Here is a 54,063-nt window from a genome sequence, read left to right as displayed (position 1 = left end):
AAATCCAGACCTCCATGGGATATTAATTTTGATTTACATTTATAAATTGTTATGTTTTAATGTTCTGAACATATTCCATTATGCATAAATATATATATATATATATTTTTTTAAAGTTATGTTATCTAAAGTGTTTCACACCCCTGCCAGGCGCTGTTAATAATTTACCGGTGAGAAAGGCAATGACATCCTCCCTTTAATATTATGCAAGAGTAAAAAAAAAATAGTTGCAAATTTTGGCATTTAATTAGGAATAAATGCAAAGTGTTAAATATAAAACAGGTTTTAATTATTACAAATGTAAGGGCTGGATTGTAGCCTTTCCACAACAGATACACGTCAATGGCAGCTGGAAACCATACCCATAGCACTGCAAATATACCATAGTGTCAGGCTGGGAGTCTGGCCGGAGTATGGAAAACCGGGCCCGTTGGGTGGGCAAGCTGTAGAGGTGACTGGCTGTGCTCCTCAGCAGAGCTGCCCTTACATTGCGTGCATTAGTCTGGACTGTAAGATGGACCCAAGTACTGCTTGATGTGATGTGTTTTCCATGCAGATCATCGTCAGTTCAGGTGGAAAATCGGCCATGTGCACTGGCTAGAATTGGTCCGTGTGCAGTCCGTAGTGCCTGTGGCCCAGTTCTTCACTAGTCTGAACAAGCCCTTATCAGAATAGTGAAGAATGACTAAATATGACATATTAGAAAACAGTATTTCACATTCATACATCTTATCTGGAACTTCAAGATGCTATTGAGCAGGAGGTAACCGATATCCTAATGTGTCTGCTCCTCCAGCTGTACAAGCCCCCAGGATGGGCTCACACCAGCGCTGGGAATTCCGTTATTCTCTTCTTTTATTGGAACAGAAAAGCAGAAGACAAGTATGAGACAGAGCTGTCACAATGGACACAAATTATAGAGTCTCTTGGGTTTCCGCTATAGTGTTCAGTCTCATGAAAAAGAAAAAAAGAATACTACTATGTGCTGCGCTTTCTCTTCTGGTGGAAATGACGGGGCCTGCGACAGAGCCTCTTAATGTCAGTGTGTACAAAGCCTGAAGGCAGCTAGGATTCTAATAATCTTGGTAAGTCATAGTGAGAAGTTTCCATCTGTGGAGGTGCTCGGTCTATGGAGGGAAGGGGAGCAGCTCAGAGCTTCTGCCCTGTTGTCCCAGACCGCCACTGATCAACACTTTTTTTTTTTTTTTACTAACAGGCACACTACGTTATAGGACAGCCTCAGAGAGGGGAGCACTAAAGCCTGTTAGAAAGAAAGTTAAAAATAATAAAATATATTGCATCTCTTGATTTTCCTTAATCTAAATGACGGCTAAACACAACTGAAAATAAATCGTGGCAGGCACTGACAGATTCCATCATCCTTCCCGTGGTAAGCAAATTATACTAAAACACTAGAAGTCTTCATAGGTTAGGTGAAAAAAATACATATTCACAATATTATAACAAATTCTGGAGCTGTGATCACATAATGGCATAAAACATTTTATAAAAAAACCAAAAACTTTAATCTGTTATATACAAGAGGAAATGTATTTAATTAAGGCCGGGGGCTACTTGCTGACTTTTGCAGCATGAGTTGTGTGACATGACAAGCAAATCACAAAACATCAGATTTGGCTTGACTTTTTGCAACTAGCTTGTCGCGATACCCTTGGGGCACAATGCCATGCAGCACCTGGCAATCGTTGGCTGTGCGACCTATGTCACGGCCAAAGTCGTCATGTAACCCCTGCCCAATAGTGTTAGCATGACTGGGTCTCTGGAGAAAAAAAAAAAAATAGGATCAGTTCATGATAGCATCAACTCCTGTTGGAAGAAGGCACCTTTGTGTCAATAAATTAATCAGCATGAGCAAAGCCCATTTCAAGTCATCTTAAACTGTAGGCCAAACACTTGGAAGGTCGAGGTATTATTCTGGTTTGCGAGCCACAAAAAATATGCAGTCATAGAAGTACTTCATCATTGATAAATGATTCACCGTATACGTTGTCCTTATTGATTCTCTCTCCACCTGCAAATAGGAGAGGGGTTCATTCATTAGTTAAATTGTAACTGCACTTTAAATTTATCATGCTCATAAATCAACAGTACAAGTGACGATAAGAAACTTTGTAATATACGTGGTTAGAGACAGATCTCTCTCGTTACTCCTCTCCTACACTGATCATTCATGCTCAAAAACGGTCTACAGATCTATCTTCATTAAAGTATCAAATTACTCCTACAGCCTGCAGAAGTTTATGGAGATGGGAGCAGAGGGACACAGAAACTGCTGAAGCTTCTAGTGACTAAATCATGCAGCTATTTATTTTGTTTTTTACTAAGATTGAATTAAAAAAAACCTCCTGTTCTTTAAAATAAGAGGACTAAAAAATATGTAAGAGAGCCCCTTTAACATATCGACTTGTCCAAAATACATCAACCAATACAAATGCGTGTTGTTCGATTTAAAGGGTCATTCCCAAGATAGAATCTAATCCTTCCTATCCATTCATGATCCATGGGCCTGTCAGCTGTGCTAAGCTTTCTCCGGCAGTTTCATTCAAGGAGACAGATTGCAGAGCTGGGTTCCCCAGCCTTGTTCCCACCATCACTGTGGATCCCAGGGGTTGGACCCCTAGAAATCACCAAGCAATCTCCTATTCTATTGTTAGGGGATAACTTATCTTGGGAATAACATCTTCATTAAAAAATAAACCACTGATAATATGGCATAAAAGGCAACTGTAAAATGAAAATATAACTGTGGCAATGCGTGAGAAATGTTGGACATATCTTTCTAAATACCTCAAAATGGAATCCAAGCTGTATGATAACATTTTTGAGATCTTCATAACTCACTTCTATAGAAAGTTCATTTGCCAGGTTTTCAAAATGATATAAAAGCGGCCCTGAAATAAATAAGAATAATTCACAAATCGGAAATGAAACCATATGTATTCTGCCATTCTGTTTCACGTCTATACATAGGACTGGATTCTTGCCCCTAGGCCGGCGACTGAGGGTCCTGATGGGAAAAATCTTTCACTCAAGGGGACAGTTTATCCTTATTGTTGATTGCCTCCTGGCTTTAGATTTTTTTGCTTATTTTCAGAAAAATTAGGGAATTTAATACTGTCCACATCCCAAAAAGCCAATGTTTCAGGCACATAATGAAGATTCGGGAACGGTTCTCGTTGCAGAATTGACAGATTCCTGGCGGGTACACAGATCTAATGGAGAGGATCAGAGTTCAATCTTCCTGGCTCTATACTATAAAACAGCGGAGATCGTACTAACCCCACCTGCTAATGGAACACCAACAAGGATCATATAACTCAGTCATCAATATCACCAGATATAGAATTTAAAGTGGGGCTCCTCTATTTGAAAATCCCTGTCCCACGGCCTCAGTTGGTTTAAAACAAAACAAACAAACCGTGCTTTACTCACCCTCCCTGTGTCTGATGCAGAGCCTCTACCGTTGTCCTGGGTTATAGTCTGTAGCACTGATGTCACGTTGGCAGTGCTGCCACCAATAACCGAGCTCAGCATCTACACATACTGGCTGCAGCCAATAACCGAGCTCAGCATCTCCACATACTGGCTGCAGGCAATAACAGAGCTCAGCATCTCCACATACTGGCTGCAGGCAATAACGGAGCTCAGCATCTCTGCATACTGGCTGCAGGCAATAACCGAGCTCAGCATCTCCACATACTGGCTGCAGGCAATAACCGAGCTCAGCATCTCCGCTTACTGGCTGCAGGCAATAACGGAGCTCAGCATCTCCGCATACTGGCTGCAGGCAATAACCAAGCTCAGCATCTCTGCATACTGGCTGTGCAGGCAATAACCAAGCTCAGCATCTCCGCATACTGGCTGTGCAGGCAATAACCGAGCTCAGCATCTCCGCTTACTGGCTGCAGGCAATAACCGAGCTCAGCATCTCTGCATACTGGCTGCAGGCAATAACCGAGCTCAGCATCTCCGCTTACTGGCTGCAGGCAATAACCAAGCTCAGCATCTCTGCATACTGGCTGCAGGCAATAACCGAGCTCAGCATCTCCGCATACTGGCTGCAGGCAATAACCGAGCTCAGCATCTCCGCATACTGGCTGCAGGCAATAACCGAGCTCAGCATCTCCGCATACTGGCTGCAGGCAATAACCGAGCTCAGCATCTCCGCATACTGGCTGCAGGCAATAACCGAGCTCAGCATCTCTGCATACTGGCTGCAGGCAATAACGGAGCTCAGCATTTCCACATACTGGCTGCAGGCAATAACCGAGCTCAGCATCTCTGCATACTGGCTGCAGGCAATAACGGAGCTCAGCATTTCCACATACTGGCTGCAGGCAATAACCGAGCTCAGCATCTCTGCATACTGGCTGCAGGCAATAACCAAGCTCAGCATCTCCGCATACTGGCTGCAGGCAATAACGGAGCTCAGCATCTCCGCATACTGGCTGCAGGCAATAACCGAGCTCAGCATCTCCGCATACTGGCTGCAGGCAATAACCGAGCTCAGCATCTCCGCATACTGGCTGCAGGCAATAACCGAGCTCAGCATCTCCACATACTGGCTACAACCAATAATCGAGTTCAGCATCTCCACATACTGGCTGCAGCCAATAACCGAGCTCAGCATCTCCACATACTGGCTGCAGGCAATAACGGAGCTCAGCATTTCCGCATACAGGCTGCAGGCAATAACCGAGCTCAGCATCTCCGCATACTGGCTGCAGGCAATAACGGAGCTCAGCATCTCCGCATACTGGCTGCAGGCAATAACCGAGCTCAGCATTTTCGCATACTGGCTGCAGGCAATAACGGGGCTTAGCATTTCCACATACTGGCTGCAGGCAATAACAGAGCTCAGCATTTCCGCATACTGGCTGCAGGCAATAACGGAGCTCAGCATCTCCGCATACCGGCTGCAGGCAATAACAGAGCTCAGCATTTCTGCATACTGGCTGCAGGCAATAACGGAGCTCAGCATCTCCCTATACCAGCTGCTGGCAATAACGGAGCTCAGCATTTCCACATACTGGCTGCAGCCAATAACGGAGCTCAGCATCTCCGCATACCGGCTGCAGCCAATAACCGAGCTCAGCATCTCCGCATACTGGCTGCAACCAATAACCGAGCTCAGCATCTCCACATACTGGCTGCAGGCAATAACCGAGCTCAGCATCTCCGCATACTGGCTGCAGGCAATAACCGAGCTCAGCATCTCCACATACTGGCTGCAGGCAATAACCGAGCTCAGCATCTCTGCATACTGGCTGCAGGCAATAACGGAGCTCAGCATCTCCGCATACTGGCTGCAGGCAATAACGAAGTTCAGCATCTCTGCATACTGGCTGCAACCAATAACTGAGCTCAGCATTTCCGCAAACTGGCTGCAGGCAATAACTGAGCTCAGCATTTCCGCATACTGGCTGCAGGCAATAACCGAGCTCAGCATCTCCACATACTGGTTGCAGGCAATAACGAAGTTCAGCATCTCTGCATACTGGCTGCAACCAATAACTGAGCTCAGCATTTCTCCATACTGGCTGCAGGCAAAAACGGAGCTCAGCATTTCCGCATACTGGCTGCAGGCAATAACTGAGCTCAGCATTTCCGCATACTGGCTGCAGGCAATAACCGAGCTCAGCATCTCCACATACTGGTTGCAGGCAATAACGGAGCTCAGCATCTCTGCATACTGGCTGCAACCAATAACTGAGCTCAGCATTTCCGCATACTGGCTGCAGGCAATAACGGAGGTCAGCATTTCCGCATACCGGCTGCAGGCAATATCGGAGCTCAGCATTTCCGCATACTGGCTGCAGGCAATAACGGAGCTCAGCATCTCCGCATCCTGGCTGTAGCCAATAACGAAGTTCAGCATCTCCACATACTGGCTGCAACCAATAACTGAGCTCAGCATCTCCGCATACTGGCTGCAGGCAATAACGGAGCTCAGCATTTCCGCATACCGGCTGCAGGCAATGACGGAGCTCAGCATTTCCGCATACCGGCTGCAGGCAATAACGGAGGTCAGCATTTCCGCATACCAGCTGCAACGCTACCAACATGATGTCAGTGCTGCAGGAAATAACGGGTCATTGGGATCAACGGCAGAGACACTTGACCAGGGGGAAAGTATGAGGGTTATTTTCATGGGTTTCTGCCCCCACATTACCACACACAATCCCGCCCCCCCCACCACATTACCACATACAATCCCACCCCCCACCACATTACCACACAATCCCGCCCCCCACCACATTACCACACACAATCCCACCCCCCCACATTACCACACACAATCCCGCCCCCCACCACCTTACCACACACAATCCCCCACACACAATCCCGCCCCCCACCCCATTACCACACAATTCCGCCCCCTCACCACATTACCACACGTAATCCCGCCCCCCCCACATTACCACACACAATCCCGCCCCCCACCACATTACCACACACAATCCCGTCCCCACCACATTACCACAGATAATCCCGCCCCCCACCACACACAATCTTGCCCCCACACATTACCACATGAGGCTCCATCCCCACACATTACCACACAAGGCTCCGTCCCCCCACATTACCACACGAGGCTCCGTCCCCACACATTACCACACAAGGCTCCGTCCCCACACATTACCACACGAGGCTCCGTCCTCACACATTACCACACGAGGCTCCGTCCCCACACATTACCACACGAGGCTCCGTCCTCACACATTACCACACGAGGCTCTGTCCCCACACTTAAACAAGAAAAAGGATATGCATAACAATGGGATCAACCAGAAAATAACTTTATTAGTACAAAAAAAAACACAGCAAGGTAGAACACACATTTAAAAACCAAAAAACAAGCACATGGTCAATACACTATATGCAATGCCCCCAGCAAGTGGAACACAAATACCAACCAGCACCCAATAAATTGTAATATATCAAATAGATGGCATCTGTATATACACATGTCCTATCAAAGCTGCCCATCTACTACCAGCTATGCCCTACCTATAACCTACAAATTAACCACACAATAGTGCTAGGAACCGGACACAGATTTCATATCCCAAACATATTTACCAAAATGGTGCCACACCAGGACAGGTGCCACGAGGTAGTAATAAGCATTTCCCCAAAGCCTGGGAGCAGAACATATCCTAAGGTCCAAGGTCCTAAAGATAGAGCCCACAAAAATGGGTGCCAGGTAGAGATGCAGTAGCCAAAATAAAGGTGCTTGTGCTGGGGGGGGATGAGAGCCCCACGCGTATCGACGCTACAAGAGCGTCTTCATCAGGGGATGCCTGCTCCCAGGCTTGGGGGTAATGCTTATAACTACCTCGTGGCACCTGTCCTGGTGTGGCACCATTTTGGTAAATATGTTTGGGATATGAAATCTGTGTCCGGTTCCTAGCACTATTGTGTGGTTAATTTTTAGGTTATAAGTAGGGCATAGCTGGTAGTAGATGGGCAGCTTTGATTGGACATGTGTATATACAGATGCCATCTATTTGATATATTACAATTTATTGGGTGCTGGTTGGTATTTGTGTTCCACTTGCTGGGGGCATTGCATCTAGTGTATTGACCATGTGCTTGTTTTTTGGTTTTTAAATGTTTTTAAATGTGTGTTCTACCTTGCTGTGTTTTTTTTGTACTAATAAAGTTATTTTCTGGTTGATCCCATTGTTATGCATATCCTTTTTCTTGTTTAAGTGTTCAATGGTTTCCCATATATGCATATGGTTGATCCCAGATTTTCTCATTCCTTGTGGTGCCCGCTGTACTCTCTCTTGTGTAGCTCTGTCCCCACACATTACCACACGAGGCTCTGTCCCTCCACATTACCACACGAAGCTTTGTCCCCACACATTACCATACGAGGCTCCGTCCTCACACATTACCATACGAGGCTCCGTCCTCACACATTACCATACGAGGCTCCGTCCTCACACATTACCATACGAGGCTCCGTCCTCACACATTACCACACGAGGCTCTGTGCCCACACATTACCACACGAGGCTCCGTCCTCACACATTACCACACGAGGCTCTGTGCCCACACATTACCACACGAGGCTCCATCCCCACACATTACCACACGAATCCAGTTTGCTTTTGATTTTACACTGTGAATAAAATGTATTAGTATTATTCAGATTTTTAATTATTATTATTGTTATTAACTTCATTTTAAGTTAATTTACCACCTGCGTAAGCGCTATTGAATGTTGTCATTATTTACTTTAATCACTAGCAGCGTTAATTAGATAGCAATGAGCATGCCGAGCGTTAGCTGGCTGGAAACAGCTAGTTCATTTATAAAAGGGAACTGGGAAATCTCTTACCTAAATTAATCCAAATGCCTCCTGGTTTAAGAATTTTCCAGATTGTCTCAACATAGTCGAGAATATTATGCGCAGTGTCTATAAAAAAGCATGTGGCTACACAGTCCCAAGAGCCTGTTATAATGGAGAAGGAAGACATAGAAACGTTAATGTTAGAAAGCTGCCATTCTATTGGTAACACTTATTTGCAGGTCTTGTATCACCACCCTGCCAGAGGAAGTCGTTGCCCACTTGAGATACCCCTGTAAGTGGCAGAGCTGAACGCCTCTCTGTAAGAGCTCTGCTATGCTTGGTCTTTGTTGACATTGCTGCAGCACATGTGACTTCTGTAGCCAATCACAGAAGAAGTAGTGATGCCAATGTAGCTGGCAAAAGCCATTAAGTGATTGCCTGCAGGAGTAAGGTGACCTGTAGTTATAGGCCTGCCAACACAGACTGGGGCAGAAGCACAGCAGCACCGGTGCAGGGTATTCAACGGATATGATTGTGGCCTAAGGCAAGCTACAATAACAAGAAAATGAAAACAGAAAACCCCTTTTAAAGAAGACATGTCACAAGGTCAAAAGTGGGCAGATTGTGTTCGTTTTTACCATTCTTGCTGCTCCACTGAGTATTCCATTTTCATGCTATTTACATAGGTTATTATTACTACGTATATTATTATTATTTACAGTATTTCTATAGCACCATTGATTCCATGGTGCAGTACATGAGAAGGGGTTACATACAAATTACAGATATCACTTACAGTAAGCAAACTAACAATGACAGACTGATACAGAGGGGCGAGTATATAATGCCTACCTGGTAAAAGAACACAAACATTAGCACTGAACACAATATACAATACTCTGGGACAATCTTACGGGTTTAAAAGAGACAAAAAAAAGATGACTCAGGAGAAACAAGAAATAAAGGAGAAACAAGAAATAAAGCAGAAACAAAAGATGGCCAGTTTTGACCGGTCTCTAAGCTTTATTTATAACGGATTTAAAGATAATCCGTCAGCAGGTTTTGCCATCAAATCCAAGAGCAGCTTGGTGTAGTCCAAGACCCTGATTCCAGAGATGTGTCACTTACTGGGCTGCTTGTTGTAGTTTTCATAAAATCACTCTTTTCGCCGTAGAGGACTAGTAGACCTGCTGCCAGGTAGGCAAGTACCGTATATACTCGTGTATAAGCTGAGTTTTTCAGCACATTTTTTTGTGTTTTTCATAAACATTTATGTAAAAAAGTACACATATTTGGTATCACCATGTCCGAAACAAACCAACCTATAAAACGGTCACACTAGTTAACCTTTCAGTGAACACCGTTAAAAAAAATAAATAAAATGTGATCAAAAAGTACAATGTAAATAATTATGGAATCGCTGAAAACGCCATCTAGTCCTGCAACAAACAAACCGCCATACAGCTCCATCAGCGGAGAAATAAAAGTTATAGCTCTCAGAATTAAGTAAGGCAGAAACAAATTCTTTTCTTTAATAAAACTAGTTTTTATTCTGTAAAAGCGCAAAACATAAGCATAATTATATAAATGCTAGATGGTGGCCCACTTCTAACGCATCGGGTATTCTAGAATATGCATGAATATGCGTAGTATATTGCCCAGCCACGTAGTATGTTGGCCAGCCACGTAGTATATTGCACAGCCCATGTAGTATATTGCCCAGCCACGTAGTATATTGCACAGCCACGTAGTATATAGCACAGCCACGTAGTATATAGCACAGCCACGTAGTATATTGCACAGCCACGTAGTATACAGCACAGCACACGTAGCATATAGCACAGCCCACGTAGCATATTGCACAGCCCACGTAGTATATTGCACAGCTCACGTAGTATATTGCACAGCCCACGTAGTATATTGCACAGCCCACGTAGTATATTGCACAGCCCACGTAGTATATTGCCCAGTCACGTAGTATACTGCACAGCCCACATAGTATATTGCACAGCCCACGTAGTATATTGCACAGCCCACGTAGTATATTGCACAGCCCACGTAGTATATTGCACAGCCCACGTAGTATATTGCACAGCCCACGTAGTATATTGCACAGCCCACGTAGTATATAGCACAGCCACGTAGTATATAGCACAGCCACGTAGTATATTGCACAGCCCACGTAGTATATTGCACAGCCACGTAGTATATTGCACAGCCCACGCAGTATATAGCAGAGCCCACGTAGTATATAGCACAGCCACAGAGTATATAGCACATCCCAAGTAGTATATACTCACCTTCCGTCCGCAGCTGTCACCGCCGCATGTTCTGCGCTGTTTCCTGCTGTCACAGCCGTCATGAATAACTGTGGCCGTCATCACTCACTGCGGCCGCAAATTTAGTCCCAGGCTTTTGGCGGCAGTAGGCCCAACAGCGTCCATGGTCCCGGCTCCGCCTTCCTCACGGCGACTCCGCCCCCTTTGCAGCACTTCTGGCCGGGCCTGTACTGGCTGGCCGCGACCTGCGGCCGCTAATTTAGTCCCTGGCTTTTTGCCGGGGTAGGCCCAACAATGACCATGGTCCCGGTCGGCTCCGCCCTCCTCATGGCGACTCCACCCCTTCACAGCGCTTCTGGCCGGGCCTGTACGGAGTGGGCGGGGACACGCTCTGCATACTTCCTGGCCTCCCCTTCCCTTTTGTCTACGCCCACTGGCTGGCCACGACCAATGAATATCCGGGACAGACAGAAAGCAAGACGGAAGTACCCCTTAGACAATTATATAGTAGATGGTGTTGCTGTTATTGTACTGATCTGAAGAATATAGCTGCCTTATCACTTTTCCCACATGGTGAACAGCATAAAAAGGACCCCCAAAAAACAATTTCCTGAAAATGGTACCAATAAAAACGTCAACTAATCCCACAAAAACAAGCAGTCACATGACTCTGTCAGCAGAAAAAGAAAAATTATAGCTGCCTAAATATAGTGATGCAAAAACTTTATTTTAAAATAAAGAGTCTTTTAGTATGTGACAGCTGTCAAACATAAAAACCCGCTATAAATCTGGTATCGCTGTAATCGCACCGACCCGAAGAATAAAGTCACCTAATCACTTATACAACACGAGGAACGGTGTAAAAAAATAAATAAATAAAACCAATTTTTCACCTGCTGTTTATTTTGCCTCCCAAAAATCGCAGTAAGGCTCGGGGCACACTTATCCTGTGCTTTGCACTGAACGCTTGCACCGAGATTTCCATGAAAATCTATGAAATATGCAATTTACACGGAACCCCCAGCGAAGATTCCCTATAATGAGGCAGATGGAGGCACTGTGGACGCCATAGGACCTGTGATCCGGTGGTGTCAGTCTTTTCCGGATAAAAGTGCCACTGGCCACAGTTTTGTACACTTTTAAAAATTAGGACACCGCAGAATAGAGGCTAGAAGGAGTCCAGAGTAAATCTGCTGCCTCATTATAGTGAATGGCACCATCTAAATAATGTTATTCAGAGATTTAGATGGAAACCCCAATGTAAGTGCTCAGCGTAGAGTGTCGGATAAATGTGATCCAAACGTCATGTTAAATGTTTCAAATAAAAGCTTCCACTCAATCCACAAAAAAAGCACGTCCCCACTTAGGTCTGTCATCTGTCCATGGAAATATATGGGGCCCTTGCGTTACTGGTAGCACAAAGGCTATGGAAAAGCGCCATGGCTCCTCACCCCCCAAAAGAAATCCAGTGAATTTTGAGCCCTGAAATCCAAATGCCCCCTCCCTTTTAAAGGGAACCTGTCACCAGGTTTGGCCGATAAAAGATACGGCCATCACCTTTCAGGGCGCCCCCGATCCGACCTAAAAGATAAGAAAAATAAGTTCTATTATACTCACCCGGGGGCGGTCCGGTCCGATGTATGTCGCAGGTCTGGGTCCGTCCCCTCCCATCTTCTTGCAATGCCACCCTCATGCTTGCTTCACAGGCTCCCCGGCATCGAGCTCCGGCGCAGGCGTACTGATTTGCCCTGATGAGGGCAGAGTAAAGTACTGCAGTGAGCAGGCGCTGGGCCTCTCTGACCTTTCCTCACCTGCGCGCTGCAGTACTTTACTCTGCCCTCAACAAGGCAGACAAAGTACGCCTGCATCGGAGCACGATGTCGGGGAGCCATGTAGAAAGCAGGAGGGCAGTGATCATAAGAAGATTGGAGGTGCCGGACCCGGACTTGCGACACCCATCGGACCGGACTGCACAGGACCGCCCCCCCAGTTGAGTATAATATAACTTATTTTTCTTATCTTTCAGGTTGGATCAGGGGCTTATTTACAACGGGCGCCTGATTGCTATGAGCGGTGCCCAGTGGTCGGTGCTCATAGCAAGTGAGTAATTCTGCTACATACAAGCGATCTGATTATCGCCTCTATGTAGCAGAGGCGATCGGGTCATGGCAGCTTCTAGTCTCCCCTGGAGACTATTGAAGCAAGCAAAAAGTAAAAAAAAGTTTTTAAAAATATATATATATATATATATATATATATATATATATATAAAAAAAAAATAAAGTTCAAATCTCCCCTCTTTCGCCCCATTCAAATAAAAAAAATAAAAAAAGCAAACATACAAATATTTGGTATCGCCACATTCAGAATTGCCAGATCCAAAAAAAAAAAAAAAAGGATTAACCTGAACGCTAATCGGCGTAGCGAGTAAAAAAAAGTCATAACGTCAGAATTATGGGTTTTTTTGGTCGCGGTGACATTGCATTAAAATGCAATAACGGGCGATCAAAAGGTTGCGTCTGCACCTAAATGGTATCATTAGAAACGTCAGCTCAGCACACATAAAAAAAGCCCTCACCCAACCCCAGATCACGAAAAATGGAGATGCTACGGGTATTGTAAAATGGCGCAATTTTTTATTTTTTTTTAACAAAAGTTTGTAATTTATTTTCACCACTTACCATATTTTCCGGCGTATAAGATGACTTTTTAACCCCTGAAAATCTTCTTAAAAGTCGGGGGTCGTCTTATACGCCAGGTGTCGTCTTGTACGCCGAGTGCAGACACCAATGTGTATATGGTGGGTGGGGGGGGGGAAGGGGGGAGTGGTCCCGATGACAAAGAGGGGGCGTCTCACAGGAAAGTGTGAGTGGAGTATCCCCCATTACCTCATTGTAGCTGCAGCGTGGGGTCTCTGTGCTGGGGAGAGGCGGCAGCTGCTGCTCTTCTTTGTGCCGCGTGGGTGCTGTGGGGCGGCGGCTCCTCTTTGTGCAGCGTCGGGCCTCTGTGCTGTGGGGCGGCGGCGGATCTTCGTGCAGAGTCAGTCGGGGCTCCTCCGGCATTTCCTCAAAGCCCGGAGGCCCCGGCAGCTCCATTGCTGCGCATGCTCAGATTCAGATCTCGTCCCGAGATCTCGGGAGACGAGATCTGAATCTGAGCATGCGCCGCCCCAGCGGCCATTTTCCCGGAGGCCACCGCATCGCAGCAATGGAGCTGCCGGGGCCTCCGGGCTTTGAGGAAATGCCGGAGGAGCCCCGACTGACTCTGCACGAAGATACGCCGCCACCCCCCAGCACAGAGCCCCGACGCTGCACGAAGAGGAGCCGCCGCCCCACAGCACCCACGCAGCACAAAGAGGAGCAGCAGCCGCCGCTCCCCAGCACCCCACGCTGCAGCTACAATGAGGTAATGGGGAATACTCCACTCACACTTTCCTGTGAGACGCCCCCTCTTCGTCATTAGGACCACTCCCCCCCCCCAAAAGGCACATTAGTCACCAGCCCTATAAGACGACATATGGCGTATAAGAAGACCCCCGACTTTTAAGAAGATTTTATATTTTAACTGGAAAAGTTGGGGGGTCGTCTTATACGCCGGAAAATACGGTAGATAACAAAATAACCTAGACATGTTTGGTGTCTATGAACTTGTAATGACCTGGAGAATCATAATGGCCGGTCAGTTTTAGCATTTAGTGAACCTAGTAAAAAAGCAAAAAACAAATGTGAGATTGTATATATTTTGCAATTTTACTGCACTTGAAATTTTTTTCCCCATTTTCAAGTGCACGACATAGTACAACCAATGATATACAACTCATCCCACAAAAAACAAGCCCTCACATGACCTTTTTGACCAAAAAATAAAAAAGTTATGGCTCTCTGAAGAAGGGGGAGCAAAAAATGAAAATGCAAAACCAAAAATTACTCTGGTCGCTAAGCGGTTAAAATGGTGTCGCGTCTGTGTATTTTCTGTCACATAGGCCCCTCAAAGTCACTTCAAAAGGAATGTGGTCCCTAAATAAATAGTTTTATAAATTTTGTTGGAAAAGGAGACATGATAAACATTTAACCCTTTTAACAATAAAAAAAAATGTTTCAACAATAATGCTGATGTTAAGTAGACATGTGGGAAATGTTCTTTATCTATTCCTTGTGGTATAACCTTCTGATTTAAGGGCATAAAAAGTTAAAGTTTGAAAAATGCCAATTTTTCAAAAATAAATGCAAATCATAGGTTCCTACATTTACCTTATGAAGTAGAATGTGTGATGGAAAAAAAACAAACAAAAAAAACACAATGTCAGAATCAGTGGGATCCGTTGAAGCATTCCAGAGTTATTGCTACAAAGTGACACTGGTCAGAATTGAAAAAAATTGGCCTAGTGAAATCAGGCTTAGGGGCTCAGGGGTGAAAGAGTTAAGCTACACAGTTTACGATTTGGTGACATTCTGGGGACTAAATCTGGTATTGGAAAACTTGTATACTCACTGTCATCTGAATAAATTTCCTGGAAGTCTCCTGCAGTCATGGAAAAATTTGGATTGCTTGGAAGTTCGTGAGGATTGACATCGGGAAAGTACACGGGCCTTACTTGATCTACTGATTTCACGTTGTTGCTAAACTGATGGATCCAAGGATAAAGTTTAAAAGCATTAATCTGGGAACATCTGTAACATAGCAAAAGGAAAACAATTCATAGAAAACCATTTACAAGAGTAAACCGAGGAAAAAACGATCATGGGACGTTTCACTGAAGTCACAACTATCATTGTGGAGTAGGGATGGGATGTTAAGAGGGTTGTCCACTACCTTCTTAGACACCCCCTTCTTATATACCTAACAAAACCTATATTACCCATCCACATCGGCGCCATTTCTGCAACGTTGGGGATGGGAATTAGCAGCCTTTACAGAGAGGACAAACAGGGTATGGATGAGCAACAACTGGACACTAATAGGCTGGAAGCATTTTAGAATACTAAAATACTGTCCTTTTCGCCGAGTTGCTCGGAAGTCGCTATTAAAATATACGCCTTTGGAGCCGATGCTGATGTGACTGAGGAGAGTAACGGAGCGGCGCTGGGAACCAGGTGAGGTCAATGATCTGTGAGTAGATCAATACATTAATGCTACAGTTCAGACGATTTTACACAGGTTGAGGGTGTAAAAAAATAACAGGAATGCTTCTCTAATGTGGAGAAAAGGGTCTGACTTTGCTTTTCAGGACCTGGCCTGGAACACTTACTGAGCTCTGCTATATTAGTGTAGCGCCTCATCCAGACGTCTGATGTAGGGACGTCTAAAGTGTCGCACATCACATGAGATGACATGGTCATTGGCGACTATGTTCTGTGCATTGATGTTGAATGCCGAGTCCAGTGACAAAGTTCAGAGCCGTCAGTGTTCAGAGCACAGCAGTGGGATCATAAGTCTGCTGTGCTCTGAACCCTGCAGTAGAGACAGCAGTAGTAACAGCACGTCGGTGGCTGACTGTGTACTACTAATCCCAGGCTTCCGAGCTGTTCTCATTGCTGAAAGAAGTCATCGCCGCAGCACTGCACTCCCTGCTCAGAGTCGGGCTAGAACTTCTTCCAGTGGTGAGTACAATGTCAGGCTGCCCTGGACCTTCTCTCAGTCATTGCTGAACACTATTGTGTGCAAAGACGGGGGAAGTTCTGCAGCTCAGCACATAGCCCAGTTCACAGCTGAGGTGGCCACAGTACAGGAGAGACGGTCAAACACTGACCACAGTCTCCCAGGGGCTGCTGTGTTAAGTTTCGTGATCTGACACTTACACACCAGCAAATAAAAATGGCAGCCCTCAAGGACTGCAGAAAATTATATATATATATATATATATATATATATATATATATATATATATATATATATGTATATGTATATATATATATATATATATATATATATATATATATATATATATATATATATATATATATATATATATATATATATATATATTACATTTTAACAGTACCTTTTTTTTTTAAATATATGATTATATAATTTACACAATTTGACACACTGGGCTCAACTGTTCTCAGTAAGCATTTCTGTTGAGGACCCCTACAAGTTAGCTAAAATGATTAGATTTATATACAGGCAAAAGAGGGCCATATCGCAGAAGCAGGGAGGTGGAGGAACAAAAGAAAAAAATTCTGGAGAACAATTACATTTACATCAAGAAAAAAAACTCTTAGGCTGTGTGCACACGTTGCTGATTTTTCGCGTTTTTTCCAGATAAAAAAAGCTATAAACCGCAAAAAAACAGCATACAATATGCATCCCATCATTTAGAATGAATTCTGCATGTTTTGTGCACATGATGTTTTTTTTTTCCCGCGAAAAAAACGCATCGCGGTAAAAAACGCAGCATGTTCATTAATTTAGCATTTTTTTGCGGATTTCCCACTATAAAATGCATTGGGAAATGTCCGGAAAAAAACGCATCAAAAACGAGCAAAAACCGCATGCAGATTTCTTGCAGAAAATTTCAGTTTTTTCTCAGGAATTTTCTGCAAGTATTCCTGAACGTGTGCACATAGCCTTAAACACTGGCTCGCGACCAGTGGTACGCTCTGATCTGATCTGTGGGAGAAGTGTCCAATAGGTGTCTTCCACCCCACCCCCGCCTCATCAGGCCATTATAAATTGACAGGTCTTTCCATGTGCCCTAAAATCAGGCTGAAAAAGCCTTGTTGAGGCTATGTGCACACGTCAGGATTTTGTCAGGATTTTTCCTCAGGATTTGTAGCCAAAACCAGGAGTGGGTGATAAATGCAGAAGTGGTGCATATGTTTCTATTATACTTTTCCTCTAATTGTTCCACTCCTGGTTTTGGCTACAAATCCTGAGGAAAAATCCTGACAAAATCCTGACGTGTGCACATACCCTCAGGGTTATTCACACTTCAAGCAGGTAAACAATTTGCTAATCAGAGATTTAGGAGGTTGTTTGCAGCTTCAGGATCATGCCTTGCCACCTATTTGCAGAGTTTTCATTAAGAACTGTAGGGCCACAATTTACTAAATCCAAGCAAAGCAACCTAAAAATACTAACAGCCAACATACCTGTTAAGAACAAAATTAGAAGAGAAAAGCATGAAAAAGCTCCATTCATTTCCTTGACAAGAATACCCATGCATCGCGATTTCCCAAGCCAATCTTCCAAGTCCAGCTCCAGGTATTAGTACATTAATTTGGGAAGGATCACTGCAAAACAGGAGAAAAAGGAAAGAAAATATAATTAAAACAAACGAGTGGCAACATTTCATCAATATAGCACTAAGGCTACTTTCACACTAGCGTTAACTGCATTATGTCGCAATGCGTTGTTTTGCCGAAAAAACGCATCCTGCAAAAGTGCTTGCAGGATGCGTTTTTTCTGCATTGACTAACATTAGCGACGCATTTGCGACGCAATGACATACGTCGTGCGACGGTTGCGCCGTGCTGTGGCGGACCGTCGGGAGCAAAAAACGTTACATGTAACATTTTTTGCTCCCGACGGTCCGCTTTTTCCGACCGCGCATGCGCGGCCGGAACTCCGCCCCCACCTCCCCGCACCTCACAATGGGGCAGTGGATGCGCTGGAAAAATGCATCCGCTGCACCCGTTGTGCGGCGGAGACAACGCTAGCGTCGGGAACCTCGGCCCGACGCACCGCGACGGGCCGAGCCCGACGCTAGTGTGAAAGTAGCCCAACATATACAGCCAGGGGCCGCCCGCGCAACTCCCACGGAGGGGCCGCCCGCGCAACTCCCACGGAGGGGCCGCCCGCGCAACTCCCACGGAGGGGCCGCCCGCGCAACTCCCACGGAGGGGCCGCCCGCGCAACTCCCACGGAGGGGCCGCCCGCGCAACTCCCACGGAGGGGCCGCCCGCGCAACTCCCACGGAGGGGCCGCCCGCGCAACTCCCACGGATGACTTGTCTTCAGGTACTATCTGCTCTGGCTGGCTGGGAGCACAGAACGGAGCTGTAAAGAACTGCTCTAGTCATTGTTTAGTGGCTGCTGTGAGAACTGCACATCAGCACCTATTACCTAAGCATAGGTCACCAATATTAAATGCCTGTACATCCACATTAAGGGTATGTTCCCACGGTCAGTAAATGCTGCGGGTTGGACACTGTGTACATCCGCAGCGTCTCTGAAAGATAAATGTCACCCATACAATGTATTGGACATGGTGATTCCGCCCAGTTCAATTAACACATGCGGAATCACCTGTGTTCAAAAGCTGGCAGCGCTTTGGATGCTGCGGACATGTTCTGCGTCCAAAGCGTTGCCTAATACTGAACGTGTGGACATACCCTAAGAGTGGCTGTTAGATAAATGAGCCATCAGATGATTACAGCTCATGTAATAGGGTGCTCCAAGTTTCCCCTGGCATCAGCTGTCAATAGAAGGAAGGATCGGGTAGTTGGAATTCAATATGACCAATCCTTTGGTCTTATGGGAAATAAGATGCTACCAGGGGGTGTCTTGCAGCAACTCCCTTCTCCATCCATAGTGAAAACATGCACATGCTCGACAAAGCGTAGAGGTTGGAGGGGGGGTCAACCTGAACAGATTCAGCTGGGTAACCTATATACGGAATGTATTATAAGGGGCCATCAGGAGCGTTCCAGAGACCTCTGACTTCTGCTGAGAAAGGTGCACGATCAGAAGGCATCTCAGAGTCTCTCCCCCATGAGTGGTCCTGCCCTGGATCTTCCAATCACACCTCCCTGGGCGAGTTTGACAGCCTGTATAATGGGTTCTCCCATAACAGGGAGTGTATGCAGGCTGTCAATCACGGGAGGTGTAATTAGAAGATCCAGGGCAGGATCACTCAACGGGTAGGAGACCCCACGCTAGACTAGTCCGGCCTCATTAGCACATGCGGTGTTGCTGGATAGTTTTCAATAACTGCTGTTTAGGAACATAAAGCACCTTATTGGCATAAAGGAGCTGCTCTCTGTACCTCTAGAGCAGCAGATGGCGGCAGTAAGGGGACAGAAAAGTTCTCTTTAGAGTCTGTCACATCTAAAACTTACAGCTCTTAGAGTTGCCCTTAGAAAACACAAGCCTGCAGTATTGATTTCACTTCTTTAGTTGTAGAGAGAAAAAAAGCTTTATCTAATATGCAAATGAGGGCTCCTCTGTGCACCCTGTGTGTGGCTAAGAGTAGTGATGAGCGAAGAGGGATTTTTGGTTCTTACCGTAAAATCTCTTTCTTGGAGCCTTCATTGGGGGACACAGGTAACCATGGGTGTATGCTGCTGTCACTAGGAGGCTGACACTATGCAAATAAAGAAGTAACTCCTCCCCGGCAGTATACACCCTCCGACAGGCACCAGGCAACTCAGTTGGTGCAAAAGCAGTAGTAGGAACAGGTAATATAAAACTCAACCTATGTACCAACCCACAACAACGGCACGTTAGCCAACACGGTACAACTTCAAGGGAGGGTGCTGTGTCCCCCAATGAAGGCTCCAAGAAAGAGATTTTACGGTAAGAACCAAAAATCCCTCTTTCTTTCTCGCTTCATTGGGGGACACAGGTAACCATGGGACGTCCAAAAGCAGTCCCTAGGGCGGGTATTCTGCAGAAAAAGAGGAGTCAAGTTGGCCGGTGAGAAACCGCCGCCTGCAGTAACCTCCTACCCAGGCTCGCGTCCGCGGAAGCCTGAGTATGCACCCCGTAGAATTTGACAAAGGTGTGCATGGAAGACCACGTAGCGGCCTTGCAAACCTGCGAGGCCGAAGCTTGGTGACGAACTGCCCAGGAAGCTCCCACTGCCCGGGTAGAGTGAGCCTTCACCCCCGAAGGAGGCTGTTTGTCTTGGACGCGGTATGCCTCCAAAACCGCTGAACGGATCCAACGAGCAATCGTGGACTTGGAGGCAGGAAGACCCTTTTGACGCCCATCCGAGACGACGAACAGAGGATCGGCCTGACGAAAAGAGGCAGTTCTGGCGATGTAAATCCGGATAGCCCTGACCACATCCAGCTTGTGAAGGGATTTCTCCAATGGATGAACCGGGGAAGGGCAAAAGGACGGGAGGACAATGTCCTCGTTGACATGAAAAGATGAGACAACTTTCGGTAAGAAGGAAGGAACCGGACGAAGAACCACCTTGTCTTGATGCAGGACCAGAAAGGGAGAACGACAGGATAAAGCCGCCAGCTCTGAAACCCTTCTAATGGAGGTGATGGCGATCAAAAAGGCTACCTTCCAGGATAGAAGCGAGAAGGAAACATCCTGAAGCGGTTCAAAGGGCGGCCGCTGCAGGGCAGCTAAGACGAGGTTGAGATCCCAAGGCTCAACAGGAGACCGGTAAGGGGGAGCTATATGAGCGACCCCCTGGATGAAGGTCCTCACCTGAGGCAGGGAAGCCAGGTCTCTTTGAAAAAGAATTGATAGAGCGGAGATCTGACCCTTCAAGGTGCTAAGGGAAAGACCCGAATCTAGGCCCGTTTGAAGAAAGCTGAGAAGGGAAGGAAGGGAAAAGGTCACAGGAAACAGATTGTTATCCTGACACCACCGGAAAAAGGCCTTCCAACATCTGTGGTAGACACGCGATGAGGCCGGTTTCCTCGCTCTTATCATAGTCTGGATGACGCTATGAGAAAAACCCGCGTTCTTCAGGACCGCGGCCTCAACGGCCAAACCGTTAAATTCAGCGACCGAGAATTCGGGTGGGAGAGAGGCCCCTGTGAAAGAAGGTCCGGAAGATCCGGAAGTCTCCACGGAACATCCGATAACATGTTTATCAGCTCTGCGTACCAGGCTCTGCGAGGCCAATCTGGAGCTACCAAGAGTACGGGGACCCCTTCCGACTTGATCTTCTTTACGACCCTTGGGATCAGAGGGAGAGGCGGGAACAGATAGGGCATCCGGAACTGGGCCCAAGAGATCACGAGAGCGTCGCATCCGACGGCCATCGGGTCCCGAGACCTGGCGACGTACTGGGGAACTTTGTGGTTTGCCCGGGAGGCCATCAGGTCGACATCCGGAACGCCCCACCGCTGGCAAATCTGGCTGAAGATTGCTGGAAGAAGAGACCACTCGCCCGCCACGATGCCCTGGCGACTTAGAAAGTCGGCCTCCCAATTGTCCACTCCTGGGATGTGGACGGCTGACAGAGAGGGAACATGACCCTCCGCCCAGCGGAAAATTTTTGCTACTTCCGCCATGACTTGACTGCTGCGAGTCCCCCCTTGGTGATTTATGTATGCCACGGCCGTGGCGTTGTCCGACTGAATGCGGACCGGCTTTCCCGAAAGGAGAGACTCCCAGCGGATGAGGGCTAGGAAGATGGCTCTGATTTCCAAGAGGTTGATCGAGAGGCACGCCTCTTGAGCAGTCCAGCGGCCCTGGGCTGTGAGGTGGAGAAAGACCGCTCCCCAACCTTGGAGACTGGCATCGGTGGTAATCACCTGCCAGTGGGGGGGTAAAAATGACCTCCCGCGCAGAATGGAGGTGGACAGCGTCCACCAAGAGAGAGACTGTCTCGCCCTGGGGGAGAGGCGAAACGGACGGTCCAGGGAAAGCGGGTTCCTGTCCCAGGCAGACAGAAGAGCCAGCTGGAGGGGACGAGAGTGGAACTGAGCATAGGGGACCGCTTCCATAGAAGCGACCATTCTCCCCAGAACTCTCATGGCTAGACGAAGGGACAGAGGACTCGGACCCTTTAGCAATCTGACACCCCGACGAAGAGAAAGAAACTTCTCCTTGGGAAGGAAGACCTGAGCCCGAAAGGTATCGAATTCCATGCCTAGGAACTCCAGCCGTTGGGTTGGAATCAAGGAAGATTTCTGGTAGTTGATCAACCAGCCTAGGCGAACTAAGGTGTCCAGAGTAAGATGGAGGCTCTGGCTGCAATCCCCCTGGGATGAGCCCTTGATCAATAGGTCGTCGAGGTATGGGATTACCAGAATCCCTTTTGAACGCAGGATGGCCATGACAGCTGCCATGACCTTCGTAAAGACCCTGGGAGCAGATGCCAGCCCGAAGGGGAGGGCAGTGAACTGGTAATGATGCTCCCTGATCGCGAATCGGAGGAACCTCTGATGCTGCACGCAAATAGGAATGTGAAGGTACGCATCCCGAATGTCCACTGAGCACAGAAACTCTCCCGGCTCCATGGACGCGATCACCGAGCGCAGAGATTCCATTTTGAAGTGTTGAATCCGAAGGTGGCGGTTCAATCGTTTGAGATCCAGAAGCGGACGGAGAGAGCCGTCCTTTTTTGGAACCACGAACAGGTTTGAATAAAACCCGGAAAACCGCTGACGAAAAGGCACCGGCACTACGACTCCCGAGGCGAGGAGCGAATCGACGGCTTGGAGAAGCCCTGGGAGATGAGAGGGCTTTTTGGGAGGACGAGAGAGCATGAAACGTCTTCCTGGGGGCGAAGAAAACTCTATTTTGTAGCCTGACGTGACGATCTCCCTGACCCAGGCGTCGTCGACTACTGAAAGCCAAACCTCTGAGAATAGAAGAAGGCGGCCTCCCACCCTGGAAGGAGTTCCAGGTGGGGGCGACCCGTCATTTATTAGAAAACCTGCGGCCCCGAGATCCCGATGGTTTTGCGGGGTGGCTCTTGGCTCTCCAGCGTGGCGGAGGCCTGAAAGAAGGTTTTCTTCGGTCCCCTTGTGAGGAGGAACGGTCCTGGACGGGGTTTCCTGAAGAGGCAAAAGACCGAAAGGGACGAAAGGACTGGGGACCCCTCCTGTTGAAGGGACGTTTCGGCTTGGACTGGGGTAAGGAGGTACTCTTACCGCCAGTAGCGTCCGAGATCATTTGATCTAGCTGCGAGCCGAAGAGTCTGGAGCCCTGGAAGGGCAGACCCGTGAGCGATTTCTTAGATGCGGGGTCAGCGTTCCACGCCTTTAACCAAAGAATCCGGCGAATGGCGACAATGTTGCCATTAGCCCTGGTAGAGCAGGCCGCTGCATCAAGGGAGGCATTCATCAGGTATTTTCCTGCCAGTGAAATCTGATCCGCTAATTCAGACAGTTCTTCAGCAGGAGCAGAGGCCGAAATGCCCCTGCGCAGGGTCTTGGCCCAGGCTGAAACAGCCTTGGCTACCCATGACGAGGCGAAACTAGGGCAAAGGGAGGCTCCGGAGGCCTCAAATGCTGATTTTGCTAGCGCCTCGATTTGTCTGTCCGAGGGGTCCTTAAGGGAAGCCGCGTCCGGAATAGACAGAACTGTCTGTGAGGATAGCCTGGACACAGGCGGGTCGACCTTAGGAGACTCGGACCACTTGGAGACCAGGTCGGAGTGAAAAGGGTATAACACATCAAGCAGTTTCCTGCCTGGGAAACGCTTGCCAGGGTGTTCCCAGTGAGTGGCGGTAGTGTTGTCAAACTCCTTGTGATTAGGGAAAACCCTAGAGGGACGTTTAATCCGTTTAAAAGCAACGGAGACGTCCTGAGAGCTTGCCTCATCCTCCTTAAGATCAAGCGTCTGAATGATAGCTGAGATAAGGCTATCAACCATGTCTTGTGTTCCGGAAGTCTGATCTGCATCCGAGTCAGATTCCGACTGAGAGGTGACATCAGACCCGAGGTCCGCCTGTGAGGAAGGGGAACGGGCAGATAGGGGAATCCCAATGTGGTCCGGTGAACTGGAGAAGGATCTAGATAAAGTCCGTTTTCTGTCTCTTTTGTCCGGTCTGCCTCTGCGAGAGTCTAGGACAGGTGCGGGCGAATCGCCGTGAGAGGCGTTCGTGGCACTGGTGGCATTAGAGAGAAGCGGGATGCGTTCAAGTGCCTGGACCAGGGACTGAGAAACCTTAGTCAGGTCGGACACAGATTGAGACATAGCAACAGCCCACTCCGGGGGAGGGGGGGTGCACTCGTCCCGGGACCCTGAAGCTTCCAGGGGAGCTGACATGGTGGGAGGAACGCAGGACGGGCAGAAAGGAGATGGCTGACCTGAAACCCACTTTTTCTTACAGTGAGCGCAGGCGTAATGGATGGCCGTAGGGGCAAAGGCCGGGGTGGGGTCGGACATAGGTGGATATTACCTTGTCCCCAGAGAATACTGCCAGGTGGAGTAGGAGGTAGCGCTGAGCCTGGTGAAAGACAGCGGTAACCGCAGGTGCCTGTGTTCCCCCGAGAAATCCTGTGTCCCACGCGATGAGCAGACGCTGACACGCTGACAGGAAGCAGGAGAAAAGAGCGCTGAGAAAGTGCGACGCTGTGGGCGTGCACAGGACCGAAGGGGGGAAAGAAAGGAACGCCCCCTGTAAAACTGAAAGCAATCCGGCCGCTATACCGTCGACCGCCACAAGAGGGCGCTCAAGCGGCAAGAAAGGGAAAATGCACATCCCGGCCGCACTAATTCCGGCCACCACCAGAGGGCGCTCAAGCGCTAAGAAAGGGAAAATGAGGCAGAGAGAAATGGCGGGCGAACGAGCCTGCAAGTTTGAATAAGGAGGGAAAAGATGCCAGCCTTCCTGCACTCATTCCTACGTGGTCTCAACGCCCGAATATGCAGCCCGCTTCCCTGTCAGATGCTCCCCTATGGTAAGAGGAGATCGCTGCTGGGCAGGGTATTGGTGGGGATGGGGGGTTTGTTGATTGAAGATTCCCTACCTGCAGATGAGGAATCATCAGGATCCCTGGTAGATAGAGGGTCCTGGAAGTAGTCCTCCTTCCCGCGCCACGACTCTCCGGCGCAGAAGACGGCGTCGACCCCTGAACAGGGGGAGAGGGTCACTGGATGTGACCGCCGTCTTCCTCTCAGCCCGCTCCGAGGAGAGGGATGAGGAGGGGAAACGGGCAGGACTGGCCACCGAAGAAAGGGTCACCCTGAACACCCAAATGGGTGACAGGGGACAAAGTCCTGCCCAGCGGGTCCGAGAGGGTGCGATGTGGGTGATACCACACTGCTCTCTCGGTCGCTCAAAGTGGGGAAGACAGGGTGAGAAAACTGCACCCTGTTACCCTGAAGAAAGAGTCTGAAAAAGAAAGGGAAAATGATTAAAAACACACAACAAATCCCTGTAAAAGAAATGCGGATCTGGTGTTAGATCCAGGTCCGCCTCCTACAGACACTAAGCAAAAACTGAGTTGCCTGGTGCCTGTCAGAGGGTGTATACTGCCGGGGAGGAGTTACTTCTTTATTTGCATAGTGTCAGCCTCCTAGTGACAACAGCATACACCCATGGTTACCTGTGTCCCCCAATGAAGCGAGAAAGAAATATACTTGTTACTCGAGATTTCTCAAGCATGCACAGGTGTCCTCCGAGTATTTTTTAGTGCTCAGAGATTTAGTTTTCATCGCCGCAGCTGAATGATTTACATCTGTTAGCCAGCATAAGTACATGTGGGGGTTGCCTGGTTGCTAGGGAAACCCCACATGTACTTATGCTGGCTAACAGATGTAAATCATTCAGCTGCAGCAAGAAAAACTAAAACTCCGAGCACTAAAAAATACTCGGAGGACACCTGAGCGTGCTTGAGAAATCTCGAGTAACAAGTATATTCGCTCATCACTAGCTAAGAGCTCAGTGCACTATTCTGCCCCCTCCATTAGCATACTAGGCACATCCTCTTAGCTTGATTGACATCACTCACTTGTCCAGAACGAGCGCTGCCCGAACTGAATCCCTGGCGGAGAACATTCGCACCGACACTGCTGGAGCCCAGTGGGGGGGCATGCGCGCACAGCGTCAGTGGGGGCAGGCTCTTATTCCTTTGTATGGTTTTCAAAGGTAGCTCACTACTGTGCAATTGTATCGGCCGATATTCGATGTATCGGATTTCCGATACGGAGTTCCGATATTTTTAAGATATCGGATACCGGAATCGGAAGTTCCTATAGTGCAATGATGCACTATAATGGAGTGTGGGCGGAGACTGCGTGTCTGTGTGTGCGGGCGGGGTCTGTGCGTGACCGTGGGGGGGGGGGGGGTCTGTGCGGGGGTCTTTGTGTTTGTGTGCAGGCATCGTTCGATGGGACTACAAGTCCCATCGGGCTATGCCTGCTACAATGGCAGTGATTGACACATTAGCCAATGATGGGACAGTAGTAGTCCCATCATCAGGCTAATGTGTTGAATGTAAACAGCAAAAGAAAAAAAAATACTACATACAACATACATACATACAACATACAACATACATACAACATACATACTACACATTCATACATTACATACAATACAGACATACAGTACATATATCAGAGTACATACTCACCATCACTTGTCATTTTGATCCCCGAAGCCAGTGTCATCTGTAAAACAGATTAAAATAACAAACAAACAATATACTCCCTGATCCGCAGAAATCCACGAGTGTCCCACGACAATCTCCCGTGGAGAACGGCAGCATCAGCTGATGCGACAGCTCTCTAGGGGCTCCAGGAATACAATGACGGGAGGAAGGTATCCTTCCGCACTGTATTCCTCAGCCGCTGTAAAAAAATAGTCCCTAGTCTCACTTTTGGCATTGCTGTGTGAGAAATTTTCCCATGCAGCAATTGCCATAAAGTGAGACTTTGAACTCTAGTAACCTCTCAGTGATGTACTGCATGAGCTATTGTCTCCTGTCAGTGTTTCATTGAAGGTCCTATACAGCAGTGACATCACCCAATGTCACTGTTCTATAGGGGAGATCGTTGTGGGACACTCGTTATTAATTGGACTATGGCGGACAGGTAGTATACGGTTTATTATTTTACGTTTTTTGCAGGCGCTTAAGTATGATAAGTATGGTTAAATGAAGAATATTAAAATACTTTTTTCCTAATGTGTGTGTGTTTTAGTAACCCTTTACTAGTATTGGATTAATAATGGATAGGCGTCTTATTGACGCCTGTCCATTATTAACCCGGCTTAATGTCACCTTACAATAGCAAGGTGACATTAACCCCTTATTACCCCATATCCCACCGCTACACGGGAGTGGGAAGAGAGGGGCTAAGTGCCGGAATTGGCGCATCTTACAGATGCGCCATTTCTGGGGCAGCTGCGGACTGGTATTTGTAGCCGGGGGGCCAATATCCATGGCCCCTCTCTAGGCTATGAATATCAGCCTGCAGCTGTCTGCGTAGCCTTTCTGGCTATAAAATATAGGGGACCCCACGTCATTTTTTTTTAGGGTTCCCCTGTTTTAATAGCCAGTAAAGGCTACGCAGACAGCTGTGGGCTGATATTCATAGCAGGCTACAAATATTGGCCCCCGGCCGTCGGCTTTCCCCCTCTGGCGCATAAAATTGCGCGGGAGCCCACGCCGTTTTTTTTTTTTTTTTTAATTAAACGCTCATTAAGGCCTCTTTCACACTTGTGTCGGTACGGGTCCATCGCTATGCGTCGGGCTGACGTACGAAAATTTGTGCACGACGTGGGCAGCGGTTGCAGTTTTTCAACGCATCCACTGCCCATTCTGAAGTCCGGGGAGGAGAGGGCGGAGTTTCAGCCGCGCATGCGCGGTAGAAAATGGTGGACGCGACGGACCAAAAAACGTTCACTTGAACGTTTTTTCGTGCCGACGGTCCGCCAAAACACGACGGATCCTTTGCAGGACGGACGCGACGTGTGGCCATCCATCGCTAAAACAAGTCTATGGGTAAAAAAACTTGTCCTGCGAGCACATTTGCAGGATCTGTTTTTTCTGCCGAATCCGTTTTTTTCTCATAGAGTTGTATTAGCGCCGGATTGCGCCTGATGGCCACACGTTTCATCCGTTTTTAGCTGGATCCGTCGCTGTGCGTTTTTTCGCCGGACAGAAAAACCGTTCCTCTGTATGTGTTTTGCGACGGATCACGACGGATGGCCACAAGTCGAGTCCGTCGTGCAACGGATCTGTCGTGTTTCGGTGGACCGTCGGCACAAAAAAACGTTCAAGTGAACGTTTTTTGGTCCGTCGCGTCCACTATTTTATACCGCGCATGCGCGGCCGAAACTCCGCCCCCTCCTCCCCGGACTTCAGAATGGGCAGCCGATGCGTTGAAAAACTGCATCCGCTGCCCACATCGTGCACAAATTTCACGTGCGTCGGTACGTCGGCCCGACGCATAGCGACGGACTCGTACCGATGCAAGTGTGAAAGAGGCCTTAATGAGCGTTTAATTTAAAAAAAAGAGAGAAAAAAAACGGAAAAACACGGCGTGGGCTCCAGCGCAATTTTCTGCGCCAGAGGGGGAAAGCCGACGGCCAATATTTGTAGCCTGCTATGAATATCAGCCCGCAGCTGCGGGCTGATATTCATAGCCTAGAGAGGGGCCATGGATATTGGCCCCCGCCCCGGAAATGGCGCATCTGTACTTAGCCCCTCTCTTCCCACTCCCGTGTAGCGGTGGGATATGGGGTAAAAAGGGGTTAATGCCACCTTGCTATTGTAAGGTGACATTAAGCCGGGTTAAAAATGGAGAGGCGTCAATAAGACGCCTATCCATTATTAATCCAATACTAGTAAAGGGTTAATAAAACACACACACACATTAGGAAAAAAGTATTTTAATATTCTTCATTTAACCATACTTACCATACTTCAGCGCCTGCAACAAACGTAAAATAATAAACCGTATACTACCTGTCCGCCGTAGTCCAATTAATAATGAGTGTCCCACGATGATCTCCCCTATAGAACAGTGACATCGGGTGATGTCACTGCTCTATAGGACCTTCAGTGAAACACTGACAGGAGACAATGGCTCCTGCAGTGCATCACTGAGAGGTTACTAGAGTTCAAAGTCTCACTTTATGGCAATTACTGCGTGGGAAACTTTCTCACACAGCAATGCCAAAAGTGAGACTAGGGACTATTTTTTTTTACAGCGGCGGAGGAATACAGTGCGGAAGGATACCTTCCTCCCGTCATTGCATTCCTGGAGCCCCTAGATGGCAGTCGCATCAGCTGATGCTGCTGTTCTCCACGGGAGATCGTCGTGGGACACTCACAGATTTCTGCGGATCAGGCAGTGTATTGTTTGTTTGTTATTTTAATATTTTTTACAGATGACACTGGCTTCGAGGAACAAAGTGACAAGTAATGGTGAGTATGTACTCTGTTATATGTACTGTATGTCTGTATGTATGTATTGTATGTAATGTATGAATGTATTGTATGAATGTATTGCATGTAGCATGCATGTATGTAGTATGTATGTATGTATGTATGTATGTATGTATGTTGTATGTATGTAGTATGTATGTGTGTAGTATGTATGTAGTATATATATATATATATGTAGTATGTATGTAGTATGTATGTATGTAGTATGTTGTATGTATGTAGTATGTATGTTGTATGTATTTTTTTTTTTTTTTTTTTACATTCAACACATTAGCCGGATGATGGGACTGCTACTGTCCCATCATTGGCTAATGTGTCAATCACTGCCATTGTAGCAGGCATAGCCCGATGGGACTTGTTGTCCCATCGGACGATGCCTGCACACAAACACAAAGACCCCCGGCAGGCCGCACAGACCCCAGAGAGGCCCGTACAGACCCCCAGCAGGCCGCACAGACCCCCGGCAGGCCCGTACAGACCCCCAGCGGGCCCGTAGAGACCCCCCGAGAGGCCCGTACAGACCCCCCGAGAGGCCTGTACAGACCCCCGGCAGGCCACACAGACCCCCGGCAGGCCGCAGATCCCCGAGAGGCCCGTTCGGGCCCCCGGCAGGCCCGCACAGACCTCCCACGGTCCCACACAGACACACAGTCTCCGCCCACACTCTTCCCCCCTCCGGAACAGGATGTACAAGGAAAGAAAGGCCTTATTTTCATTCTGATATTTGTGTCCCATTGACTTGCATTGGTATCGAGTATCGGCGATATCCGATATTTTTTGGATATCGGCCGATACAATCCGATCCCGATATTTCTGAATATCGGAAGGTATCGCTCAACACTACTGCGGATATGATTTTCAAAGGGGCTTAATCCCATTCAGTTTTTCAGTAGTTCGAGTTTTGGAGGAAACAGACTCCCTTTAACTCCTGACCACCCAACGTCCATGCAGAAGGTTTGCATCATCCAAGATGTGTTAAATTGTCGTGTGTGAGTTCAGAGGGGCGAGACCAGTATTAGGGATGTTCTTTCTTATTTTGCTTACAATTATTTTAGTTTTATTTTACCATTCTCTTACTGCAGGGGCCAAGTAGGTAGGAATATTCATATACTCCTTGGTGTTCCCATATACGGGTCACTAATAAAAGTAATCAAATAGTAAACGTCAGGTTGCATCTCTTTTGGATGCCCGAGACCCCACTGCACAGAGAATCTATGATAATATTATTATTGACATCAATCAGTTCCCCATTAAATGCCTAAATGACAAAGCTGTGCTTCTGTGTATGGGAACACAGTGCTCGACATGGGTGCTGCGCGCAGGGATTTCAGTGTTATCAAAACAGACTGCAAGCGCCTTAGAACGGTGACAGAGGTTGTGGACGTCAAACACACACACACAAAAAGTGTCCACATATCTTAATCTAGTGTAAGTACACTCCTGTATTGCCTGATCATATAAGAAGTTTACCATTTATCTTTAGGGAAAAACTTCAGGATCTCATTGATGATGGGCTGATAGCAGGCTTCTCGCTCCGATTTGCCTTCTTCACTCCAGTCGCGTACAAACTGTTTTATTGTGGACTTCAACTTGTCCATGTCAAATGTAGACGCAGGGGTGGACTTTTTGTGACCCTAAATATTTAGAGTTTAAAAGAAATTGCAGTTTGAGATTTATCCAAAACACCTAATTCGATAACAGTTATTCTTGAAAAATGAAAGAAGTCGCCTCTCTTTGTCAATTAAATATTTCCCTAGGTCATAAATGATGGCATGTTACAAAGATAAACCAAAACTGTATGATGTGTGGGGATCCAACTCCTGGGAACTCCAGAGGTTGAGAATGAAGTGGAGATCACTCTATCTCTGATTTTTTTTAGACAGCACAATAGTCAAAGAATGGAGCACGAGTCAAGTATTCGCATCACTGCTCAATTCAAAACGGGTGTCCTGAGAGTCCAAGGTTCTCAAGTTATCCCCTATACCATAAATAACAGTTATCTTGGGAATAACCTTCTACCATAATGACAAAATGGGGTGTAGTAGCCTCCTTATTAGAGATAGGGGAACCTGAACAGTAAAGTTCAGGGTTCGTACCGAACACCTACTATTCGGGCTTGGACCCCGAACACGGACTTCACCAGGAAGTCAGTTTTACTGTTCGGGTTCAGCACCCTACAACACCGGGCGTTTCTCGCCGGTGGCTCTGATCGGCAGAAAGATTAAGGCTATGTGCACACGTCTGGAATTTCTGCAGAAATTTCCGCGGCAATTCTGCAACTGTGCCGCGGGTAAAGCGCATGCAGAATTGGCTGCGTACTCCCACTAAACACTAGCGTCTTACAAGCGTAATTAGCTTGCAGAATGCTAGCGTTTTCCAAGCGATCTGTAGCATCGCTTGGAAAACTCATTGACAGGTTGGTCACACTTGTCAAACATAGTGTTTGACAAGTGTGACCAACTTTTTACTATTGATGCTGCCTATGCAGCATCAATAGTTAAAGATAGAATGTTAAAAATAATTAAAAAATTGTGATATTCTCACCTTCCGGCGTCCCCGGCAGTCTTCCTGCTCCTTGCGATGCTCGCGTTCCCAATAATGCCTAGCAGCAATGACCCCAGATGACGTAGCCGTCTTGCGAGACCGGAAGTCATCACAGGTCATTGCCACAAAGCATCACTGGGAACGGGAGCATCGCGAGGAGCGGGAAGGTGAGAATATCACAATTTATTATTTTAATTCTTTTTTTAACAATTATATGGTTCCCAGGGCCTGGAAGAAAGTCTTTTCTCCTCCACACCCGGGTACCATCCATACATGATCCGCTTACTTCCCGAAAGGTGGGCATAGCCCCATGCGGGACTTAAGCGGATCAATGCATTCCTATGTGTGCAGAATCCCCGCGACAAAGAATGAACATGCTGCGTTTTTTTCCGGAATGCGATTCCGCCGCGGAAAAAAACGCAGCATGTGCACAAAAAATGCGGAATGCATTCTAATAATAGGATGCTTAATGTATGCATTTTTTTCGTGGTTTTATTGCATTTTTATAGCGAAAAAACACGAAAATTCCTTAACGTGCACATAGCCTCATACCACCAGAAAGAGCACTGCGGTTCTCACGCTGCCAGATGGCTGCGTGAGCTGGCAGCTGTGGCCAGAAGTAAAAAGTTTACCTCTAGTCATTGCCATCGGCTGATGGGACTACTACTTCCATCAGCCTACGCCTGCTGCCGCTAACAACAGCGAGAGCAAGAGGTAGCTGATGGGAGTATTCATCAGCCAGCGCCTGCACTATAGATAATTCATTTAAGGGAAAAAAAAACACAGCTTGGGTTCCCTTGTATTTTTGAGAACAAGCTAAAGCAGACAGCTGGGGGCTGGTATTCTCAGGCTGGTAAGAGGCCATGGATATCAGCCCTGCCTAAAAATAGCAGCCCGCAGCCATCCTAGCAAAGGCACATCCATTAGCCGCGCCCAGCTCTTCCCACTTGCCCTGTGACGTTGGTGTCACCTTTGTATTGTCTGGTGACATCAAGCCCACGGGTTAGTAATGGAGAAGCGTTTATAAGACGCCTATCAATTACTAATTCTATAGTTATATTGTAAATAAACACAGCTAGAATTAAGTCCTTTATTTGAAATTAAAAAAAAAAAAAATGGCCATGGTCTCCCGACAAAAAAAAAACATATCCTTCACCTGTCCATCTTTCTGTCCTGCCCTGGAATCCATGTCTGGGATAAACCGTTTTCAACCTGGAGGGTGACAACATGCGACCATCCAGGCTGAAACCCACTGAGGAATGAACTGCTGCCAGCTCAGCCTCAGTGATGTCATCGAGGTTATCACGGGTCACTGAGGCTGCATTCCCAGCTGGGCCTCTGAACTACAGGAGAAATTTCTTCCGGTGAACTCACAGCGTCACCATGAGACTATTTCTCACTGTACTAGTAGAGATCTCACCGAGGTCACCACAGTTCAAGGGCCCAGCTGGGAACGCAGCCTCAGTCACCTGCGGTAACCTCGATGATGTCACCACTAGTCACTTAGGCTGAGCTCGCCGCAGCTAATTCAGCAATTTATTTTTCAGCCTGGACAGTCGCATGTTGTCACCGTCCAGGTTGAAAACTGTTTATCCCAGACATGGATTACGGCACGAGAGAGCGACGGACAGGTGAGGGATATGGTTGTTTTTTATTTTTGTTTTCTTACAGGAGACGAGGGATTCAATGGAATAGGCGTTAGGTGAGTATAATGGTGTTATTTTTAAATAAAAAAGTGAAAGTGTGTTTTTCAAATAAAGGACTTTATTCTGGCTGTGTGTTTATTTACAATACAACTATAGGATTAGTAATGGAGGCGTCTTATAGACACCTCTCTATTACTAAGTCATGGGCTTGATGTCACCAGTAGTGTTGAGCGATACCGTCCGATACTTGAAAGTATCGGTATCGGCCGATACCGGCAAAGTATCGGATCCAATCCGATACCGATACCCGATACCAATACAAGTCAATGGGACTCAAGTATCGGACGGTATTCCTGATGGTTCCCAGGGTCTGAAGGAGAGGAAACTCTCCTTCAGGCCCTGGGAACCATATTAATGTGTAAAAGAAAGAATTAAAATAAAAAATATTGCTATACTCACCTCTCCGAGGGAACCGGCAGCGTTGTTTGCTTAAAATTCGCGCTTTTCTTTCCTTACGTGAAGTCCCGGCTTTGTGATTGGTTGCGTCGCAGTCACATGGGCGACGCAACCAATCACAGCAAGCCGTGACGTAATTTCAGGTCCTTAAGGATTTTAAAATTACGTCCCGGCTTTGTGATTGGTTGCGTCGCAGTCACATGGGCGACGCAACCAATCACAGCAAGCCGTGACGTAATTTCAGGCCCTTAAGGATTTTAAAATTACGTCCCGGCTTTGTGATTGGTTGCGTCGCAGTCACATGGGCGACGCAACCAATCACAAGCCGTGACGTCACGGGAGGCTGGACACGCGCGCATTTTAAAATGCGCGCTTGTCCAGCCTCCCGTGACGTCCCGGCTTGTGATTGGTTGCGTCGCGGTCAACCAATCACAAGCCGGGAGGCTGGACACGCGCGCATTTTAAAATGCGCGCGTGTCCAGCCTCCCGGCTTGTGATTGGTTGACCGCGACGCAACCAAAGCCGGGAGGCTGGACACGCGCGCATTTTAAAATGCGCGCGTGTCCAGCCTCCCGGCTTGTGATTGGTTGACCGCGACGCAACCAATCACAAGCCGGGACGTAATTTTAAAATCCTTAAGGACCTGAAATTACGTCACGGCTTGCTGTGATTGGTTGCGTCGCCCATGTGACTGCGACGCAACCAATCACAAGCCGGGACTTCACGTAAAGGAAAGAAAAGCGCGAATTTTAAACAAAGAACGCTGCCGCTTCCCTCGGTAAGGTGCAGGCTGCGTCGGAGAGGTGAGTATAGCAATATTTTTTATTTTAATTCTCTCTTTTACACATTTTTACATTAATGTTGTTTCGATACCGATACCCGATACCACAAAAGTATCGGATCTCGGTATCGGAATTCCGATACCCGCAAGTATCGGCCGATACCCGATACTTGCGGTATCGGAATGCTCAACACTAGTCACCAGACAATACAAAGGTGACAACAACTCCACAAATATGAACCCCACTTGCCACTACCACAGGGCAAGTGGGAAGAGTCGGGCTAACAGATGATCCTTTTCTGGGGTGGCTGTGTTCTGCTTTAGGCTGGGGGGGGGGGGGTGTCAATATCCATGGCCCCTTATCAGCCTGAGAATACCAGCCACGAGCTGTCTGCTTTAGCTTGACTGGTTGTCAAAAATGGGGGGGGACCTCAAGCCATTTTTTTTATTATTTTATTTAAATAATGTAAAAAAAATGGCATGGGGATCCCTCTATTCTTGATAACCAACCTTGCAAAAACGGACAGCTGAGGGTTGCAGCCCGCAATTGTCAGTTCTGCCTGGCTGGTTATCAAAAATATAAGAGAACCCAAAACGCTGTTTTTTTTTTTAAATTTATTTAGATCACAGTCCCCAGTTGATGAACACTGCCATCACCCGACGCCAGTGACATGGGGGGGGGGTAAACCTTTTACCTCTTGTCACAGCTGTGGGCTCATGCTGTCATCTGACAGCATGGGAACCACACCTCTCTGACCGACGGTAATGATTTTACTGCCGATCAGAGACATCGTTTTCCGCGTTGTCAAGCACATGACAGCATAGCAAACACTGGATTTCCCAACCCCCCCCCCCCACCACCACCACCACCACCACCACCACCACCACCACCACCACCACCACCACGGGTCCAGGTTTGGGTAACGTTCTAGTACCCAAACCAAACTTTTTTTTTTGTAAACTGTTTGGACGAACCCAAACATCCGGGGGTCCGCCCATGACTACTCCTTACCATTAGATCACAATGACAAGACAGGTGCAGTGGTCTCCTTACCATTACTTCACAAAGACAAGAGGGGTGCAGTGATCTCCTTTGTATTATACTACAATGATAAAAGAGGGTGCAGTGGTCTCCTTATCATTGTGGTGTAATACTAAGGAGACCACTGCACCCCATCTTAGTATTACACCACAATGATAAGAGGGGAGCAGGGGTCTCCTTAGTATTACACTACAATGATATGAACTGTATTAGGTTGCTGTTTCCCAGGGTCTGCCTAATAATGACTTATTTTGTTGTACAGATATGAAAGAACTTACGTTGTTGCCATACTCCTTGTTCTCAAACATGAATGTGCAGTCATTGACGATGAGTTGCAGGATCTCCTGGTTGTGATCAGCACATTTGCGGATCCTGTCCAGGTTGGAATGGAAATTTGGCAGCATGTTTTGTTGACTTTTTGGTAAAGAGACAAATTGTCTCTCGGCACGGTTCACCCGTTCATGGATATGAGACCTAGAGGAAGAGTATGAAATTTCATTACATAGGATATCATGGGCATCCATATGTGACACACCTTCATAGCTTCATAGGGGCTGGTGATATGGCGCCCGACAGCTTTTGTATGCTGCGCAGACCACGGCTCTCGCATTACAAAAACCTACAATTACTTTGGAAAGCTTAGCAGAAAATATAGTGCTACACAGTACACAGCAGGGACACATGTATAACACTGTCTCAGCACAGGGACATTTCTTCTAAACACATCCAATTGTGGAAATTATTATTACAGGGGAGACGCCGGCGGGGGCTGCCGGGCAGGGGAGACGCCGGCGGGGGCTGCCGGGCAGGGGAGACGCCGGCGGGGGCTGCCGGGCAGGGGAGACGCCGGCGGGGGCTGCCGGGCAGGGGAGACGCCGGCGGGGGCTGCCGGACAGGGAAACGCATTGCATTGTTGGGGTTCCTTTCCATGTGGGAATAGTGCATGTGATGACGGGTCTCCCCTGCCGCCACTCACAGTGTAGAGAGCAGGCTGTGGACCCCGACATGTCCACACTCCATTGGCTGGGCTACCTTGACACTATGTTCCATTGCCATTCATACATTAACCCCTTAAGGACCAGGGGTATTTCCCTTTTTGCGTTTCCATTTTTCGCTCGCCCTCCTTCTCAGAGCCACAACTTTGTTATTTTTCCGTCAATATGGCCATGTTAGGGCTTGTTTTTTGCAGGACGAGTTGCAGTTTTGAACGACACCATTGGTTTTACCATATCATGTACTGAAAAATAGTGAAATTGCAAAAAAAAAGTTTAATTCCACTATTGGTTTTTTTACTATGTTCACCAAATGCTAAAACTGACCTGCTATTCGTAGACACCAAACATGTATATGTTATTTTTTTTTTTAGTGGTGCCATTTTAACCTTTATATTTTAATACGCTTTTTTTTCAACTTGCTTCAATAGTCTCCATGGGAGACTGGAAGCTGTGATTATCTATTAGTTGTCCTGCAGACCCCGGGTTGTCATGCCAATCCATCAACAACTCCGTTGGGCGGAGCTAAATGCTGTGGTCAGAGGTTGACAGAGACATTTAACTAGTTAACAGCTGCGGGTGGATCACGATTCCACCCGCGGCTGTTGAGGGTACCATTATCGTTAGTGTTATTTTCTAATCCGCCGTGCGGGCCCAGAAACATGGGCCATTTTATTTACCACCGATATTTATGGTCTTTACGCTGCTCACATGGTAATTATACAGAGCAGCCTAAAGACCCCCAGAGATTCCCGTGAGCGTTGCCCCTTTGTAAAGACCAGAAAACTGCTGACTACACATAAAGCCCACATCTCCGGAACCGGACTACTGCGGGATAAGCCGGGCCACGTGCCCCCTGGCGACTGAGTATTACAGCACTGATTACGGACACGCCATGGCGGAGGGGACGGGATTCTTAGCTGCACCTGAGCTCTATAGCAAGGGAGACCTGGCACTAGTCCCTCCTGGCCAGCACAGGCGCACTCAGGGTTAATAGCATTGGCACAGGACTGCGATCACCTGTAACAAGTGAAGGTGTTGATGATCTTCCAGAAGTGCTCCCTCTCCAGCTTCTCATTCTCCTCCGGGCTCTTCCGCTGCCTCCTTGTGGTGTATGAGCCGAGCTCCACCACCTCCTCCTCCGCCGCCGCCTGCACATTCCCGGGCTCCTCCGAGTCGATTCTCCGCCGTCGCCCGCGGCTGTGACCGAACATGTCCCTGGACCGGAGCTACGAGGCTGGAGTCAATACAAGCCACGTGACACCGTCCGCACACCGAAACCCTGGGACATGACTACACTGCCGGAAACCTGCGCTCCGCCGATGACGTCACTAGTGAGCGCCGCTGGCTTCGGGGACTCCATGTTTAGTGCTGGCAGGTCTGTGTGATCGGACGGATAGGAGGCTGTGCATGACACAAGCGCTCCCTCCAGTGGGCACATTAGGTACTGCTCATAAGAGAGCCCCATGGTTGGCAGAATGCACTCTCCGCACCGTTCCAATGCATTACCCCATTACTCAGGAAATAAGGAGGGGTCCCCATTTTTGGGGGGTCTTTTTGTGCAGTAAAAACAGTACGTGAGCGTTCTTTTGCAGGTCAGTAAGATTACAGTTCTACTTTTCTAGATTTCCTGTAATCCCCTTCACGCCATGGCCATTTTCCATTTTTAGTACGTCCCCGCTCCTTCTTCCAAAGCCATAACTTTTTTCTTTTTCCGTCACTATAGCCGTATGAAGGCCTTTTTTGTGGGAATAGTTCTGCTTTTCTATTGATACCGTTGATTTTACCATATAGTGTACTGGAAATCGAGAATAAAATTTAAAATGCGTTGAAATGACAAAAAAAAGTGCGTTTCACAATTGTTGTATGGGTTTTTTAGTTTCCATGTTCATTACATGGTAAAACTGATCTGCCATTATGATTCTCCAGGTCAGTACGAGTACGCAGACCCCAAACATGTCTAGTTTTTTTTTGCTTTTTTTTTTTTTACTTTATAACAAGATCGCTTGACTGAGAGGTGTTGCCAGCAGCACTTGTCACACGGTTTCTCCTCTAATCTCTCAAGAGATCAGTGTTTTTATGAGGCAGATCGCACGGGAAAGTTGGTTGCCACAACAAACTTTCCCAGTGATTTGTCTCATTGGCTGTTGTGACGCTGACGTCATCAGGACCTGAACCAATCAGGTCTCGATGAGGTCAAGGGTCACAGCCAGCGTTGTGCATCGGAATTCCCACGTTATAAGAGCCCGATCAGCATAAAACCACCGACCATAGACAAACTGATGTTTATCTACCCTTGGCGGTCAAGAAGCGGTTAAAAATTCAAAGAAAGGAACATGGGCCAATGCAAATCACCGTTACTAAAGACCAGGTTTTGCAAATTTCCCAGCTTTATAAAAAGCCTCCTCTAACATTTTGCCAAAAAAACATTAGCCATGGGTTCTTCTAAGCAGATGCCTAGCACTCTGAGAATGAAAATGGTGGAGGCCCACAAAGCAGGAGAAGGCTACAAGAAGATAGCAGAGTGTTTTCAAGTTGTCCTTTCCTCAGTTTAAAATGTAATTAAGAAATGTCATTTAACAGAAACAGTGGAGGACAAGATAAGGTCTGGAAGAGCAAGTAAAACTTCAGTGTGAGCTGCTCGTAGGTTTGCCAGAGAGGCAAATCAGGACCCCCGCTTGACTGTAAAAGACCTTCAGAAACATTTAGCAGACTCTGGAGTTGTAGTACATTGTTCTACTGCTCAGAGACACCTGCACAAATACGGCCCTCATGTAGGAGTCATCAGAAGAAAACCTCTCCTGCGTCCTCACCATAAAATTCAGAATCAGAAGTATGCAAAAGAACATCTAAACAAACCTGATGCATTTTGGAAACAAGTCCTGTGGACCGATGAGGTTAAAATACAAATCTTTGTCCACAATGATCAAAGGCATATGTGGAGAAAAAAGGGCACAGAATTACAGGAAAATAACATCTCGCCAACCATTAAGCAGGGGGGTAGATCAATCATGCTTTGGGGTTGTGTTGCAGCCAATGGCACGGGGAACATTTCACGGGTAGAGGGAAGAATGGATTCAATGAAACTCAACAAATTCTTGATGCAAACATGACATCATCTGTAAAACAAAGCTGAAGTTCAAAAGAGGATGGCTTCTACAATTGGATAATGATCCTAAACAGATTACAAAATCCACAATAGACTACCTCAAAATGCTCAAGCTGGTAGGCTTTACAATGACCCTCACAGTCCCCTGATCTGAGCATCATTGAAAATCTGTCGCTAGAGCTCAAAATAGCAGTGTATGCAAGATGACACAGAACTGGAAGAATTTTCCAAGGAAGAATGGATTGAAACAAGAATTGAAAGACTCTTGGCTGGCTACAAAAAGCGTTTACAAGCTGTGATACTTTTCAGAGGGGGTGCTACTAGGTACTAACCATGCAGGGTGCCCAAACTTTTGCATCAGCTTATATTCCTTTTTGTTATTTTTAAAATGTAAAAGATGACTATATATATTTTTGACTAAAATACAAAGGAAATGTGTTGTCTTTAAAGGGGTATTCCAAGATCCGATCCAAATATGTAGTAGGAGTAATAATAATATTAGCAAATACCTCCAATTATAAATGTAGTGTAGTTTTTCTGATTTGCTATGTCTTTCCTCATGTGCAGGCATTGCAGGACCTTGGGTATCCATGGTTACGAACACTGATATACCAACAGCTAGTTTCTAGTGGTCATAACCATGGATACCTAAGGTCTTCCAATGCTTGCATATGAGGAAAGAGACATAGCAAATCAGAAAAACTATACTACATTTCTAATTGGAGGTATTTGTTAATATTATTATTACACCTACTTCATATTGGGATAGGATCTTAAAGATGGGAATACCCCTTTAATTTTAGGTCTTTTAGAGATCATTTCATCTTCAACTTGCTTAATTGTTCACAATAACAGTAATTTTGACCAGGGGTGCTAAAACGTTTACATGCCACTGTAGTTCAAAAGTGGGTTCAGACATTGTGTCGGTTTTAGTTCTTAACGGTGGAAAAAGTTGAGGCAAAATTTTATAGGAGAGGACAGGATGGAGGCAATATACCATGAGATGGACAGTGTGGGGAACATATTTAGTGCAGGAACACAGTACATGGCAATTGTTTTCTTGGGCACAGCATAGGCAGATATTTGTTTACAAGGAGCATTATGATGATGCATCTATTTTTAAGAGCGCCCTGTTGAGATGTGCTGTATAGAAGAGGGAAGTGTACAGTCAAGCTGTGGATGTTAAAAGTCATCATGGTGTTTGGACCACATAGAAACTACCAGCATCTTCTTACCATTGTTAAGGACATACTGGTAGTTGTAGGTTCATGTGATACAAATGTTTATGGCGGGACATGTGCTGACATTTCAATTGATTGCTATACAAAGCTTGGCGATGCATACGTGTACTGATGGTGGTTTTGGGGCTGTATTCATGCATCAGTGATGGTTCAGATGCTGTATCCAAGTACTGATAGTGGTTCTGGTGATGCATTCATGTAATGATGGTGGTTTTGGTGCTGTATTCATTTTCTAAGTATGGTTCTGGTGATGTATCCATGCATTGATGTTCGTTCTCATTCATGCAGTATTCATATACTGATGGTGATACTAGTGCTGCATTCATGTACTGATGGTGGTTATTGTATTCGTCTACTGTTATTAGTTCTGATTCTGTACAAATGTTACAATCCAGCACAGTATTGCAGTATAGAATATGAGTGATCAGGTAATTGCAGATTCAAGTCTCCTAAGGGGACTAAAAAATAAAAGTTTTTAATAATACAAAATAATAGTATCATTCCCCCTTCTTCCTCATTAAACAGAAAAAAATAAAATAATAAAGATTATCATTGCAGCCAAAAAAAATGCAGTCTATCAAAATTATCAAATTATAAAATTAATTAACCTGTATGGTAATGATAAAAAAAAAAGACTGAAATTCCTAACTTGTGCTTTTTTGGGGCCTTCTTAAAAAATACAATCAATAGCAATTAAAATGTATGTAAACCAAATTGATATGTAAGAAACGTCAACTCACCATGCAAAAGAAATTACCCCTCACCATGCTCTGTGGAATAAAATATATATGTGTGTATATATATATATATATATATATATATATATATATATATATATATATATATATATATATATATATATATTTATTTATTTATTTTTTACAGAAAAAAAATCAGAGCTTGGTATCTCTGTAGTCGCGTGTAACCTGGAGAATCATGTTCCAGTCATTTTTACCTTACAATGAATATGGTAAAAGCAAAACACAAAAAAACAGAATCCCATTTATTCACTGCGGGTTTTCATTGCTTTGCTCCATTTCAATCTTCGCATAAGGCAGCAGGAAAGAGAATCTGCACTGTGTGTGTCATCTGCTCATCAGAATAATTCTTGACATCCTTCTCTGGACTCCTACATCAACAAGTTATTTAAGTCCACAAGATCCCATTCCATTGGATATGTTTCCCCGATTACACCATTCTCTGTATACTCTCGGCAATGTAACATAGTAACATACAGGCGCGGACTGGGCCGGGTGGCAAAGGGGCATGTGCAGGCGCGGACTGGGCCGGGTGGCAAAGGGGCATGTGCCCCCCGGGCCAGTCACCAAGCAGCTGATTCGGGCTGCTGGTGGCCGGCGCTGTGTTCTCTATGTCCTGACAGCGGCCTCACAGTGGAGCAGACCCGCCCCCTGCCCCCTTTGTGGGGCATGTAACTGCTGGAGATCTGCATGTGGACGGCTCAGACATCAGTGAGTACCTTCAGCTCTGTGTGTGGAGAGGAGATGGACGCTGCTGCTCACCTCCCGATTAGTCCGGGGCCGGTCCCTATAGTATCAGTGGCCGCTCTGCTGATGCTCACAGATTTATTGCAGGAGTCTGAACTTTCACCCTGTCAGTGCCAGGTAATCGGCTCCAGAGTTACCAGACTGCAGGAAAGTTCAGTCTCCTGCAATAAATCTCCCTATACTGAGAGTGAGCACAGACTGTCTACAGAATCCAGCACTGGAGTGATCACGCCTGAACCTGGTGACTGGACATCACATGCTATACACATGGCCCTGTATATATACAGTGCATGTATGTCCTGGGCCAGGTGCAGGATTGATCCATCCAGTGTATATTACATTGTGTATCTGTGCCTATAGTATACCCCTATCGGGCGTAACTACAGAGGTTGCAGCGGGGCCCGGAGTGCTAAGGGGCCCCTAAGCACGCTGAGCTACAAAATGGGCCATCGGCCCTCTAAATCCTCTGCACAGGCCATGGTGCGTGCTCTCTTGGTGAACGCGCTGATCAAGGCCGTGGCGGCCCACATGAGCACGGCCCTCGTTCTTGCTTGCGTACATTGCTGCCGCCTTTGTCAGTGAGGGAAAACAGGAGAGCGCACGCACCAGGGCCTGTGCAAAGGTTTGAAAAGGCCGCCACCGCGCGCAGAGATGCCTGAGCCTCACTGTGTCTGACCCTGGCCAGAACCAGTGTCAGAGAACAGAGCTCTCCTCACCAATCCCCGGCCTGCATCTGCTCCACATCCTCCGCACCTCCGATGCTGGCTGGACAGTGGACCCTCCTCATCCTCCCCTATCTCAGATGAGACCCAAGATGAAAACTTTTTTATGTATATGCAGCATTTGCAGTTTGACCTGTCTAATGTATATTGACTGTTGTATATGCAATATATAAGTGATACTGCGATTATATACCGCAGTAGCAGTATCACCTATATAATGTATGTACAGCAGCCTATATACATTATATAGGTGAAACTGCGGTATATACATTATATAGGTGATACCACTGTGTGTAATATACTGCGACCGCTGTGTATAGCCCATATAGGTCAGCCGCAGTGTATATGTGTGTGTGTGTGTATATATATATATATATATATATATATATATATATATATATATATATATATATATATATATATACATACACACACAGAGCGCCTGGCCTATATGGGCTATACATAGCGGTCGCAGTATATTACACACAGTGGTATCACCTGTTGTGAATTTGGATTCTGGGCTCCCCCGGTGGCTACTGGTGGAATTGAACTGGTGTCTTCATCTTCTCTGTTCACCTGTTCCCATCAAGATGTGGGAGTCGCTATATAACCTTGCTGCTCTGTTAGTTGCTTGCCGGTCATCAATGTTATCAGAAGCCTCTCTGTGCTTGTTCCTGCTCCTAGACAACTACTAGATAAGTTGGACTCTTGTCCATGTTTGTTTTTGCATTTTGTTCCAGTTCACAGCTGTAGTTTCGTTACTGTGTCTGGAAAGCTCTTGTGAACGGGAATTGCCACTCTGGTGTTATGAGTTAATGCCAGAGTTTTAAAGTAATTTCTGGATGGTGTTTTTGATAGGCTTTTCAGCTGACCATGAAAGTGCCCTTTCTGTCTTCTGCTATGTAGTAAGTGGACCTCAAATTTGCTAAACCTATTTTCATACTACGTTTGTTATTTCATCTCAACTCACCGCCAATACATGTGGGGGGCCTCTGTCTCCTTTCGGGGTATTTCTCTAGAGGTGAGCTAGGACTAATATTTTCCTCTGCTAGCTTTATTTAGTCCTCCGGCTGGGCATCTAGAATCAACGTAGGCATGCTACCCGGCCACTGCTAGTTGTGCGTTAGGTTTAGTTCATGGTCAGCTCAGTTCCCATCTTCCAAGAGCTAGTTCCTATATATGCTTATGCTATGTTCTCTTGCCATTGAGATCATGACAGTTTGACCGGCCCGCAAAGTGTTAATTGTTTGGGCTGAAGCAGGAGAAAAAGAAGTGTTGAAGGGAAATTTTTTTTTTTCCCCTCAGAGTTTTGCTGCCTAGCCCTTAATTGCTGTCTAGCTGCTTCTTACCTCCTCTTAACCCTTGAATGGCTCTGTGTCCACCTGTTTGTAATGGATCTTCAGAGTGTAACTGCAGGTTTGAATAATCTCGCCACGAAGGTACAAAATTTGCAAGATTTTGTTTGTCATGCACCTGTATCTGAGTCGAGAATTCCTTTGCCGGAATTTTTCTCGGGGAATAGATCCGGGTTTCAGAATTTTCGAAATAATTGCAAATTATTTTTGTCTCTGAAATCTCGCTCTGCCGGAGACCCTGCACAGCAGGTCAGGATTGTGATTTCCTTGCTCCGGGGCGACCCTCAAGACTGGGCTTTTTCATTGACACCAGGGGATCCTGCGTTGCTCAATGTGGATGCGTTTTTTCTGGCCTTGGGGTTGCTTTATGACGAACCTCATTTGGAGCTTCAGGCAGAAAAAACTTTGATGTCCCTATCTCAGGGGCAAGATGAAGCGGAAATTTACTGCCAAAGATTCCGTAAATGGTCTGTGCTTACTCAGTGGAATGAGTGCGCCCTGGCGGCGACTTTCAGAGAGGGTCTCTCTGATGCCATTAAGGATGTTATGGTGGGGTTCCCTGTGCCTGCGGGTCTGAATGAGTCCATGACAATGGCTATTCAGATCGATAGGCGTTTGCGGGAGCGCAAACCAGTGCACCATCTGGCGGTGTCCACTGAGAAGTCGCCAGAGAGTATGCAGTGTGATAGAATTCTGTCCCGAAGCGAGCGGCAGAATTTTAGACGGAAAAATGGGTTGTGTTTCTATTGTGGTGATTCTACTCATGTTATATCAGCATGCTCTAAGCGCACTAAAAAGCTTGGTAAATCTGTTTCCATTTGCACCTTACCGTCTAAATTTATTCTATCTGTGACCCTGATTTGCTCTTTGTCATCTATTACCACGGACGCCTATGTCGACTCTGGCGCCGCTTTGAGTCTTATGGATTGGTCCTTTGCCAAACGCTGTGGGTATGATTTAGAGCCTTTGGAGACTCCTATTCCTCTGAAGGGGATTGACTCCACCCCATTGGCTAATAATAAACCACAATACTGGACACAAGTAACTATGCGTATTAATCCGGATCACCAGGAGATTATTCGCTTTCTGGTGCTGTATAATCTACATGATGATTTGGTGCTAGGATTGCCTTGGCTGCAATCTCACAACCCAGTCCTCGACTGGAGAGCTATGTCTGTGTTGAGCTGGGGATGTAAGGGGGCTCATGGGGATGTACCTGTGGTTTCCATTTCATTATCCATTCCCTCTGAAATTCCTGAGTTCCTGTCTGACTATCGTGACGTCTTTGAAGAATCCAAGCTTGGTTCGTTACCTCCGCACCGAGAGTGCGATTGTGCCATAGATTTAATCCCGGGTAGTAAATACCCAAAGGGTCGTTTATTTAATCTGTCTGTGCCTGAACATGCTGCTATGCGAGAATATATAAAGGAGTCCTTGGAAAAGGGACATATTCGTCCATCGTCATCTCCCTTAGGAGCCGTTTTTTTCTTTGTGTCAAAAAAAGACGGCTCTTTGAGACCATGTATTGATTATCGGCTTTTGAATAAAATCACTGTTAAATATCAATACCCATTGCCGTTGCTGACTGATTTGTTTGCTCGCATAAAGGGGGCCAAGTGGTTCTCTAAGATTGACCTTCGTGGGGCGTATAATTTGGTGCGAATCAGGCAGGGGGATGAGTGGAAAACCGCATTTAATACGCCCGAGGGCCACTTTGAGTATTTAGTGATGCCTTTTGGTCTTTCTAATGCTCCGTCAGTTTTCCAGTCCTTTATGCATGATATTTTTCGCGATTATTTGGATAAATTTATGATTGTGTATCTGGATGATATTCTGATTTTTTCGGATGACTGGGACTCTCATGTCCAGCAAGTCAGGAGGGTTTTTCAGGTTTTGCGGTCTAATTCTTTGTGTGTGAAGGGTTCTAAGTGTGTTTTTGGGGTACAGAGGATTTCCTTTTTGGGATATATTTTTTCCCCCTCTTCCATTGAAATGGATCCTGTCAAGGTTCAAGCTATTTGTGATTGGACGCAGCCCTCTTCTCTTAAGAGTCTTCAGAAATTTTTGGGCTTTGCTAACTTTTATCGTCGATTTATTGCTGGTTTTTCGGATATTGCTAAGCCATTGACCGATTTGACTAAGAAGGGTGCTGATGTTGCTGATTGGTCCCCTGATGCTGTGGAGGCCTTTCGGGAGCTTAAGCGCCGTTTTTCCTCTGCCCCTGTGTTGCGTCAGCCTGATGTTGCTCTACCTTTTCAGGTTGAGGTCGACGCTTCTGAGATCGGAGCTGGGGCAGTGTTGTCGCAGAAAAGTTCTGACTGCTCCGTGATGAGGCCTTGTGCCTTCTTTTCCCGTAAATTTTCGCCCGCTGAGCGGAATTATGATGTTGGGAATCGGGAGCTTTTGGCCATGAAGTGGGCTTTTGAGGAGTGGCGCCATTGGCTTGAGGGGGCCAGACATCAGGTGGTGGTATTGACTGACCACAAAAATTTGATTTATCTTGAGACCGCCAGGCGCCTGAATCCTAGACAGGCGCGCTGGTCATTATTTTTCTCTCGGTTTAATTTTGTGGTGTCATACCTACCGGGTTCTAAGAATGTTAAGGCGGATGCCCTTTCTAGGAGTTTTGAGCCTGACTCGCCTGGTAACTCTGAGCCCACAGGTATCCTTAAGGATGGAGTGGTATTGTCAGCCGTTTCTCCAGACCTGCGGCGGGCCTTGCAGGAGTTTCAGGCGGAGAGACCTGATTGTTGCCCACCTGATAAACTGTTTGTTCCTGATGATTGGACCAGTAGAGTCATCTCTGAGGTTCATTCTTCTGCGTTGGCAGGTCATCCTGGCATTTTTGGTACCAGGGATTTGGTGGCAAGGTCCTTCTGGTGGCCTTCCCTGTCACGAGATGTGCGAGGCTTTGTGCAGTCTTGTGACGTTTGTGCTCGGGCCAAGCCTTGTTGTTCTCGGGCTAGTGGATTATTGTTGCCCTTGCCTATTCCTAAGAGGCCTTGGACGCACATCTCGATGGATTTTATTTCAGATCTGCCTGTTTCTCAGAAGATGTCTGTCATCTGGGTGGTGTGTGACCGTTTTTCTAAGATGGTCCATTTGGTTCCTCTGCCCAAGTTACCTTCTTCTTCCGAGTTGGTTCCTCTGTTTTTTCAAAATGTTGTTCGTTTGCATGGTATTCCTGAGAATATCGTTTCTGACAGAGGGACCCAATTCGTGTCTAGATTTTGGCGGGCATTCTGTGCTAGGATGGGCATAGATTTATCTTTTTCGTCCGCTTTCCATCCTCAGACGAATGGCCAGACCGAGCGGATTAATCAGACCCTGGAGACATATCTGAGCTGTTTTGTGTCTGCTGACCAGGATGATTGGGTTGCTTTTTTGCCATTGGCGGAGTTCGCTCTCAATAATCGGGCCAGCTCTGCCACTTTGGTGTCCCCGTTTTTCTGTAATTCGGGGTTTCATCCTCGATTTTCCTCTGGTCAGGTGGAATCTTCGGATTGTCCTGGAGTGGATGCTGTGGTGGAGAGATTGCATCAGATCTGGGGGCAGGTGGTGGACAATTTGAGGTTGTCCCAGGAGAAGACTCAGCTTTTTGCCAACCGCCACCGTCGTGTTGGTCCTCGGCTTTCTGTTGGTGATTTGGTGTGGTTGTCTTCTCGTTTTGTCCCTATGAGGGTCTCTTCTCCTAAGTTTAAGCCTCGGTTTATCGGCCCGTATAAGATATTGGAGATTCTTAACCCTGTTTCCTTCCGTTTGGACCTCCCTGCATCCTTTTCTATTCATAACGTTTTTCATCGGTCATTATTGCGCAGGTATGAGGTACCGGTTGTGCCTTCCGTTGAGCCTCCTGCTCCGGTGTTGGTTGAGGGTGAGTTGGAGTACGTTGTGGAGAAAATCTTGGACTCTCGTGTTTCCAGACGGAGACTCCAGTATCTGGTCAAGTGGAAGGGATACGGCCAGGAGGATAATTCTTGGGTGAATGCATCTGATGTTCATGCCTCCGATCTGGTTCGTGCCTTTCATAGGGCCCATCCTGATCGCCCTGGTGGTTCTGGTGAGGGTTCGGTGCCCCCTCCTTGAGGGGGGGGGTACTGTTGTGAATTTGGATTCTGGGCTCCCCCGGTGGCTACTGGTGGAATTGAACTGGTGTCTTCATCTTCTCTGTTCACCTGTTCCCATCAAGATGTGGGAGTCGCTATATAACCTTGCTGCTCTGTTAGTTGCTTGCCGGTCATCAATGTTATCAGAAGCCTTTCTGTGCTTGTTCCTGCTCCTAGACAACTACTAGATAAGTTGGACTCTTGTCCATGTTTGTTTTTGCATTTTGTTCCAGTTCACAGCTGTAGTTTCGTTACTGTGTCTGGAAAGCTCTTGTGAACGGGAATTGCCACTCTGGTGTTATGAGTTAATGCCAGAGTTTTAAAGTAATTTCTGGATGGTGTTTTTGATAGGCTTTTCAGCTGACCATGAAAGTGCCCTTTCTGTCTTCTGCTATGTAGTAAGTGGACCTCAAATTTGCTAAACCTATTTTCATACTACGTTTGTTATTTCATCTCAACTCACCGCCAATACATGTGGGGGGCCTCTGTCTCCTTTCGGGGTATTTCTCTAGAGGTGAGCTAGGACTAATATTTTCCTCTGCTAGCTTTATTTAGTCCTCCGGCTGGGCTGGGCATCTAGAATCAACGTAGGCATGCTACCCGGCCACTGCTAGTTGTGCGTTAGGTTTAGTTCATGGTCAGCTCAGTTCCCATCTTCCAAGAGCTAGTTCCTATATATGCTTATGCTATGTTCTCTTGCCATTGAGATCATGACAATCACCTATATAATGTACGTACCGCAGTCGCAGTTTCACCTATATAATGTGTGAGTGAGTGTGTGTGTCTATGTATGTGTGTGTGCATGTATGTATGTATGTGTGTATGTATGTATGTATGTATATATATGTGTGTGTGCATGTATGTATGTCTATATATATATATGTATGTGTGTCTATGTATGTGTGTGTGCAAGTGCAGCGCCCCAGAGTTCTGGTCGTTGCAGTACTGTGGCTCCGCCACTATGGGGAGCTATGGTACGTCTGATGGCACTGAAGGAGTTCATCTGATCAGGTATCACAGACACCAATACATTTCACAGTCGGGCCTCCGGGGGGAGCTAAGGGTTCTATTCACTAGGCCACTCCCCACCATAGTGGGTAAACTGGGGGTCAGGCAGGAAGTTAGAGGAGAAAGCTGACTGGGTTGGAACCAGGCAACACCTTGTGGCAGAGGGTGTTGCGGGGGGAAGATAGAGTAGGGTCTCTGTCAGGGGTGGGATCCTGACAGAGGCTTGGCAACTTGAGCGAACGTAACGGGACCGTGCCTGCTCAGGATAGCGGCGGTGCCCAAGGAAGGATCAGAAGCGAGATAGATTGTGCTGAGTGAGAAACGAGATCAAGGCAATAAGGAGAATACCAGTAGGGGTCGTGCTGTAAGACCGAGGCAACACCCTACTGAGGCGCACTACCGGTGGCCGGAACGCCGAGAGAGTATTACAATATCCAGCTTCAAGCAATACTCTAAACAGCGGCAGGACAGTCAGTCTAAGGCGGGCTGTCTCACTTAAATCACCTATGCAGTCTTGGGGGGCAACTTGTGGAGAGGGGCGACTCTAGGGTCCCGGAAGAGCTCCGAGCCTACCCGTCAAACGGGTGCCGTCCCAACCAGAACATCAGGGAGGGACGGAGGATTAGCAGAACATCATCTAATCGAGTTGTGAGGGAACTTAAGAAACAGACACAACAGTTGTGGGGACTTTCTGTAAGCACAGCAAGGAAGGACCGCAACACATAGCGCTAGAGGGAAGGCACAGATTTCCACCTGCAAAGAGAACTCTGGAGGTGCCATTGGACCGGCCGGACTTGCGCAGCCTGGTGAACCGTATTCTGGACTGAGGACCCAGAGATCTTCAGTAAAGAGACTGCAACCTGGTGTCCTCGTTATTTACTGCACCGCACCACTACAGCTTCACCACCATCATCCGTTGTACCTATTTCACTGTGCGCCCCACGGCAGGGTCACGGACCGGGGCCTAGCCGCCGTGACAACCCCAGAGCAGAGACTCAGAGGAAGAAGAAGTCCGCGACATGGAGGACGCCATTGGCCAGCCGCCTGGAGCCGGAGCGTGGGGTCGGAGCCGAGGACTCCCCCAGCTACCCGGAGAGGCACCGCAGCCAGACCTCCGCAGCTGACGCTGACCTCCTGCAGATCGGAGCGGACGAGCTGACCCACCAACTCCTGCAGACGCAGCTGAGCACTGAGGCCGGGTGGAAGAAGACCATCATCGGGAGCCTCAAGAGACATCTGTCGGCAGCCTCGTCTGGTCCGGAGCAAGAAAGAAGTTCCAGCGCTCCGAAGCCAGAAAGCAAGGCCCTGCCGGAAAGCGAGATGCTGCAAACGGAGATGACAACGCCGCAGCGCAAGGCCCTGCAACCAGCGTTCCAGATCCCAGCGGAGGCGGAGCAGACCGGCACCGGAGGGACCACGTCTGAAGCAGGTATGAAGGACGACCCTGCCCTGATGACTGACACCACTCCCGCGACTGCTAGTGCCACAGCTGCTGACCCCGTTCCAGTGACTGATCTTGCAGCAGCCGCTACCTCTGCTGCAGCAGATGCCCCTACTCAAGCCGCGCAGACCTCCATCGCTGTGCATGACCTAACCGTACATGAAAGACGGATTAACGGCGTTTGTCCAGCACTGGGTGCAACCCTGGACTTCACCCTTCCCGGGCCAAGAAGGGTTAAGTGCCAGGTGCAGCCCTGGAAGCCGTCCAACTAAACCTCGGAAACCTGAAATTGTACATAGTTAACTGTTTGTTTCCCTGCTTTTTGCTACTAATACCCGACCTGGGTTATTCTTAAAGGGATCCCTTAGTTTTTCCCGGGATCCCTATTGCTTTTATTTTTGTTTTTATTTTCCTTTTGCTCCTTGTTTACCCAAGTTTACAAAGAACTGCTGGATCATGAACAGTGCATGATACAAACTTTTTGTAAATAGTTCGCACCTTATTAAGGGTGCTCCCTACTGGTTTTACTTCAAAAAGGACTCTTTGTGAAGATACCACACTGGAACCTTTGCTGAGTACGGATTGGTAGCTTGAGAAGATATGCTACCTCATAGAGACTTGGTCCCCTCTTAAAGGGGATGTTCATGTGTTGCACTTAAAGAATGGTATTGCTTTAAGACTGAGAGATAGCAATAATGTCTTGATAAAAAGAAAGTGATGATAATGTTTGCATGAGAAAGTTATATGTATCCAACTAGTTAATTGTAAAGAAATGCTGATAATGTTCCCTGAAAGAAAGTGAAAGCTAGAAGAAGGATGCAGTGGGCCCGTAGGGGTAGACGTAGTGTCCAGCATACATGTCAGTAAGAAAATAATGAGAAGGTTTAATGTTATATAGAAAATGTTTGATAATGTTGATAGACAACGAGGACAGAAGGTGAACCCTGAGTCCTCCTAGGAGTCATGTAGAGATGGCTCGGTGTTCTTAAACTGAAAGTAATGTTATGTTCTATACTGTGTATAGTAGTTGAAAAGACAGAAGGCCCGGGCTGAAAGGAGCGGTCCTGTAAGAAAGGAGAGGCAGTAGGTCTGGCGCCGTTAGGACAGGCGGTCCTGCAGATTTAAAGAAGGAGAATGTAAACGTTAAATTGCCTTATAATGTGATTATAAGAAGGTCTTTAGCGGATTCAGAGTGTACGTCCTTAAAGGCAATGTTAAATTATTGTTCAACAAGTTTGTACTAGTAGAATACCCGGTTGGGTAAGAAAAGTTATTTATAGCATGTTGCTATGATATTTAACCATGTTGGTAACGTTCAAGTGTCCTCACCTCCCATAAAGGGAAGCTCTGTTTAAATATACTTATTGTTATTGCACTCAACAAAACTGTATGTCTTTTTGCTAACTTGTATTGTTGTTTTCTTCTCAGTCCCGGAGTACTGTGTTTAACCAGGGGGGAGTGCAGCGCCCCAGAGTCCTGGTCGTTGCAGTACTGTGGCTCCGCCACTATGGGGAGCTATGGTACGTCTGATGGCACTGAAGGAGTTCATCTGATCAGGTATCACAGACACCAATACATTTCACAGTCGGGCCTCCGGGGGGAGCTAAGGGTTCTATTCACTAGGCCACTCCCCACCATAGTGGGTAAACTGGGGGTCAGGCAGGAAGTTAGAGGAGAAAGCTGACTGGGTTGGAACCAGGCAACACCTTGTGGCAGAGGGTGTTGCGGGGGGAAGATAGAGTAGGGTCTCTGTCAGGGGTGGGATCCTGACAGAGGCTTGGCAACTTGAGCGAACGTAACGGGACCGTGCCTGCTCAGGATAGCGGCGGTGCCCAAGGAAGGATCAGAAGCGAGATAGATTGTGCTGAGTGAGAAACGAGATCAAGGCAATAAGGAGAATACCAGTAGGGGTCGTGCTGTAAGACCGAGGCAACACCCTACTGAGGCGCACTACCGGTGGCCGGAACGCCGAGAGAGTATTACAATATCCAGCTTCAAGCAATACTCTAAACAGCGGCAGGACAGTCAGTCTAAGGCGGGCTGTCTCACTTAAATCACCTATGCAGTCTTGGGGGGCAACTTGTGGAGAGGGGCGACTCTAGGGTCCCGGAAGAGCTCCGAGCCTACCCGTCAAACGGGTGCCGTCCCAACCAGAACATCAGGGAGGGACGGAGGATTAGCAGAACATCATCTAATCGAGTTGTGAGGGAACTTAAGAAACAGACACAACAGTTGTGGGGACTTTCTGTAAGCACAGCAAGGAAGGACCGCAACACAGCGCTAGAGGGAAGGCACAGATTTCCACCTGTGAAGAGAACTCTGGAGGTGCCATTGGACCGGCCGGACTTGCGCAGCCTGGTGAACCGTATTCTGGACTGAGGACCCAGAGATCTTCAGTAAAGAGGTAAAGAGACTGCAACCTGGTGTCCTCGTTATTTACTGCACTGCACCACTAACATTCATCTATCCAC

General features: G+C 47.1%; 1 protein-coding gene across 1 annotated transcript; it reads right to left on the bottom strand.

Annotated features, from left to right (window-relative positions):
- Window positions 1-267: 267 nt before the first annotated feature.
- CARNMT1 (carnosine N-methyltransferase 1) lies at window positions 268-38,535 on the bottom strand. Its single transcript, XM_077249030.1, has 8 exons — window positions 38,126-38,535; window positions 36,392-36,587; window positions 31,115-31,278; window positions 17,697-17,837; window positions 15,094-15,272; window positions 8,372-8,485; window positions 2,809-2,912; window positions 268-2,032 (listed from the first exon to the last, which is right to left on the bottom strand). Exons 1-8 carry the CDS (start codon window positions 38,317-38,319, stop codon window positions 1,931-1,933), a joined length of 1,194 nt encoding a protein of 397 aa, XP_077105145.1. The 5' UTR covers window positions 38,320-38,535; the 3' UTR covers window positions 268-1,930.
- Window positions 38,536-54,063: the final 15,528 nt, after the last annotated feature.

The sequence above is a fragment of the Ranitomeya variabilis genome, chromosome 1 (genome assembly GCF_051348905.1).
Source record: "Ranitomeya variabilis isolate aRanVar5 chromosome 1, aRanVar5.hap1, whole genome shotgun sequence".
In the NCBI taxonomy this organism is placed as follows: Eukaryota; Metazoa; Chordata; class Amphibia; order Anura; family Dendrobatidae; genus Ranitomeya; species Ranitomeya variabilis.
The sequence above is the reverse complement of the archived record's forward strand: the minus strand, read 5'-3'. Positions and strand labels throughout refer to the sequence as shown.

What these genes read in the sequence shown, in the direction of transcription:
- CARNMT1 (XM_077249030.1), bottom strand. Translation starts at nt 38,319, where the DNA reads ATGTTCGGTCACAGCCGCGGGCGACGGCGGAGAATCGACTCGGAGGAG. An exon ending in AGGCATTTGGATTAATTTAG is followed by an intron (nt 2,913 to 8,371) that starts GTAAGAGATTTC and finishes TATTTATTTCAG; the next exon opens with GGCCGCTTTTATATCATTTT. An exon ending in AGCTTGGATTCCATTTTGAG is followed by an intron (nt 2,033 to 2,808) that starts GTATTTAGAAAG and finishes TCCTATTTGCAG; the next exon opens with GTGGAGAGAGAATCAATAAG.